The sequence below is a fragment of the Emys orbicularis genome, chromosome 1 (assembly GCF_028017835.1).
Source record: "Emys orbicularis isolate rEmyOrb1 chromosome 1, rEmyOrb1.hap1, whole genome shotgun sequence".
Lineage (NCBI taxonomy): Eukaryota > Metazoa > Chordata > Testudines > Emydidae > Emys > Emys orbicularis.
The window spans coordinates 106,582,510-106,654,267 of NC_088683.1; the positions used below are offsets into that span (position 1 = coordinate 106,582,510).

Consider the following 71,758-nt stretch of genomic DNA (forward strand, 5'->3'; position numbering starts at 1 on the left):
CATGAATTCGGAGAGTAGCTCAGAGCTCTCAGAAACCACGAGACCCTGCGCCCAGGACATCTCGGTGTCACTGGGTCTTATGGATACTGTGGAATGGCGATTCTGGGCCCTGGAAACAAGCACGGACTGGTGGGACCGCATAGTGCTGCAGGTCTGGGATGAATCCCAGTGGCTGCGAAACTTTCGCATGCGGAAGGGGACTTTCCTCGAACTGTGTGAGTTGCTGTCCCCTGCCCTGAAGCGAAAGGACACCCGGATGCGAGCAGCCCTGACTGTCCAGAAGCGAGTGGCCATAGCCCTCTGGAAGCTTGCAACGCCAGACAGCTACCGGTCAGTCGCGAACCACTTTGGCGTGGGCAAGTCTACCGTGGGGGTTGCTGTCATGCAAGTAGCCAAGGCAATCGTCAAGGTACTGCTATCAAAGGTAGTGACCCTGGGAAACGTGGAGCTCATCATAGATGGCTTTCCCGAGATGGGATTCCCAAACTGCGGTGAGGCTATAGATGGGACTCACATCCCTATCCTGGGACCGGACCACCAGGCCAGCCAGTACATTAACAGAAAGGGCTACTTTTCTATGGTGCTGCAAGCACTGGTGGACCACAGGGGACGTTTTACGAACATCAACGTCGGATGGCCGGGCAAGGTTCATGACGCTCGTGTTTTCAGGAACTCTGGTCTGTTTAGACGGCTGCAGGAAGGTCTTTACTTCCCGGAGCACAAAATAAGTCTTGGGGATGTGGAGATGCCTACAGTGATCCTCGGGGACCCTGCATACCCGCTAATGCCCTGGCTCATGAAGCCCTATACTGGCGCCCTGGACTCAGAAAAAGAACTTTTCAACTACCGTTTGAGCAAGTGCAGAATGGTGGTGGAGTGTGCCTTTGGCCGTCTCAAGGGGAGATGGAGAAGCTTACTCACTCGCTGTGATCTCAGCGAAACCAATATCCCCATTGTGATAGCTGCTTGCTGTGTGCTCCACAATCTGTGTGAGAGCAAGGGGGAGACCTTCATGGCGGGGTGGGAGGTTGAGGCAAGTAGCCTGGCTGCTGATTACGCCCAGCCAGACAGCCGGGCGATTAGAAGATCCCAGCGGGACGCGCTGTGCATCAGGGAGGCTTTGAAAGCTAGGTTCCTGACTGAGCAGGGTCTCCAGTGACTGTTTAGTTTGTGGACACAGATGCTGAACCTGCCCCCGTTTCTTTACCCAGTTACTGTTGACTATCCTTCCAAGTTACATACCCCCTTCCCCACCTTCCCAACAAATAAAATCTGTTCCGTTTTGTTAATGAACAACGTTCTCTTTCTTACTGTTTTCGCGGGAATGTTTTAAACCGGGGACGCAGACTGTGGCGGGGGGCGGGTTTAGTGTTCTGATGCAAATGATGCTTCAAAACTCCGGGAATGACAGGCTCCGCAGTGGTGGATTGGTTGTTTCAACGGAGCCTGCCAGCAGTCCTGGCCTGGACTGCGTGTATGTGTCGGCCAAGTGACTTTCTGGCAGGGGGCGGAGGGTTACAGACCCCCTGCTGCGTGGCTCTGTGATCCAGGATAAGGACCGCGGCATAAGTTCTCTAACTGCCCTCCCCCGCCACAAAGTCACAGATCAACCCCCCCGCCCCCCAGAACATGAAAACCACCTCCCAGACTCACCAGGGTAACTGGTGACTGCACTGTGTATGTGTCCTGATGCTGGACCTGCCCCCGCCTCTGTAGCCTCCTTAAGGTGACTGTCCTGTCCAATTACCAAACCCCTTCCCCCCCTTCAGACAGAATCTCCTCTAAAAGAAAATCTTGGAAACAGTACTTAACAGAAAAAAATATTTTATTATGAACCGCACATGAAAAGGGGGGGGAGAAAACTTGGACGGGGGTTTGTGTGAGATGGGTAGGAAAGGACTTTTCAAACTTTGTGGAACGAGAGCCTTCTAGTGTAACAGCAGTCTGCAGGGGTTGACTGAAAGTTTTAACGGCCCTTGCCGCCCCTCCTTCTTTGGACTTTTGGTGAAGGGGGTGTGGGACTTTGTGGCGGGGGAGGGCGGTTAGAGATAGACTGCAGCGGGGCTCTGTCCTCCTGCTTCCGGTCTTGCAGAACATCCACAAGGCGCCGGAGCGTCTCCGTTTGCTCCCTCATTAGTCCAAGCAGGGTTTGAGTAGCCTGCTGGTCTTCCTGGCGCCACCTCTCCTCCCGTTCCATGACTGCTCGGTGCATTTGTGACAAGTTCTCCCTCCACTGTGTCGTCTGGGCTGCCTGCGCTCGTGAGCAGTCCATAAGTTCATAGAACATGTCCTCACGCGTCTTCTTCTTCCTCCTCCTAATCTGCGCTAGCCTCTGGGAGTGTGATGCCAGGCTGGGTTGGGAGACAGTCGCAGATGTGTCTGTGGGAATGGGAAAAAGGGAGTGAATTCCTGAGACAGATAAATGAAGTTGCTAACAAAGAACATAGTCTTTCTCTGTGAACAACACCATGCACTGCACCTTTCACATGCGCACTCAGGACAAGGTCGAATTTTCGGCCCTCGCCTTCAGTGCCTGGGGTCTTGCAGTTGCAATCTGAGAAGCGTGGCAGGACACCTCTACTTTTGTAGCAGGAAAACATGGTAAGCCGTAGACTTGTGGCATCTTAAAACTTTAATAGTAGCACTGGGCTCCTTTCGCACTGAAAGCAATGCCACTCTCTGCTGGCAGCAATCAGGGAAGCATGAGCTCTGCCCCTGTCCCACCACCTCGCGGCTGTCCCAGGGAAAGGTCCCTGTATGCTGCCCCTCTGCCGCCTCCACCGCGTGGCTGTAAAGCAGTCCCAATACTAACATTCCCCTCCCTAATTCAAAGCAGGGCGTCATGTGCGACATCACGCTGATGAGGATCTCGGAGAGCGACAGGGGACGGATGCTTCGGGAGAGCATGCAGAAGCCCGGGCCGTATGCCGCCATGCTCTGCCGTGCTATGATCCCGGACTACTTGATAGAGTCATGGCGTGGGAACGTGTCGTACCACGGTGGACCTAACAAGATCGCCCTGTCAAGGAACCTGATGCGCAGGCTTGAGCAGTACCTCCAGGAGAGCTATGCTGAGCTCTCCCAGGAGGACTTTGTATCAATTCCCGGACATATAGACCGTATTTTGGTGTAACTGCACTGGAAGGGACTACAGAGTGGAGCGTCCTGTGGTTGCCTAATCATGAAAATCCGGACATTATTTGATTTTTTTTACATAGTTGGGACTAAATAGTTGCCTAAGGCAAAGAAATCATGAACACCCAATTGCTGATATTATTAATATTCCTGTTGTCTTATAAATAAAAGTTTCTATGTTTAAATGAGTGAATGAAAACCCCATTGTTAACAATATAAATATTCCAGTTATGTTAAAAATAAATGTTTAGATGTTTAAAGCACTCACTGCTTGATCCTTCCCCTGATTCGGTGTCCGGGGTAATGGATGGGGACGGTTGGTAGGGGATCTCGGTAAGGGTGATGAAGAGCTCCTGGCTGTCGGGGAAATCAGCGGTGCAAGCGCTGTCGACTGCCTCGTCCTCCTCATCTCCTTCCTCATCTTCCCCGTCCGCTAACATTTCCGACGAGGAACCGGCCGTGGACAATATCCCATCCTCAGAGTCCACGGTCAGTGGTGGGGTAGTGGTGGCGGCCGCACCTAGGATGGAATGCAGTGCCTCGTAGAAACGGGATGTGTGGGGCTGGGATCCGGAGCGTCCGTTTGCCTTTTTGGTTTTTTGGTAGCCTTGTCTCAGCTCCTTGATTTTCACGCGGCACTGCGTTGTATCCCGGCTGTATCCTCTCTCTGCCATGGCTTTAGAGATCTTCTCGTAGATCTTTGCATTCCTTCTTTTGGAGCGCAGCTCTGAAAGCACGGACTCATCGCCCCACACAGCGATGAGATCCAAGACTTCCCGATCAGTCCATGCTGGGGCCCTCTTTCTATTCTGGGATTGCACGGCCATCTCTGCTGGAGAGCTCTGCATCGTTGCCAGTGCTGCTGAGCTCGCCACGCTGTCCAAACAGAAAATGAGATTCAAACTGCCCAGACAGGAAAAGGAATTCAAATTTTCCCGGGGCTTTTCCTGTGTGGCTGGTCAGAGCATCCGAGCTCGAACTGCTGTCCAGAGCGTCAACAGAGTGGTGCACTGTGGGATAGCTCCCGGAGCTATTACCGTCGATTTCCATCCACACCTAGCCTAATTCGATATTGCCATTTCGAATTTAGCGCTACTCCTCTCGTTTTCGAGGAGTACAGAAGTCGAATTTAAGAGAGCTCTATGTCAAACTAAATAGCTTCGTGGTGTGGACGGGTGCAGGGTTAATTCGATGTAACGGCGCTAAATTCGACATAAACTCCTAGTGTAGACCAGGCCTAAGCCAGTTCGTTGATCCCTGATTGGCATAGCTAGTGTTTGTGATGTAGAGATGACATAACATACAAATAAAAAGGCACAGTTTTCTGGAACTGATGTGTCCAAACACAATTCGTTATTAATGACGATAGCAGGATCTTTCTTCCCCTTCTCATAAATATACCTGTTCACACTGTCAATGGAGAAGTTGGAAGCAAATACTATTTAGATGGAAATTCGTATTTTGTTTGACACAGGATAAAACATCATGCAATCAGACCAACTTCTTGATTATTGTAGACAGTGGAACAAAATTAAAATGGACTTTTAAAATTCAATTACTGTATTTATATATTTGACAAACCTCATCTTTTGGTCTTAAGTAGTTCTGCAAATTGATAAACTTTGCAAAAATAATACAGAAGTTAAAGCTGCTGTATAAACTCCTTATTACTTGAATTGTGTCAATTGACCATTTAAGAGAGTGTAAGACAAATGGTGTTATATGAAAGATTGTTCTCTGGTAATCTGTGTGTTAAAGAAAACAGAATTGTCATTTACAAGCTATCAGCAGGGAGGCAGATGCCATCAGAAGATGGAGGCTTAGCCGATTCATGAAAAGGTATATTCTGGGTCAACATATATGCCAGCAGTGGGAGCAGATGAGTGATTAAGTGGTAAATGAAAACAGGGTTAAATACAGGGGTTCTCAAACTGGGGGTCGGGACCCCTCAGGGGGTCACGGGGTTATTACATGGGGGGGTCGCGAACTGTCAGCCTCCACCCCAAACCCCGCTTTGCCTCCAGCATTTATAATGGTGTTAAATATATTAAAAAGTGTTTATAATTTATTCGGGGGGGGTCACACTCAGAGGCTTGCTATGTGAAAGGGGTCACCAGTACAAAAGTTTGAGAACCACTGGTCTAATAGAACTATCTTGAGCCAGCAAAGCTGTTCAAAACTTTAGGATCTTGATTTGCAGTTGTTTCAACAAACTTTTTCCAATTTGCTTCCTATTGTTTTGCATCCCCTCCTCCCAAGTGTCACCTTGAATTTTGACTTCAAATGAAGAGATACTGAAGTGGTAGAGAAACTCAGCGGAGACTGCTGTATTTTGTTTGGTTTTTCACCACAATAATGAATTCCTCCTATGGGAAGGAGGACTTGCTCAGTCCAGGTCTGCTCAAAAGGTTTGTGAACCTCAGTAAACTTGGACTGAGCTGTAATGAAATGGTTTACTGGGAAAATTTTGTGTTGTTGTAGCAACATTGGAGTTAGGGTGTGGGAGGGGGCTCAGGGCTGGGGCAGGGTTGTGGAGCACTTACCTGGGGCAGCTCCCATTTGGTGCAAAGGGTGCAGGTGGGGGTGCAGGAGTCAGAGCCGGGAGTTTGTGAGGGGGGTGCAGGAGTCATGGAGGGCAGGGGGCTGGGTGTGTGTGAGGGGGTGCAGGAGTCAGGGCTGGGGGTGCAGGGTCTGGGAGGAAGTTAGGGTGCAGGAGCAGACTGGGGGTTGGGGTGCAGGGTCTGGCCAGGAGTTAGAATTCAGGAAGGGGCTCAGGGTTGGGGCAGGAGGTTGGGGTGTGGAGCATTTACCTGGGGCAGCTCCCATTTGGTGCGAGGGGTGCAGGTGGGAATGTTGGGGTGTGTGCAGGAGCTCCCGTTTAGTGCTCAGGGTAACGGTGGGGATGTGGGGGGGGGGGTGCAGGAGTCAGGGCAGGGGTCGTAGGCTGGAGTCGTGGGGGTGCTCCCAGCCCTCTGCCCCACCCTAGCCCCCTGCCTGAGCGGCTCACGGCAGGGGACTGGGGAGGGGGATATGTGTAGGCGGAGTGTGGGGGCCCCGCCTTTGCTCTGCCCTGCCCCGATTACACCTCCTTCCCCAAGGGCCCGCCCCCACCTCTTCTCCGCCTCCTCTCCCTCCCTCCCAGAGTGCCAGCAAACTGCTGTTCCGCAGCAGGGAAAGCACTGGGAGGGAAGGAGAGGGGCAGGAACGCAGCGCGCTCGGGGGAGGAGGCGGGGGAGATGGGAGCTTGGCTGCTGGTGGGGGCGGAGCCTGCAGCAGGAGCCCCAGGAGCTGGCAGGACCAAGCTTCTGCCCCCACAGCTGCCCGGCCATGAGCCCCCCTTTCATTGGGGGGCCCCATGCCAGGGAACCCTGTGTTTCACTGTAAAATCCGCCTCTGGTCCACGCTTAAAAATTAGATTGACCTATGTAGATGCAGCTAGGTTGATGGAAGAATTCTTCTGTTGACCTAACTACCGCATCTCAGAGAGGTGGTTTAACTACATCAATGGAAAAAACCCTTTTGTCAACATAGGAAGCATCTACACTACTGCCCTACAATTGCACGGTTGCAGAGCCCTAGCTATGTTATTGTAGCAACTGTAGAGTAGACATACCCTGAGGGTCAGTGTATCCATTACCCTGTAGTGTTAATGAGGTCACTAGTTTAGCCTCTGGGACAGAGACATATCCAGAGACATGCCTCAAAATAGAGCTGTATGAATAACTGATTTTTTGGTTTAGTGGCCAAACCAAAAACATTAAAAAAAAAAAATTGTTTCAGGTCAACCTGAAACAACAGTTTTTTGAATTGCTCAGCAAAATAAAAAAGTCAAAAATGTTTTGTGTCTGGGTGAACAAAATGTTTTGACTCAAAATGTTTCATTTTGGTTTTGAGATTTTTTTTTAACCTTTAAAAAAAAATTAAATGGATGTAAAATTCAAAAGGAAATGACAGTTTGAAAATGCCAAAATGAAACATTTTGACTTTTTAGGAATTTTTTTCTTTTTTCTTTCAGCAAAACAATTCAGCAAATTCAACATAAATTCGCAAAATGTTCAATTCAACCTGAATATGCATTTTTCAACGCAAAAAAAGTTTTGTCGGACAGATTTTGCCCAGCTTTACCCTAGAGTCCTTATGTTCAGCAAATGCAGATAAGGGTTTCTGGGGAATGTCTTCTTGTCAGCACAATAATAGAACTGGCGGAGATAGCTCTGTGTTGCTCATTTAGTGTGTAAGGTGTGACTCCTCAGGCATAGGCTTGAGGGAGCAGTCATGCAAGGTGCTCCTAGAAAACATTAAGAGTGGGAGCCTGATCCAAAGTCCATGGAAGTCAATGGAAAGATTCCCATTGACGTTAATGGATTTTGGATCATGCCATGGGAGAGGAGTGAAGGGAGCTGCCCCTATAAAAGACATCCAAAGTAAGTGAAGCAAGTTGGGATGGAATGAGCTTCAGTGGGAGAAAGAGTCTATTCTTGAGGGGATTGTAGGCCCGGAATGGTGCTTTGTTTTTGAGGATGGGAGAGTCCAGGGGACAAGTGTCATGGGTCTGTATGGGAAGGAGACCTCTATGTGGAGGGATGTGAGGATGAGTAGGGGGAAGAGAGAAGGCCTGATTCTCTCCTCCCATGCACCTTGTGTGGTTATTTACATCTGTGCAAAATGACTGTAACGATTCTCTGAACTCAGAATGGAACTGTATTGATGACAGTTTAAATTACATTAGTAACTACATTATGAGCCACTTACTTCTGAAAAATTTTTTAGTAGCAAACCCAGTTGTGATTTATGCCAGTGATCAGTGCAAATTGCAGGTATTGATTTTTTTGCATATATGTTGAGTTCATACAGAATCATTATTGCAAAATAAATATTTTTGAACAAACTTTCTGGCCTATGTTCTGACACAGTTTATGCTCTAAATTTCTGAAAATGAGTTAAATATGGATGCAGCCTTAGCTAATGTAGCAAACATACCATTATCAAGGTTTCTATAAGAGGCTGCAAGACCACTGGAAAAGCCAACAGCCCCACAGTCTGGCTCCTCTCAAGTACTGCATCTAATCTCAGGCTCTTAACTTCTCCTTTCAGATTGTGTGCTTTAAAAACAACAAAGGTGTACCACTGTGAAATTCTTTAAAAATGGTAGGTGGCCTTTTTATATGTGGAGGTGCATCTACTAGAGTACACAGAGCTCTGTGTAGCTCAAAAGCTTGTCTCTTTTACCAATAGAAGTTGCTCCAGTAAAATATATTACTTCACCCATCTTGTTTCTCACATATCCTTTGCAAAACTCCTTAACATCAATACTCATAAGAATCCATTCTATATCTGTTACTAATTATAGATATTCTGTTTAGGGGAATTTCAAACTTCCATCTAGAAGTAGGGCTAAAAATGTGGGGGTGAGGGAAATGTTGGCACCTTTATTATACTACAATGATGGGTGCTTTAAAGATGCATATAAATACATCAGTTAAAAACCATTTAGTTGTCACGCTTTTAAGGTGGATAAACTCAAGTGAAGATTAAATAGATTAAGTAATAAAGTTTCTGCAATTAAAATTAATGTCATTATTCATAAGCTTATTATTAGCAATGCATACATATGAATATAGTGATTCAGATCAGAAAAATATCTTAAAGATCATTTTCATGGTGCCACATTTCAACCCTGGAATAAGATGTTAGCAAAGAGTTGCTGATTGAAACTGCTGTAACTAAGGCCCTGACCCTGTTATAAATTCCATGTGGATTGACCACGGCCATCTGTACAGAAATCCATGGGGGCTACTTGTCTGGACCTCACTGCAGGGTTAGCTCACAAAGTGGTAATTTATCCTGGGTGTAATAAATCAAATGTAATTATGTCACAATTAACTTTAATGAAACATGTATGTATCCTTACTTTTAATTGGGGGATTTCATAGGTGGGGAGAAGGAGTAAATTGTTTTTTTCCTCCTTCAACTGGCATATATGCTGAAGAGATTTGATTTTGTAAGCAAAAAGAAACTTACTTTCCCTTTCATATAAAATAGTCCTAAAGAAGAGAAAAATATAATTTTGCTTATAGATAATTCATAGCTGGGGAAGTTGTATCAAATGTGTCTTCCTGAGGAACATGATGCTGAACAAACAAATAAAACTTCACATGACCAATTTTATTATAACAGGAATATAGTCTGATTTACTTTCCGTACGAGTATAGGGGGAGAAAAAAAAGGCTGCTTCCGTTTAAGTGCAACTCTGAAAGCTAGAAATCTTCTCTATGCAAAGCTGTATCAGTGTTGGTTTATTTTGTGATTTAATTTTAGTGCCTGTGAAGAGTGCCAGATTGACAGCTCTGCTCCTAGAGACACCAGAGAGCAGAGTCAGCCCCCACAGCTGCAGTATAAACTTCCCTCAGCCAACAGGCTCCTGGGACTACCTGTTGTGGTAAGATGACAATTCAGTTTCAGTGTCCATTCAAACCCTGATTTTTATGCTGAGTTTTCTGACAAGGGTGCCAATTTTCATCAAAAATGGCAGTGTTTTGGTGATGTGGATATCTGTCCACCTTTCTCACAGCACGAGACAAGGTGCTTGTCTAGATTAGGAAAATTTGCACTGATTTAACTATATTGATTTAATTACACCTGTGAAATGCCCTAAACTAGACACATTACACTGGTCCAATTAATGCTGGCAATTTACTAAAGTAAGTCGCAATGGTACAAACCTCATCTGATGCCTGTGCAGCGCATCTGCACCTGACCTTTGCACTGGTGTAGCTACATCTGGAAAACCTTGGGATGAAAAAAGCATGTTTGTGCAAAATGTGTGTTTTGTGGGGGGACGATGCATACTGAGTGCTTCCTTTGTAACCTTAACAGTGTTCTTTTAACATCGTTTTTGTGTGTGTAATTTTTATAGCAGAGCAAGAGCTCTGCTACAGTTAAGGTTAAGACCAGCTTTCTGTTTAAAGCTCGAATATTCTATGTGTTCTAAAATCTACATGGTTTCTTGGATTGCCTTGAAATTTGGTGTGTCTCACTGGGGCATGAGTTTCTGTTGGAGAGCCAATTCGGGAGCTATTCGACCAGGGGATTCTCAAGATACAGACCTCAAAATAAATCCAGCTTTTCTAAAAGCTGAGAGATTTTGGCAACCTTTCTTTGCTCACAGATAGAGGTCAACTCAGTGCTCAGACCATTGTACCAGGGTCTCCAATACTTGAAGGTTATCTTAACAGAGTGCATATCACCCATCAGCCCTTTGGGGGAAATCAAATGAAAACATTTTTTAAAAAATTGCTTCTCCAGTTAGGTTCCTTACGTGCCTCATGGGCTTATTTGTGCAGCGAATGGATTATACTGAGCATGTGTAAACAGAAGAGTTAACAGGATTGTTCCCCATCAAAGTTTTACACCAGCTGTAGCCCCAGGGGATTAAATAATAGGCCTTTGAACCTGACCCAGCCAGCCAATCTCAGTTTGAGTCTTATCTTGGGCACAAATCTGGGGAAGGTTGGATGGCATGTTGCTTAAAATCTGTCTTTGTCAGGGCTTTGCTTTTTTTAAAAAATTGGGTGAATGTAATCAAAGTATTTTTGTTAAAAAAATAAAAAAGATGTGAATGCTTGCTGGCAGGGGAGAGGCATTTTTGGGAGTGGAGGAGGGGGGAATAAGAGGGATTTGGGGCTGTATTGAGGGGAAGGGGGATAAATAGGGATGGGTGGTAGAGGAGGTAAGAGGGGTTGTGGGGCTCAGGGTGAGGGACACATGGGGGTGAGTGGCAGCAGAGGTGCTGGGGGAGAGTAGGGGCAGGAGTACCTGTCAGTTCCACATTATCCCCTTCTGAGTGTGCCAGGAACTGGGGAGTCTGAGCCCCGCTCCTTACCTCCCCACTTTTGAGCTAGAATGTAGGGGTCCCTGTCCCTGGGGTGCCTGAGCCCTGCTCCTGGGCTTACTGTGTGTATGTGCCAGGATCTGGGGCCCCTCGCCCCTTGAGGGGAGTCTGATCCCCCTCCACGTGCCTCCTTAGATGAGCCAGGATCCAGAGGTTTGGGGTGGAGGGAAGCCTGGACAAAATAGCATGGTGAGGGCTGGCTGGCTGGCTGGAATGGACAGGACTGGTTGATGGGGTGGAGGAAGGGAGAAAGCTATAGGGGCCAGGATCACTAGTTCACTTGTTTCACAGCTGCACCAATGACCACTAATTCTTACCAAGCCTTCTTTCTGCTAAAAATAACTAGAAAATTAAATGGCACCCCTCCCCCTGCAAAAAAAAAAAAAAAAAGTTAACACAGAATTAAGGTTCCCTAACAACTGCTCTTGTCCCTCCACAATGGTGAGTTCAGCAAACCTCCAACTTCAGAAAACCAGAAAATACAGAATTCAGGGAATCTTAACTCTGCCCTCTTTGAAAGATGCCCCCAAACAGACCCACACTCTGCCTTTTCGCTGCGCCTGCCCTACACTAACCCTGAGGGCTTGTCTTCATGGACAGCACTACAGCAGTGCAGGTGCACCGTTGTACATGAAGACACTACTATGCCAACAGGAGAGCTTCTCACGTCAGCATGGTTAATCCTCCTCCCCGAGGGGTCGTTGTTATGTCGGCAGGAGAAGCTCTCCCATTGACATCGCTCTGTGTAGAAGGAGGGGGGTGTTAGGTTGGTATAACTGTCACACCAGGGTGTGTTTTTTCCACACTGACTCCTGAGCGATGTAGCTATATTGACATAGAGCTGTAGAGCAGACCGGACCTGAGCTTACCCTCCTGACAGAATACCACACTTGTGAAATTTAACAACTACTTCACGCTAAATCACAGGATACCATCTAAACCTATACATTCCCTTACCCATCAGTAAACCCACAGACTGTTTTCATATCCCACCTTACTACTGCCAATTCCCATGGCAACACCTCCTCCTCCACTCAGTGCCTTGCTGCTGAGACAATCTACACAATTTGGCAATAAAATGATGTAGACTAGCTCCTCAGGGTACACGTGCTCCCCTTTCCTTTACTCTCACACATGGAGTGGGCGCAAATCCCGATCTCCTCATATCACAATCACAGCTCCTTAAACTAATCCCCATTTCCTCAGCTCCAGGGCTGGCTCCAGGCGCCAGCCGACCAAGCATGTGCTTGGGGCGGCACCTTGGAAGGGGCGGCCAATCTTGGGGTGGCGGGGGGCGCTTGGGGTTTTTTGTTTTTTTGGTTCGGTGGGGTGGCGCTCAAGGTTTTTTGTTTGTTTTTCTTTCAGTGGTGCTGCACTGGGGGGGGGCGGGGGCTGGTGCGGTGCTCGGGGGGGCGGGGGTTTGGGCGGCCCGGCGCGGCGCTCGAGGGGGACCTGGATTTGGGCGGCACGGCGCTGGGGGGGGGGGTGTTGGACGACCCGGTGCTCGGGGTTTGGGTGGCCCGGCACGACGCTCGAGGGGGGCAGGGGTTTGGGTGGTGCAGCGCTTGGGGGGGCGGGGGTTTGGGCGGCCCGGAGCTTGGGGTTTGGGCGGCCCGGTGCAGTGCTCGGCGGGGGGGGGGGGGAGTTGGGCAGCCCGGCCCAGCCCGGCGCTCGGCGGGGGTTTGGGCGGCCCGGCGCGGCACTCGGGGTTTGGGCGGCGTGGCGCGCGGGGGTTTGGGCGGCGCGGCGCTCGGGGGGTTTTGGTGGGGCGGCGCAGCGCTGGGGGGGGCAGGGGTTTCGGTGGTGCGGCGCTGGGGGGGGGTGTTGTGGTGGGGCGGCGCTCTTTTTTTTGCCTGGGGCGGCAAAAAAGTTAGAGCCGGCCCTGCTCAGCTCACAAACACACCTCTACCACCTACTGCCTCCACCATTCAATACAGCTACAACTCAGACACCGAGTGCAGCAGCAGTGCATATGCATAATTTCCAGAGGGTATTGTCAGCTCCAGGGGCCCAGGTTAAGGTTACATGGGCATGTATCCTAACCAGGGTGGATAAAAATCAATGATTTTTTTTAAAAAATCACATTTTTTAAATTTAAATCAGATTTTTTTGATAAAATGCTTTTTGAGGAAAAAAACCTATCTAAAGATAGTTTTAATTAAGATACATTATAGCTCAAAGATATCTCATCATGGAATAGGGACTATAAATTCTAATTCTATAGTATGAGACAATTTATTCATGTACTTTTTAAGAAAAGTTTTGTAAATGAGTTCCAATAGTTCATGGATTAGGGACCCAATCTCATGAGGCTCCAGGGGCTTCTGTATAGATTATTTAGGTTAATCTTTCTATCTACCCAATGGGTGCTCAGTCTAGAAGATACCATCAGAGATGCTTAGTTTTGCAATTCTCAAACTGTGGATTTGTGTCTCCAGAGATAACATGCTTGTTAACAGCAGAAATGTTTTTAAATAAATAAATAATATATAGAGGTGAGAAATAACAGACCTCAACCCTATTATCCCTCTGCAAATTTGTGTACACAGAGTCAATCCCTTACCTCTCTAAAAGTGCAAAGTTTCAAAAAGTTCAATGAATAGAAGATTGTTGGGGGCGGAATAGATCCAGACAAGGAGAAGAAATCTGGAGATAAATGTGAGAAGGGAGGGACAGGCAGTAGAAACAAAAGTGAAACTGTTTGAGCAGCATATTCCAGAAGTCTTGAGGTCTTTCTGAGTGTAGCCTTCATTGATTTGAGATCTATCATACCATTCTCTCACTAGAAGGGAAAACCTATAATGGCAGCAGGCCATAAAAGAGACCCAGTTTGGGAATATTTTAATGAAGTTCCTCTACCTGTGGGTAAAACAGGCATGCATGCAAAATGCAAACAGTGCAACAAAGAAATGCAAGGCCTGATTGCCCAAATGAAACAACATCATGAGAAGTGTTCCTTCTCAGGAGGAAACATGTCTGAACATGTAGGATCTTCAGGTTTTTAAACTTTTTTATTTCATACTTCTTTCTTAAGGACTGCCTGTCTTCCTTCTGGACTATTCTTGAATTCTCATGTTTGAGCAATAAATATAGTTGTTACTCTATGGTACTATAATTTTAGATGCAGTTGTGATAAAAAAATAAATAGCTGAAATAGGCAGATCTTCCTTTTACAATTTCACCTTTAAAGTAGTAGTGAGTGTCAGTAAATGCAATGAGTAATACTAAATGGTAATAATAATTAAATAACTGCATTGACTTATTTTGTTTAGGAAAATCCATCCTCAACATACAGGATTCTGAAGACTATCCACCTTCAAGATCACCATCATTTTCTATACTTTCAGAGTTATCTGCCAATGATAGTGTTTCAGTCACACCATGTATGTCACATAGCCACAGTATATCACCTGTAGCAAAAAGAAAAAAAAATCTCCATCATCCAGAAACAACCATAGATAAGTTTGTGATAAGAAGCAGCAGATTACAAAAAGAGGTAATTGATGAAAAAATTGCCCGGTTTCTTTATGCAACAAACTCTCCTTTCCGTGTGATTGAGAACCCACACTTCATTAACATGGTTCAGTCATTAAGACCAGGATACAGTCCACCCAACAGAGTAGATGTCACAGGCAAATTGCTGGATAAAGTGTGTGAAAGAGAAACTGAGCAGTGTGCAAAAGGTCTAAACGGTAAAATTGTTAACCTGAGTCTTGATGGGTGGAGCAATGTCCACAATGATCCTGTTGTATGTGGTTGTGTGACAACAGAAGAAGGGAATGTCTTCCTTACAGATGTAGGGATATTAAAGAAGGTACTAACAGTGATTCCCCCAAGTGACAGTGCCCCCCCCCCCCAATTTGTCCCCCACACTTTAAAATCCAACAGTTTCACCAAGTACAAAAATCTCTTGGGTCTTCTGTTAAAATTTGTAAGCTACTGTCTGTAGAAACCATTGATTGTATCTGTCCTGTGAAAGATACTTTATTACTATGTAAAACTTACAAACAAGTTAATTGACTTTGTTCTTGAAGTGAACACTATGTTACCACCTCTGCTGTGAGCCTTAAGCCGTCAATTGACTCTGTGCTTCAGGCAGTTTATTCTGTAATTGATACAATGTAAACAAACGCTATAAGCCGTTAAGTGACTCTCACTTCATTGTAACAGCAACGTAGGGTGACCAGATGTCCTGTTTTTATAGGGACAGTCCCGATTTTTGGGTCTTTTTCTTATATAGGCACCTATTACCCCCCACCCTCTGTCCCGATTTTTCACATTTGCTGTCTGGTCACCCTACAGCAACAGCTCCTAGGAACAGACTCCCACCCTCTGTGATTAAAGGGCCGGGAGTCTCAAATGAATTAGCACACACCCCGAAAGTGGTGGAGACAGTAAATTAAAATATGGTTAAGATATGGAATGTATGTTGATGAATGCTTGATGTACATGAATGGTTAGGGAGGTGCCAGCCTAGAAAGGGAGTATCCATCGGCCAAAGAATGTGTCAAGTAGACCACCAGACAACCCCCGGAGGGTAAACTGGGATCCACCCCATCACCTGGAAGGATGAGAAACATAAACTTTGGACAGTGTGGAGCCACCAGGAATGTGCCACTTTGGACAGTGTGGAGCCACCAGGAATGTGCCATCTGCTGATTGAGTCAGCAACAGCAGGATGAAACAGCTCCCATAGACTAACATAGGAATTAATTCCTATAAGAATGGACTCTAAAGACTGATGACTTTGAGTCTCTGGTTCTGCTGCCAGCCTCCAGGAGCATCAGGTGCATCTGACACAGACTCGGCTCCATCCTCATGACCAAGATACCTGGCCAGTAACTTGGCATGAGCAACTTCTAGGCTGGTAACTATAACACCTATACAGAACTTGAATGAATGACTGTGTGAATGAATATATATATATATATGTGTGTGTGTGTGTGTGTGTGTGTTTGTGTGTGTATAAGGAATAAGTAGTGATAGGAATAGGTAGACAAACAACCTAAATTATTATATTTACAATGAATGTGGCATATTTGCCTTATCCCTCTTAATAAGATCCTGCTGGTTTTTATTCTATTGGTATAATACAGAAACAATTGATACATCAGGAAATGCGCACACACACAAGAATATTTACAAGAAGTAGCAGTAAAAGCTATAACAAACTGTGAAAAAAAATGCAAATGTCTAGTACACAGCTTGGTCACAGACAATGCTGCAAATGTATCCAAGATGAGAAGAAATTATTTAGAAGAGAGTCCCAAGCTAATAACATACTGTTGCAGTGCTCATTTGATGCACCTCCTAGCCAAAGACTTCAGTGTTCCAGAAATAAAGGCTAATATTGTTGAATTGGCAAAATACTTCCATAACAACCACTTTGCAGCAGCTGCTCTGAAAAAAGTGGGAGGAACCAAGCTAACTCTCCCACAAGACGTGCGATGGAACTCAGTAGTGGACTGTTTTGAGCACTATAGCAAGAACTGGCCTAATCTGATGACAATTTGTGAACAAAATTGTGAAAAAATAGATGGCACTGTCACAGCCAAAGTTCTCAACATTGGGCTTAAGAGAAATGTTGAACACATGCTGAGTACCCTGAAGTCTTGAACAAAATGCAGGGAAATAGCTGTTTTATTGTTGATGCTGTTGAAATTTGGAAGGAACTGAGTGAGACCTTAAAAAGAGAAATATGCAATGACAGAGTTAGATTACAAACATTTAAAAAATGAATGGGAAAAGCACTATCTCAGCTCATTTTCTTGCAAATATTCTCAATAGTCGGTACCAGGGTCAAACCTTAACTGCTGAAGAAGAGGAGTTGGCTATGACATGAACATCCAGCAATCATCCCTCCATGTCAACTATAATAAACTTCAGAGCTAAGGATGAACCATTCAAGAAAAATATGTTTGCTGATGATGTTTTAAAGAAAGTCACGCTAGTGAACTGGTGGAAGTCACTTAAGCACTTGGATTCAAAGACTGTTGAAGTGATAATCCCACTTTTAACAGCAGTAGCTTCTTCTGCCAGTGTAGAAAGAATATTCTCTTCCTTTGGACTAATTCATTCCGAACTGAGAAATCGTTTGGGACCTGAAAAAGCAGGAAAGCTTGTTTTTCTTTTCCAGATTATGAACAAACAGGAAAATGAAGGTGAAGACGACCGAGTTAGCTGCAGAAGCCAATATTTTAAGTTTCTCATGTTGACCTGGCTGACATAGTCGATTTAATTTTTTTTTAATATTTCATTTAACTATTTTAGTTAAAAATAATTTTAACAAAAACAAACCTGATTTTAAAAAACTTGAATGTTTAACTAAATTCAAAAATTCATATCCTTGTCTTGTTAAAATATTATGTTTGCTGTTGAAGAAAAAAATCCAGAATATATAACCTTGTTGTTTTAGTTAAATAAAACAATTTAAATGTCTGTCTGCTGATGTTCTCCTTCTAATATAGCATGGCAAGAAAATCCTCCAAATATTAATGAATTGGAGATAGTTCACCTCCCAATGACTTCATAAATATCTGCTTCAATTACCTTTGGTAAATGAAATAACCAAACAATCATTTCATTTTCTGATATAGCTGTAAAACTGATCTGAAAAGTTTTCAAAATAAATCACTTAAAAATGTATAGTGTGTACCTTCTAAAAATGAAACCTACATCTATCTCTGAGTTGTGAAGAATATCTATTAAGGTTATAACAACCAACAAGAATGCACTTTTATGTAGAAATCCATGATTAAATCGAGTCTTCCTGACTAGTGATTTAAATCATATCCACTCTGACCCTCGCTCTGCATCTCCTGGTTTTCTGAAATTTTGCTGAACTCTACATTCTGGAAGGACATGAGCGGTCGCTGGGAAACCCTAACTTTGCATAAACAAAGATTATTTTTTTTTTGCATTTACTGTAATTATATTATTTGTATTGCAGTAGTGCTAGAACAGTGGTTCTCAAACTTTTGTACTGGTGACCCCTTTCACATAGCAAGCCTCTTAGTGTGACCCCCCCCTTATAAATTAAAACCACTTTTTAATATATTTAACACTATTATAAATGCTGGAGGCAAAGCAGGGTTTGGGATGAAGGCTGATAGCTTGCAACTCCCCACGTAACAACCTCGTGACCCCCTGAGGGGTCCTGATCCCAAGTTTGAGAACCCCTGGCCTAGAAGCCCCCATCAAAGGCCAGGGACCCATTGTACTAGGCACTATGCACACACATAATAAAAAGGTGATCCGTGCCCCCAAAAAGTTTACAAACCATGTGTCACAATGTTGTGCCATGCTTACATTGCAGTGCAATGCAATGGCATTGACTAACAAGTAATAAAACTTAGCTCTTATATGGGACTTTTCATCAGTACATCACAGGAAGCTTTACAAAGGAGGGCAGTGTCCCCCTTTACAGATGGGGGAAATTGAGGGACAGAGAGGGGCTGTGATGTCAAAAACTTGATGTCACACACAGAAGCCGATCCTGTGGGTGGGTGGATCGTGTAATTTAGGTGACCTGGGTTTCAACCTCACCACCAGGAAATACTTGACAAACGATTTGTGCCCAAAGATACCTGGGTACATTCTAATTACACAACTTGTTACATCTTCCTGAAGATGAGCTGAAGAATGGTTCCTGTTAGCATCTCTGCTGGGTTTATAGGCACGCCCCGGCCGAGGGGGAAAGGGAGCCAGGACACTAGGGCTGGGTGGCGGCTGGAGAAGCAGCATCAGGAGAGCTGTTGTGATACCAGTAGGGTGACCAGACAGCAAGTGTGAAAATCGGGACGGGGTTGGGGGGGGTAATAGGAGCCAATATAAGAAAAAGACCCAAAAATCAGGACTGTCCCTATAAAATTGGGACATCTGGTCACCCTAGATACCAGCGTAGAGGGCAAAGTCAGTGGCAGCAGCGGACTTAGCCCTGGCCGCTGAGGGAGCCTGAGGCCAGCGCGTTAGGGTGCTGTTTACAGCGCTGCGTGTCCCCCCCACCGGCTGCAGCGCCCCGCAAGGGAGCGGCCCGGGAGGGAAGACAGGTCCCTGCACTGGCCACCTGGCTGGTCTGCAGCGGAACTTCCTGAAGGGGCGACTCCGCCTCCCCGGCGGCAGCTAATACAGCGATGCCGGGTCACGGGTGCTACATGGGGACGCCCTCAGGCAGCTCGGGCTCCCGGGGGCGGGGCAGGGTAGCTGCGCGAAGAGCCGCTTTCAGTTTCGTTTCTCTGCGAAAGACTCACAACAATAAATAGGCAAAGAGGCTGCAGGGAGCACCGGGGCGGAGCCGTGCCAAGGCCTCCCGGCGGCGCTGCACCAGGGGACCGCGGGGTGAGGGGCTCGGAGCTGCCCGGGATGGCCCGCCCCGCGCTGCCCAGCCAGGCGCTGCAGGCGCTGTGCTCCGCCGGCGGCTCCCTGGAGCAGGGCGAGCTGTCGCGGCGGCTGCCGGCCCCGGGTCCCAGCCTGGACAGCCTGTTGCTGACGGAGCCGGAGCGGTTCACGCTGGTGACCCGGCCGGGGCCCTGCTCGCCCGGCGGCCCGCCCCAGGAGCAGCGGGTGGTGGTGGCCACTAGCGCGGTGCGGCTGTGCCAGGAGCACGGCGCGCCGGGAGCCGGCTGCGGGGGCCAGTGCGGCCAGCTCCACATCTGCCGGTACTTCCTGTACGGCAACTGCCGCTACCAGCGCACCAGGTGAGCCGGGGTCACCCCCGGGGCTCTGGGGACCCCCCTCTGGCTATTCACCACCCTCCTCCGCGGCGGGAGCCCGGATCCATCCCCTCTGGCCATCCCCACCCCCGGGCGGGAGGGGCCCCCTGCCCGGGTGGGGGGGATGGGCCCAACACAGCCATTTACATTGTCAGTGGGTGCCACCGAAACTGTTCAAGGGAGCGGCCCCTCTGCTGAGGAAAAGCCCCTCAGGGCTGCTGGGTCAGGACAGCACACCCAGTGTCTGCTCAGGGGTTGGTGTTCATTTCTTCTCTCCCCCCCCCCATCCCACTTTCTCACAAAATGTGGCGCTCCCCTCTGGACGGATTTAGGGGTTGTATACAAAAGGCTAGTTTGGTGCGTGCAAGATGTGGACATGAAGATGGGGGAGGCCTTTAAAGCTCAAAGGGCGGAGAGGAAGGGGGTGTGCAACTGGTTTTGCTTTTCTGATTATGGGGCTGGACTTTCAAAAGTTTAGTAAACCAGGAATTGATCATTGTTACTCACTGGGGGATAGGCCGTTCCATGGCATGAGGAGATCTTTGCTATTTTTCTAGTGGGAGATGTGTTTTTTCTTCCATGTGTCTTTGTATTTTTTTTAAATAAAAAATGAGATTGTTATTAGCTGTGGTAGTTTATGGAATTTATCTTTTACTAACTTGGACAGTGAGTGGAGTTAAAAATAAAAAGGGTGTTTGTTTTGATAAATCTTTTTACCTTGGTTGCACTGTTCCTATCTGGCTTTCCACTGTGCTTTTTGTACCTCCCAGTTTCAGATTTTGCATTATTATGGTTAGGGGATTTGCAAGAGTACAGGTTCCATTTAGGGTCTAGCTATAATAGGTGTGTGTGTGTGTGTGTGTGTGTGTGTGTGTGTGTGTGTGTGTGTGTGTGTGTTAAATATTTGAATTTTGAGTGGGGTTGTTTCATTTTGGAGATGAAGCCTGTTGATTCCCCTAGTAGTTTCCTCTTGGGTAAGCAACTGTTTATCCTAAGTTGGAAAAGGTTGGGATGCTCTTTGTGGTATGTTTAAAGCCATAACACCCAGGGTTTGATGTATTTATTATTTGTGATGTTATAAAACCAGAGAGAAGCATCACAAAAAGTCTCAAAGCTGCAGAGCAAGATGAAATAGCATAGTTGAGGTGCTTGGCATAGGATGGTGCAAATCCTGGAAAATAGAGGGTGTATGTGAGACAGTGCTTTAATGGATTGGGTAAGTGAATAATGGTTCGCTAAATAAATGTATCATGCCATTTCTGCAGGGCTCTTTATAGTAAGCAAAATATACAAAGTAAAAAACATAACCAAATTCTTACCATAGGTATGTAGCACACTGGGTACTAGACAAATACTAGTTTTCCTCCCAAAAGCTTCATTTACTTTAACATAACATGTGGAGATATACCTCTCTCATAGAGCTGGAAGGGACCCTGAAAGGTCATTGAGTCCAGCCCCCTGCCTTCACTAGCAGGACCAAGTACTGATTTTTGCCCCAGATCCCTAAGTGGCCCCTTCAAGGATTGAACTCACAACCCTGGGTTTAGCAGGCAAATGCTCAAGCCACTAAACTATTCCTCCCCCCTATATACTTTGAAATAGCGTGCTAGACTATATGACTTACCATTGTAAACTATAAAGATGTATGCAGTGTTGATGTAGCTGTACTGGTCCCAGGATGTTAGAGAGACAAGGAGTGTGAGGTAATATCTTTTATTGGATCATCTTTGGTTGGTGAGAGAGACAGGCTTTCACACTTATACAGAGCTCTTCTTCAGGTCTGGGAAACTCATTCTCAGAGTGTCACAGCTAAATACAACCTGGAACAGATTGTTTTTCATAAGTAGTTAATGCATATTTCAAGGTGCAGTGGCCCATTAGAATCCATCCATTCATGGGGGGGAAAAGAAGGGAGGGGGAAAACAGGCAGCTTGTGGGGGATTGTTAGTGGGTTCTAGACTGTAATAAGCCATAAATCCAGTGTTTGTATTCTGTCCAAGTGTGATGGAGTGGGAATTTTCTGTAAATATTTTGTATGAATGCTGTGTGCCTTGGTTTCCCCATATGCTGAATTGTTAACTAGGTGGTGGGAAAAGACTGTTTACTCTTGGGGTAAGCTATAACACAGGTGTGACTGATGCCTAGCTGTCTGGGGCCTGCCCTAGGTCAGTGGAGAGCCCATGAAGACAACGGCCAATCCAGTCACTGGGACATTTGATACCGATCAATTTACGACCGTAGGTGGCCCACCCCATCTACAGGAAGCAAGCCGTGTTTGACCAACTGGACAACAAAGGACTGAGGAGGGGCTAGGTGGGACTGGCCCAAGAATTTGAACAAAGAGGACACAGAGAGACAGCAGGAGCCAAAGGGGCACACTGGTCGGGGCTCTGGGTTAACCAGAATGGACCATGCTGTAACTTTCTTCTCTCTAAGGTTATGTCTACGCTGCCCATGTTACAGCGTGGCCATGGCGGTGCTGTGATGTGGGCAGTGTAGTCACACTTTATCGCTGGGGAAGAGCTCTCCCGGAGATAAAAAATAACCACCCTGAATGAGCAGTGGTAGAAGCGCTGTCTATACTGGTGCTTTTCAGCACTAAAACTCTTGTCGCTTGGGGGGGGGCGACACCCCTGAATGACTAAAGTTTTAGCGCTGAAAGTGGCACTAGACGCTAACTAAGGACTTTCTGTGCTGTGTTCCAGTTGACTACTGTCTTTACAATACTGGCTGAGAGTTGCTGTGACTGCTTAAGGAATGAGGAAGTGCATAGCTCCCTAGGGGCATACAAGTGTCTTTCAGGTGTCCGTCCCAGTATGGCTCGCTAAACAGAGATCATGGTGTGAAGCAGGGGTGCTGAAGACTCTGAGGTTCAGTCTGAGGCAGTGAAGCAGAGTGAGTTACCCTGGAGGAACAGTGAGACCCTTGGCGGGGGGTCTGGCAAACTGAAGGGATTTTCCAAGAGAATGTTCCAAAGGTGGGGCTATAGCACGGATCATGTGGATCCGTCTGTGACAGTGTACCCCATAAGGCTTTATGGGGAGGGGGTGCTTATAAATGTATGTATGACATAACTGGAATATGTTTTGTGCTGCCTGTGCCAGGTAACATATCTCCGTAAAGGTTATGGTCTACTATATCTATTCATCCTATTTGTACATATATATATCATTTTCTACTTGAGGTTAAGAATATGGGCTGTATGCTTGCTTGGTTTCTAAGTAAGCTTTGGGAGGCATTTGGTCAGCTTCTTTAGGAAGGAATTCGCCAGGTTAAGTACCTGATCAGGAAACACTTGGGGAACAATGCATCTTGGAATGCTCCAATCCACATAAGAAGTCTTCCTGGAGACATGCAAGATACCATGTGGACAATGGCTTCAGCCTGTAAAGACTGAGTCATGCAGGGACATGTGACTTGCCCAGGTGACTCCAGAACTCTATCTTGAAGCTGGACTTTGCATAGGAGGGAGGAGGGGGGTCTCCTCCCACAAGAGAGAGTCTATTTAAACCTGGGGGAGACCCCTCCATCTGGTCTTCAGCTGGCTAAAGAAGGAACCCCCCCCCCCCCCCCCCCCGAGGATACTTGAAGGAGACTAAAACAAAAGACAGTAACTACAGGGGGTGTGAGTGATTGCTGGACCCAGGCTAAAAGGAGATTAGCCTGTAAAAGGGAGTGCTCTGGAACTGGTGAGGAAATCATCTGTATTTAGTTTGATTAGACATAGATTTGCGCATTTTATTTTATTTTGCTTGGTGACTTACTTTGTTCTGTCTGTTACTACTTGGAACCACTTAAATCCTACTGTCTGTATTTAATAAAATCACTTTTTATTTAGTAATTTACTCAGAGTGTGTATTAATACCTGAGGGAGCAAACAACTGTGCGTATCTCTCTATCAGTGTTATAGAGGGCGAACAATTTATGAGTTTGCCCTGCATAAACTTTATGCAGGGTAAAACGGATTTATCTGGGTTTAGACCCCATTGGGAGTTGGGCATCTGAGTGCTAAAGACAAGCACACTTCTATGAGCTGTTTTCAGGTAAACTTGCAGCTTTGCGACAAGTGATTCAGAACCTCTGTCTGTGCTGAAGTGGACTGGAGTGTCTAATTCAGCAAGACAGGGTGCTGGAGTCCTGAGCTGGCAGGGAAAACAGAAGCAGGGGTAGTCTTTGCACATCGGGTGGCAGCTCCCAAGGGGGTTTCTGTGATCCAACCCGTCACACCGTCACACCATGATTTTTAGTGTCATGAATTTAAGCACCCAGGCTCATCTTTTGAAGGTGTTGTCCAGATTTCCTTTGAGAATGAGGAGTGAGAGGTCATATAGAGTGATAATTTTGTAGAAAGTGATCACCCACAGGTGATAGTGTTTTTATCTTTTATCATTTTCCTGTGTAAGCTTATTTGAGAACGTAGTGATTGTCTGTTTGATTTCACCCACTTAGGGCTTTTCTACACTGGCACTTTACAGCGCTGCAACTTTCTCACTCAGGGGTGTGAAAAAACACCCTCCTGAGTGCTGCAAGTTTCAGCGCTGTAAAGTGCCAGTGTAGACAGTGCACCAACGCTGGGAGCCATGCTGGGAGCCGCAGCAGCGCTTTTAACATTGCCAGTGAAGACGTGTACTTAGTTCAGGGGTGGCCAACCTGAGCCTGAGAAGGAGCCAGAATTTACCAATGTACATTGCCAAAGAGCCACAGTAATACATCAGCAGCCCCGCATCAGCTCCCTGCCCCCCCCGCTCCCAGCGCCTCCCACCCACCAGCAGCCCCACCAATCAGCGCCTCCCCCTTTCTCCCCGCACCTCCCGATCAGCTGTTTCATGGCATGCAGGAGGCTCTACGGGGAGGTGGGGGTGGAGCAAGGGCACGGCAGGCTCAGAGGAGGGTGGGAAGGGGGTGGAGTGGGCCTATGGTAGAGCCAGGGGTTGAGCAGTGAGCACTCCCCAGCACATTGGAAAGTTGGCGCCTGTAGCTCCAGCCCTGGAGTCGGTGCCTATACAAGGAGCCGCATATTAACTTCTGAAGAGCCGCATGTGGCTCCGAAGCCACAGGTTGGCCACCCCTGCCTTAGTTGTTGTTAGAGCATTTAGTGCACTGGATGAGGTACACCATATGTTGCGATAGGCATGTGTAGAACCAATGCATCTTCAAATGTGTGTTGTGGAGGGCACTGATTATCATAGCAGTTTGTCTGTCTGCAGGTTTTGCATCTGTTCTGAATAGAGAAAGTGGATTTATGGCTTATTACAACAATCTGTAACCCACTAACCCCTTCACCCCCAGCTGCCATTTTTTCCCCCTTCTGTCCTTTTCCCTCCTGTGACTGGAGGGGTGTTAATGGGACACTTCACCTTGAATGGTCCCTTGAAATGTGTGTTAACTGCTTATGCTAAAAACAATCTGTTCCATCTTGTATTTAGCTGTGATGCTCTGAGGAGATTCTCAGACTTAGGCCCTGTCCACACTGGCAAGTTTCTGCGCAGTAAAGCAGCTTTCTGCGCTGTAACTCCCGAGGTGTACACACTGCCAAGCCACTTAGTGCGCAGAAACTGCGCAGGTGCAGCTCTCTAAAAAAAAAAAACCCACCCCGATGAGAGGCATACAGCTTTCTGCGCTGGGGCTACAGCGCTGCGGTGCCAGTGTAGACACCGTGGCGATTACAGTGCTGCGATTGGCCTCCGGGAGGTGTCCCACAATGCCTATTCTCACCTTTCTGGTCATCGGTTTGAACTCTACTGCCCTGCCCTCAGGTGACCAACAGTCATCCCCACCTAGGGTGATCCGATGTCCCGATTTTATAGGGACAGTCCTGATTTTTGGGTCTTTTTCTTATATAGGATCCTATTACCCCCCATCCCCTGTCCCGATGTTTCACACTTGCTGTCTGGTCACCTTATCCCCACCCCATACATTCCTTTGCAAATTTGAAAGTCCCCTTTCTGTTTGCTCGGTGATGCGTGCAGTGGTCTCAGCGCATCTTTCCAGGTGGCCATGCCTGCTCCACGCACCAGGTGATCCCCCGCTTGGAGCAATGCCGAGCTGCTGGACTCATCGGCATTTGGGGAGAGGAGACTGTACAGTCCCAGCTGCGCTCCAGCCGTTGGAATTATGATACCTACGGACAGATTTCACGGTGCATGACAGAAAGGGGCCATGACCGGGACACATTGCAATGTAGGGTAAAAGTGAAGGAGCTGCGGAACACCTACCACAAGGTGCGGGAGGTAAACCGTCGCTCCAGTGCTGCGCCCACGAGCTGCTGGTTCTACAAAGAGCTGGACGTGATATTCGGTGGTGACCCCACCTCCACTGCGAAGGCCCCTGTGGATACTTCGTTGGCTCACATGCCAGTCGAGAGTGGACTGATCCAGGAGGAGGAAATCTTGGACGAAGAGGGGGAGGGGGAGGCAGAGGATGGCTCGGAGCCCAGAGATGCATGCAGTCAGGAGCTCTTTTCTACCCCGGAGGAGCCTAGCCAGTCACAGCAGTTGGAACTTGGCGAACAGGAGATGAGGCCCCTGGTAAGTGGATCTGATTTTGGGAATTGCTGAAACGTTTTGTTGGGGGCAGTAGGGTTGCACAATGCAGGCTTGTCTCCCACCACATGCCTATTCTGAGTGGCGGAACAGGCTGTTGATAGACTCCGTCATTTCATGAGAATCTCTCTCAGAGATCTCCAGGAAACTCTTTTGGAGATACTGGGCAATCCGCTGCCGCAGGTTCTTCGGCAGAGCTGCTTTGTTTCTTGCCCCATTAACGTGAACTTTCCAGCGCCACTGTGCCGTCATGGGGGGGACCATTGCTGCACACAGGCGAGCCGCATAGGGGCCAGGGTGGAAGCCGCAAGCTTGAAGAAGACCGACCCTTGATTCCCTGCTCACCCTCAGCAGTGAGGTATCTTCCATAATGATCACGTCCTGTGGAAAGTGTAGGGACAGGAATGATTGTCAGGACCCACCCCACAGTGATGGCTCTCCCCAAGAGCCATGTGCCCAGTGTACAGCAGAGTCCAGGAAGAGTGATTTACCCTGCCTCTGTGGCTACTAACTATTTTGGGGGTCTTGTGGCTCATGTGTGCTTGCGTGGCATCAGCCAGGTAGTGACAGATGTGTGAGTACTGGCTGTGTTTTAAAGCACCGAATCATTGTTTTCTGTGTTGCAAACAATACTGCTGCTGTAAAATGTTGCATTTAAACTTCACAGAGATGACCTTGGGAGGCCAGCCTCCCTTATTGGCAGCTGAATTATCTGCACAGAATTAGAAAGCGGCCAGGAAGAACTAAGGAGGACTTTCTCCGTGAGGTTATGATGCACTCTGCCGCTGAGAAACAGGAATTGAAGGAGTGGCGGGACAGCAAGAAGAGGGACTGGAAGGGGAACGCAGCACACCAGAAAGAAGCCACAGAGCGGCTCTTAAAGGTTATGGAGCGCCAAGTGGACACGCTCCAGGCGATACTAGCTCTTCAAACCGAGCAGCTCTGCGCCCGCCCTCCCCTGCAGCCGCTCTCACAAAACTTTTTCCCATGCGTGCCCCCCTCCCCCCCCAACACACGGTTATCAACCTTTTGGCTCCATTCTCTACCTGCGGCATTCCACTCCTCCCTCCTCACAGTCCAGCAGTGTGGACTCCCACTACCCATTGCACTTAACACCCATCCCTCTGCAGTTTGGCCCTGCTGAAGTACAGCACCCGCTGCATTGTACTCCAAAGGAGAAGTTTGGCTATGATCCCTGGACATAAACAAATCTTTAGCCGTCCCGGGACCTCTCCTCCTCTGGAGACCTTCCCTTCCCCCATCCTCCTCCCTGCTGATGTATTTTTGTCGTTTGACTCTCTCTTCCGGTTGTTGTTCTTTAATAAAAGAATTGTGTTGGTTTGAAAGCAATCTTTATTGTATTAAGTGAAAGCAAAAAAGAACACTGCAAAGCAACATACAATTATGTTAAACCCCCTTATTGCATCAGTCACCTCCTAGCATTACAAGCACTGCAATCCCGAGCATAGCAGCAAATATTAATGGCTTTCAGCTTCAAATTGCTGCCTCAAGGTATCCTTATGGCCCTGCGCTGTGCCCCTCTAATAACCCTGGTCTCTGGCTGTTCAAACTCAGCCTCCAGGTGCTGAGCCTTTGCGGTCCAGCCCTGAGTGAAGCTTTCACCCTTCCCTTCACAAATATTATGGAGCGTACAGCATGCGGCTATAAGCATAGGAATATTGTCATCGGCCATGTCCAGCTTCCCATACAGGCATCGCCAGCGGGCTTTTAAATGGCCAAATGCTCACTCAACAGTCATTCTGCACTTGCTCAGCCTGTTGTTGAACTGCTTCTTGCTGCTGCCAAGTTACCCTGTGTATAGCTTCATAAGCCACGGCATTAAGGGTAGGCGGGGTCTCCCAGGATCACAATGGGCATTTCAACTTCCCCTACTGTGATCTTCTGGTCTGGGAAGAAAGTCTCTGCTTGCAGCTTCTTGGACAGGCCAGTGTTCTGAAAGATGCGTGAGTCATGCACCTTTCTGGACCAGCCTGCGTTAATGGCCATGAAATGCCCACGGTGATTCTCTAGGCGCTGTGGATCATTGAGAAATACCCCTTGTGATTAATGTACTCTGTGGCTAGGTGGTCTGGGGCCAGAATTGGAATGTGCATGCCATCTATCACCCCTCCGCCCATTTGTGCAAAGTCATCCACAATGTCATGCACGTTGCCCAGAGTCACGGCCTTTCGGAGTAGGATGCAATTAATGGCCCTGCACACTTCCATCAACACGACTTCAACAGTCGACTTTCCCACTCCGAACTGATTAGCGACCGATCGGTAGCAGTCTGGAGTAGCCAGCTTCCACAGTGTAATTGCCATGCGCTTCTCCAGTGACAGGGCAGCTCTCATTCTCGTGTCCTTGTGCTGCAGGGCTGGGGCGAGCTCATCACACAGTCCCGTGAATGTGGCTTTCCTCCTGCGAAAGTTCTGCAGCCACTGCTTGTCATCCCAGACATGCATCATGGTGTGATCCCAACACTCAGTGCTTGTTTCCTGAGCCCAAAAGCGGTGTTCTGCTGTGGTCAGCACCTCCGTGAATGCCACAAGCAATCTTGTGTCGTAGCTACTTCGCGTGGCGAGATCAATGTCACACTCCTCTTGCCTTTGTAGTTTAAGGAATAGCTCCACTGCCACTCGTGACGTGTTGGTCAGAGCGAGCAGCATACTGGTCAGCAGTTCAGGATCCATTCCTGCAGCCTGAAAGAGGCAGAGCGCGCAGTACACAAACCGTTGAAAGATGGCGCCAAATGTGGACGGAAGCACTGGGATTGCTGGGGTGTGAAGCAATGCATCACAGGGCATTGGGACTGGACCCAGGATGCCCCGCAACCCCTTCTGCCTTCCCACAAGTCTTAGCAGCAAAAGAGAAAGAGGTACTCTGTGGGATAGCTGCCCAGAGTGCACTGCTCCTAATAGCGCTGCAAGTGCCGCAAGTGTGAACACGCTATTGCGCACGCAGCTGTCAGTGTGAACACACAACAGCGGTTTTCCTTCTGCGCTCTCTGAGCAGCGCTGCAACTGCTGGCGCTGTAACTTTGCCAGTGTAGACATGCCCAAAGATGTAAGCAGTTAAATTATTCACTCAACTCACTCGTTCCTTTTCAACAACAGATATCTCCCTTCCACCATCCACAGCCTACTATGTATCCACCCTGCTCCTGAGCAACCTGGAGATGCCTTTGAATTCTGGCCATGTTTATTGGTCTAATTAGGGTAGGTGTGGCTTTTGTAGATCACCTTGTACCTGTTTTTGTAGGGGCATGTGCAAGTGAGGGTTAGTGTTCAGCTGTGAATGATGGTTGCGCTGTGGGTTTTTTGATAATGTTTGAAAAAGTTATGTTAATGGCTGTATTCTTGTGCTTGTTCTAAATTTGGTATTAATTTCTATGTAGAAACTATACAAGTGTATGTAATTATAGTTGGAGGGAAGGTTACCCCTATTAGTTAATTAGGATGAGAGTGAAAGAACTGAGGAAAGGTGGGAGTTGAGTTGATTAAATAGTGAATAAAGTGTAGATGGAATGAATGACTTAAACATTTATTTCCTTGTTTGCTAGATGGAAAAAACGATAGCAATCTTAACATTAATTGAGGTATGTGTGAATGCTCCAGTTTTAAAATAAGCATGTTTCCTTCTCTACATGTGTGTTCTTGCAGAGACCTGATGTCTTGTACCCCTTTGAAGACGTGTACCTCTCTCACCCCTTTCTGTCTATTCTTCCCAGTTGTGCTCAGCCTAAATTGTTCCCCATTTTTCTCCATGTTGAGGAGAGGGAAGAAGTGACGTAGGACTCTAGGTAGGGCCCTAGAGAGAGTAAGGTTATAAGGGGACAAGATGTGTGGGAAGGGCATTAAAATTGATTAAGTATGGGGGGGAGAAGACCTCCTCTCAGTCATATGCACCCGTCCTTAAATTTGTCTCTGAGTTAGACTGTGGTCAGAATGGCACCCCCACTTGCAAATGGCTTATGGCTGAGGAAGCTGTGGAGCTGGAAACTCTGCTCATTATACTGCCCCTATGGCAATTGCAGTGCTAGTTGTACTTCTGGCCCGTCTGTGAGTGCATCTCCCTCAGGTGTTCGGCCTCATGCCTTTACCTCTCGTGGGGTGGAATTTTGCAGTTCTCTCACTCCTAGTCCGGTCCCTGGCTACAGTATCCTGTGTATCACTGGTGCTGGGTTTAGCTCCTGTGTTTCCTCCCCTTGGAAGTCTGCGACCTCTCGAGTGGTGTGTGTGTATAGTGACCGCACTGCTGTCTTAAAACCAAAGTATTGTTTATATTAGCAGTAGGAACAAATCATGAGAGAAAAAAAGATTTTTAAAACAGTCTACACCTATGTCTGTCTTACCTATAGGCGAATGGATGATGGTGGCTTAAATCGGCAACCTCCCTTTCTCTCCACCCTTCCCCCCTTCTTGAGAGGGAGTCTCTTTCTTTTTTTTTTTTTTTTTTTTTTTTAAAATAGCCATAGTCCTTCTCAGTTCCTGGGCTCTGGCCTTGAATGTCAACGCCGGTTCTGTAAGTTGGCTGGAGCCAGGTGGTAGAAATTTCACAGCTAATAGTTCAGTCACTGTCTCTTGTCATCCCTTGGTAAATATTTAAGGATTTTTTTGTATCATGAGCCATTGTGTCCTTCCTGCTTGCTTTTCCTTAGAGCCTCCCTTTTAAACTAAGCAATATATTCATACAGTAAACATCCCAATAACCAGGTCAACATACAGTATTACAGAGCAGCTCCATTTCTTCCACACACCCCTCTGGTAGGAGTTCACTTTTAAAGGCTTGTGCTCACAAATAATTTACCCTGAAGTGATTCAGGCTCACTTTTTGTTTAGCCCTGAGAATTCAAGATCTGTCTGCAACGTTACCTAAGGACTCTGACGGTTGAAGCATATGTGTGTGTATGCAGAGTGCATTTCAGTCTATTAAGGAGGAACAAATGTTACTAACACAGTAAAATTGTCTACTATAGACAAGACCTCGGTTCAAATTTGAAGACTTTCTTTGCGACCATGAGGACTAGAGGCTTGATTTAAATGGGGGAAAAGTGGGGGACACAGGCACAAACATGCAGGAATTTAAAAGTAATCTTCAATTATGTGATTACATAGTTCACAAGACCCCTTATAGGCTGACTACTTACAGTCATGGAGATCCACAAAGACTAATGCAGGGGTAGGCTGATTTTCAGTAGCACTCTCACTGCCTGGGTCCTGGCCACCGGTCCGGGGGGCTCTGCATTTTAATTTAATTTTAAATGAAACTTCTTAAACATTTTAAAAACCTTATTTCCTTTACATACAACAATAGTTTAGTTATATATTATAGACTTATAGAAAGAGACCTTCTAAAAACATTAAAATATATTACTGGCACGCAAAACCTTAAATTAGAGTGAATAAATGAAGACTCGGCACGCCACTTCCGAAAGGTTGCCAATCCCTGGACTAATGCATCATACAAATAATCGTTTATGTACCGATTCTGAATATTTTATGCTGCTCAAGTTTATTAGTGTATTTGTGGTAGGAGAGCTAGAAATATAAACCATTATTCCTGCTTTTTCATCATGGAGTGTAACTGCTATGTAATCTGGGGGGCATAGGTACCAATGTTGTTGTGCTGCTGTAATTAATGAATAACACGGAAGCAGTAAATTAGAAATGATGATATGATGATTGTGCCTACCAGATTACATAGTAATTACTCTGAGGATAATCATGTAATTACTCTGTAAAGAAACATGGATTTTTTTCCTGAGACTAGCTAACTTTGTGCAGTTGGTAAACTGTTAAATGTAATGTATATCCAGTAATGGAAAAACTGTGCTGGTTAAGTATCAGAGGGGTAGCCGTGTTAGTCTGAATCTGTAGAAAGCAACAGAGGGTCCTGTGGCACCTTTAAGACAAGTATCCTTCTTTATGTCTGGTTTTCTTAACTTGTAGGAAAGAATGCAAGTTTGTTCATAACTTTCAGTCAGAGCATAACCTCCGTGTCCTAAAAAGACATGGTCTTGAAAACTTAAATGATGATGAGTTGCGTCAGCTCCTGCTTCAGAATGATTCTTCGCTCTTACCTGAGGTGAGTACTACTCTAGCAATATAGTATTCCCTTTACAATTAGTATCATGAAAAGAAGAAATAATGGCATTGGGTAGAACCAGGTATGGCATTGGCAAACGCTGTGGTGATGAGGTATGTGGGCCCTGATTCTACAACACTTGTAATTATAGTTAACTTTATTACAGAGAGTAATTTCACTGAAGTAAAATCAAGCTTGCGCAGAAGTATTTGCAGGATCAGTGTCTTGCTTTGTACATATTTCCTTCATAGCTCCGGCGTTGCACCTCATCGCTGACCTGCAACGCCCCTGCTGTTCTAACTTTTTTTTTTTTTAATGGATATTGCAGGTCAGATTGAAGTTTATTGACAGAACTTTATCTGAAATTAAGTCTGGAATATCAGGAGTGTTATGATTTAAGACTGAAGTGCATTAGCAGAGCTAGATGGTAGAAACTAGCTTTTCATGAGACCCAGGTTCATTCAGAATAAAAAATAAAACCCAAACACACAGGACTAGTGGCTTTCAAGAAACTAGACATGCTAATTTAATAGCTTTTGAATCTTTAAAAAATGTTCTAATATATGTATACAATGATTTTTGTATTAACTTTCTATAAGTCTTTCTTTCTGTTCTTTAGTATTTAATCATCCATAATATAAATCTGTTGTACTGGGAGTTACCTGTTTAGAAGGATTAACAAAAGAGAAACTCAAATGATCTTGACTTGCATGACCAGAATCTACAAGGAAATTTAAATTCAAAACCTATCTTCCTAAAACACTAAAGCTGAGAAATAAAGCACAGCAAAATTAGCAACCAAAAGAGTTGAGGTTCTTACGGCAACATCAATTCAACCATGCCGAATGTATGTGAGTTAGAGTAAACTTCCATTTGCCATCATCAAAGTGGGCCTGAATGTGTTTGATGCGGATGTTTGGGTCTGCCCAAAAGCCCATTCTAAACCAGGGGTGCCCAGCCAGAGCATTTCATAAGGCCCGCGGCCTGCTTCAACACGATATACTAACGGCTGATTCATTAGTATTTTGTCGTCCTGTTTACATCATTTTAGTTTACACAAGTGTGTAAGTAGGTTGTATCTATGTACAATATTGTCTATCTAAATACATACGAAACAAGCTGAACGTAGTCACCTGTATTGATTTATATTTTAAATCTTAATAAAATATGTAGAATCTGTTTGGCCCACACAAGGTTATACTTAGGTTTACATGGCCCTCCTGTGCAATAAGTTGGGCCCCACTGTTCTAAACAGTAGCCGTGGTTCAGAAAAGCCCATATAAATTTCTTCATGGCTTTTTGTTTTTGTTTTGAGTGTGTATGAACAAGAAAGTGGCCAAAATATACTACTTGCACTAGAGTTGTTTGTTTTTTTCCTCTTTCCCAGGTATGCATGCATTATAACAAAGGCGATGGACTCTATGGGTCTTGTACCTTCAAGAAGATCTGCACCAAACTCCATATGTGCCAGTACTACTTGCAGGGCGAGTGCAGATTTGGCAGTAGTTGCAAGCGATCACATGACATTTTTAATCTGGAGTGTTATGAAAAACTGGAGAGGCGGGGAATGAGCCCAAACCTGATTGCCAAACTGCCCTCTATCTTCAGGAACATGTATGACATCAAAAATGGCACCTCTTCACTATGCAAAGGTAAAACATTTTATCCTTTTTAAAACATTAGCACAGATCTCGGCTAGATAGGGGAAACTGAAATTGAGTCTTAGCTCTAGTTCTTATTAGGGGTTGCCAATTCTGGTTGGATGTATTCCTGGAGGTTTCATCACATGACATAATCTTTAATTCCTGGAGACTCCAGGACAATCCTGGGGGGGTTGGCAACCCTGCCACCAGGTGAGGTACCTTTTCTCTCTTTATAAACATCCCCCTATTCAAATTTTGAGGCATAGATAGGATTCCGAAGGATAAAACGATTGCCATGATGCAAGAGCCTTGATCCTGGGGCAGAATGATCTTCTCCAGGGAGTAAGGACCATCACAAACCTCACCACTTTCCACTCCAAGTGCAAGGTGAATTTCTTTGACCTTTCCTTCTCTAACATAAACACAGAGTAACAGGTATATGTGTATATTAAAAAAGAAAAAGACACACAGTGCCAATACAAGATACTCCATTGCATGTGCTTCTCTCTCTGGGAAGAGGATGAGAGAACAAACAACATTTGATAGAAGTTTAGGTACATTGCTTAATGCTTTATGGTCGGTGCTCAGATACTGTGGTGATGAGTGTGGTATTAAAAACCTCTATAGAATAGAAGAGTAGGACTGGAAATGGGAAGAAAGGGATTCTTTATTATAGTTCTGGTGGAAGTGGGTTAAGCAGAGAGAGAGCACATCAAAGGAAGGGCAGGCTTTTTTGTGCGTGTGTGTGTGTGTGTGTGTGAGATTTTATATACTTCTCCACCTTTTTCTTATCTATGGTGTATAGCACGAGAAGCCATGGAAAGCAGTGCCCTAATTGCTTCTAATAGCTTTAATGTTTTCTATTCCTTTTCCACTTAAATTTTTAAACTATGCTAACTAATTAAAGGACTGCAGAATAGAAAAACAGAATGTATACCTGCCACCTGATCACTCAGCTCTCTTGTGTACCTTTGGAACCACAGCAGTTCTAAATTGTAGACTCTGTTAAAAGGTGGCAAGGTGAATAGGTGTCTGGGATACCCACATAACTTGTGTGTTTTGAAACAATAAGGCTGTTACTCCACTGGTTGGGGTGATGTAGATATCTTTCTTAGTAAGCCAAGCAAGTCTCACTCATGATATTCTGTAACTGATCTGACTAAGTCTGGCGGCTGGAGAAGGGGACTAGGAGGCAAGCTTCCTGGATTCTGTTTCCAGATGTGCCATTGACTCTCTGTGTAATGTTGGTCAAGTCATTTAACGTCTCTCTGCCTTCATTTCACTGTCTGTTTTGATTCTGTTCTTGTATTTTTACAATACACCTACAAACTGAATTCAAGGAACTAAATAGAGAGCCAGAAGTCAAATTCAGAGGTGATGGGTAAGGCTAAGACTTAGTCACGGGTATTTTTGGTAAAAGTCATGGACAGGTCATGGGCAATAAATAAAAATTCATGGTCCATGATCTGTCCATGACTTTTACCAAAAATATCCCTGACTAAATCTCTACTTCTGGGGCCCTGCTGCTCTGAGCGTTCCCCAGGACTGCTGCTTGGGCGGTCCGCGGGACCAGCCGCACCGGCTGCTGCTCAGGCGGTCCCCGGAGCCAGCTGCCCGGGGCCTCCTGAGCAGCGGCTGGCCCCGGAGACCACTGGAGCAGGTGGCCCTGGGTCGCTCCAGCAGCAGCTGGTGCGGCTGGCCCCGGGGACCACCGGAACAGATGGCTCCAGGGCCAGCTGCTTGGGCGGCCCTGAAGTCAGCTGCACCAGCCGCTGCAGAAGTCACGGGGGTTGTGGAAAGTCACGGAATCCATGACCTCCATGAAAGAATCGCAGCCTTCGTGATAGGTAAGGTATTTAAGTTATATCTGTAAGGGAATCTAAGTTAGGTGTCATTTACATGCTCAGGATCTAAAAATATAAGTTGGGCCAAATTAGGGACTGTCTATACTACAAAACAAAACACAGGCTTATGTAATCAGATTAATGGCTTGGACAAAATGACAAAGGCTTTAATTTTGTTATGGAACATAGTTACATTTTATAGCATAGATGGGGTTTAAGTATGTTATGACTTTTTGTTATGTGTCGTAACTATATGCCTGAATCTATTTTTGTAGTGGGGAGGCTTCAACTTCAGTCTTCTTGGAATTGGATCAGAGTTGTGTATTGCAAAGTCTCTTCATGGTGTGTTCTCTAAACATAAGTGTATTTTTTAGGAGAACTTGTTGAAACTAAGCATACTAAAGCTATTTATAAATGACAACTCTGTTTCTCCCTTTGTAGCGAGAAGAGACAGTCTTAGTCAGGTGTCCCCGAATACAAATAGTAATGAAGAATTAGATGAGATCTGCTTGTTCTACATACGGAAAAGTTGTAGCTTTCAAGGTAAGTCATCATGATACTAGCAAGTTGCATTAATTTTTCCTTTATCTTAGAATGTGTGTGGGTGTGTGTTTTGTTTTTAATTAGTCACCAAATATTCCTATGGTATATCTTGTATAATGATTTTACTCAGTAAAAATGGCTGGAAGCTGGTCTTCACTTCCTAATAAGACCTTTTTCCTTTCTCCTCACTGTCCCTAGTCTGTACACTTTGCCCACAAGGCCATTGTTGCTATTCTCTTCCTCCAACTACAAAGGCTGAAACCCGTGAATTTGTGACCCTTCTTCCTTTACCATGTATGCAGCCCTCATTTGGTTTCTAGTATTGGTCTTTTCCCCCCCCCCCTTTACTTACACTTGGCACAGAAAGAATCTCTGAGAACATCAGTTTGGGCAATCCCCCATTGATTCTCTTTCCAGATCCCTAAAGTTGCCCTTGATTCTGTTGACTCTCCCTTCATTTATGTTACTGATACAACTGGGAGTCTATATGTGACAGTTCCTCTACCCTTTCTGCCATATACCCTTTCTGTCGTATTGCTTGTTCTGGTAACCATAAAACACCATACAGTACTTTCTATCACAGATGGTGTTGGCAACAGTCTTAACTTAGTAGATTTAGTAGTAATCAGACTCGTCTAATATGTACCCAAGAGTTCTGAAGGCCCTTAAGTATGAAGTGTAGTCTCATTTTAAAAAAAGTTACTGTTCCAAAGGATTGAAAGATAGCAAACGTATCTATATTCCAGAAAAGATGCTAGGGGTGATATGTGGAATTACAGGCCAATAAGTCTTACATCTGCACCTGGCAAACTGGTTGAAATGATAATTAAAAAACAGATGACTAAAACATCTGGCGGATCATTATATGCTAGTATGTTTTCTGCAAAGGAAAATGGTATCTCACTAATCTAGTAGAATTCTTTGAATGTGTCAAATACCTCCTATATCCACTGGCGGGCAATTTTTTTAGATGTTCAAAAGGCCTTTGACAAAGTCCCTCACAAAACACTACTAAAGAAGCAAAATCGTCATGGGGTGAGAGGCAAAGTATTGCCATGGATCAAAAACTAGTTAGGAGTTAGAAAACAGAGTATAATTAAATAGTCAGCTTTCATCCTGGCAAAAGGTTAACACTGAGATACCTCAAGGTTATGTACTGGGTACAGAATTTAATATATTTATGAATGGTCTGGAAAAGGGAGCAAAGTAGCAGAATTTGCATATGACACAAGTTGTTTAGGCCTGGTCTATACTACACGGTTAAAAGCAACAAAGAGTCCTGTGGCACCTTACACGGTTAGGTCAACGTAAGCTGCCTTGTGTCAACCTAGGGGTGGAAGTGTCTACACTTAAATTTGGCTCCCGCTGATGTAAGTGCCTCTCTACGCCAGTTTAGTAACACCTCTCCAATGTCATAGAATCACGGTTAGTGTAATTAGCTCGACGCAGTGTCAGTTTAGACACTGTGTTGCTTGTGTTGACTGTTACTGGCTTTCAGGAGCCATCCCACAATGCCCCACACTGACAGTACAATCAATACAAGCGCTGCTGGTGAGGATGCGCACCACCAATACAAGGAGCCAAGTGCGCGCGCACACAAGCAATATAACAACTGTGGTGGCTGTATGCTGGCGTAAGTTAGGTCGACGTAATTTTGTAGTGTAGACATGGCCTTCGATTCATCAATACCAGGAAGGATTGAGGAGCTTCAGAGAGACCTAACTGAGCTAGGTCAATGGATGATGAGGTGGCAATTAAAGTTCAGTGTCGATAAATGAAAGTTAATGCATGTTGGAGGGAAAACTTTTAAACTACTAGCATCCCTTTCAAGGTTCTGAATTAACTGTATTCGCTCCGGGTAGAAAGCTGGGTGTCACTGTAGACAGATCTCTGGTTGATGCACAGCTGTGATCAGAAAACAAACAATGTTAGGATGGAATGGAGAATAACAAGGGAACATTATAATGCCTCATATCAATTGTGTGGCCTCATCTGGAATACTGTGTATAGTACTGGTCATCCCATCTAAAAAAAGATACAGGAGAATCAAAGGGGATTCCGAGAGAGGCAACAAGAATGATCGAGGGCATGGGAAAACTCTCATGAAGAGTGACTGAAAAGATTGAATTTCCTTTTCTTAAAGAGGTGACATGATAAAAGTATATACAGACTAGTGTTAGTATGGTCTAGAGAAGGTAGATAGGGAGTCTTGTGTTCTCCCTGTCACAATACAAGAACAAAGAGATTTTTAATTAAATTAAAAAGTAGCAAAACTGATAAAAGGAAATATTTTCCCACAGCATGTAATTACACTATGAAACTTGTTGAGGCCAGGAGCATAGCAAGATTCAAAAAGGGATTGGACCTTTATATGGATAACAAGAGTATCCAGAGTTGTCATGATTAATGCTAATACATTTTGGAAGGGATATTAAACCTCATGTTTCAGGGCTTATGCAGTCTCTAATTATATCTCATTCTAATATCTAATGTGGTGGTGGTGTGGGGAGGAAGCATATTATCCCATATCTGCCTACTGCAGGTTTCTTTCACCTTCCTTTGAACCACTGGTACTGGTCACTGTCAGAGACTGGATACTAGATTAGATGGAATGTAGGAATTACTGTACTGTGACCCTAAATCACTATAAGATATTCTTGCTCCCTTTCAGTACTTGTCTCTTTAAGGCTGTTTGAGCTGTTGTCTCACCTCAGCCTCCTCTCACTTTGAGCGTCCTCCAGCTTGTCAGGGTGAAGTAGCTGTTGCTGCTATCTGTGTGTGGTTGCATGTCTCCTTCCCTTTTTCTATTCCTCGTTGCCATGTTCACCTTTCATCCTTTTCCCTGCTCATGGTCTCAGTCTGCTGCTTCTCTGCTGATTGTGCCTCTTTTCATAATTTTGTACGGTGTGGTTTCTGTGACTTCAGCTGCTGTTCAAGGTCCTCTGCCTCTTGCTCTAGAATGAAAAACAGCTCGAACTTTGTGCATACAGACTTTTTTTTTTTTTTTTTTGTCTTTACTCTTTCCTGGTGAGGGGGTTTATGTTAACTGAGCAACTGTGCATATCTACACTTCTTAGTATGAGCTCTGTCTCAGTTACAAAATGCCTATATTGTCAAGAGGGACAGTGGTAGCTGTCCTGCAGTGGCTTGAATGTGAGTGCAGTCTGGGGCAGACTGTGCAGAAGCAGGGAACAAACCACAAACTAGTTGTGAGTTCTATACTTAGATTTCACCAACCAGTTATCAAGTGTGAACTCCTCAGGCACTAAACCAGCCTTAACATGGAGTCGCAGACCGTCTCCTTGGGTACTCCAATCTGTCTTGCCACCCAGGTGAGCTTATCTTTGTGATAGATGGTCCCTTACATCAGAAATCACAACAATATTCAGGTTACTCCCAGTCTGAAAGGACTAGTCACTTACTTCAGGGTCAGTTTCACCAGAGAACTCAAACCAATGGCGCTTGTAGCTAATCTGTAATAAATTATCTAAAGACTTATTAACTAAGTTAAGAGAGTAATTTACAAGGTTAAAGCAGGTAAACATAAGTACACAAATGAATTACAATCTTAGGTTTCAAAAGGTGATAGAAACTGCTTGTAATATTCAAGCTCTGTATGTCATTTAGGGATAACCCAGGCTAAGCAGCTGGGGATCCCTTGCTTATGCTTAGAAATCTTGCCCTCCCAAAATCCAAACAGCATAGAGATACTGTTTCTTCTTGTTAGGGATTTTTCTTACTTTCCCAACCAGAGTTCAAGCTGATGGGATGAGTACATGCTTGCATCTCCTCGTCATGAGGTGGGGGGAGGAATGCAATTAACAGAGTCTTTGTTTGATGTTTCACAATGGCTCATTTGGGTTTCAATGGGTCTTCTTTGTGGGCAGGTTCTAACACCTTCTGCAGAAAGCCAGCATTTTACATTCATTAATGTTTCTTTTCTGTTCGATAACTGACTGACTTACACAATTAAGTATCTGCATCGCAATCCTCTGTAATATCACCTTATAACATGGGGTACAGATGTTTGGCAAGAGCTGGCACCTTGTCTGCCAGCATCACAGTGGTAAAGAGGACTGGACTGTTTGAACAGTATCAGCTGGGGAGTAATGGATATTAACTCTGGGAATCTAACTGGGTCCCCCACTCTCATTGTCATTGTTAACAAGGCCACCGGTGTAATCTATGTGGTTGGAAAAAATATTTATTTAATCTATTGTGGGGATTTGAGTTCATAGTAACACATGACTTTATAGCTTTAAAGCAAACACCCACCACCACAATTATATCCTTTAATAGTAGCTTTTAAACCCAAGCAAAGAATGTAATGGGACTAGAGGAGGGGGTCCCTCTTGGTCACAACTGAATCACTTTGGTTGGCCAGTGTATGGAAGCTTGCATTGAGATGTCTATTCTGTACCTATTCAGTAGGTGGACACTTTCTAGTGCTGTGTACCTGGCACCTTCACAAGCATTAGATTCCAATACACATACCCAGAAAAATCATCTTGTGTTAGGCCATAGAACTAATATAGCTTCATTTCATTTTTACCTTTTTTTAGATAAGTGTATCAGAGTTCATTTTAATTTGCCATATAGATGGCAGATCTTGGAAGGTGCCCTGTGGAAGGACTTGAAGGATATGGAGAAAATTGAAAAGGCATATTGTGACCCCAGTAATATCAGGTATACCTTGTTAGTAATTTACTAATGTTTGGGGCTTTCCTTCTGAAAGTGAAATACTGATCTAGATCCTTAGCTGGCATGAATTGACACAGCTCCATTAAAGCCGATATCTAAACTGCTTAATTTTATTTAGTGAATCAATGGGATTTAGCTGATTTACACCAGCTGAGGGATCTGGCCCCCTGGTTGTTCATTGTAGCCTGGGATCCATCTTGGGTGTTTATGGGTTATGCTATAGACCTGAGTGGCTAGCTCACTTGTTTGTTGTTCTGCACTATTGCACAAATGGATTATTTACAATGGAGATGGTGGGAAAACTTTTGAAGAAAATAATTTAGACTAAAATATTCTTGAAAATTTGTCCTGTTTTGACTAGCTCTTGTCCTGATTCATCCCTGCCTTTATGACAGAGTGCGTCTCCTTTACCATTGTAGTATCATATTGAGGTAGTGCATGGCTCTTCACTCATTTCAGCGAGGAGTCCTTGCAATAAGAGATGTGGGAGGATTAGAGCTGAGAGAGAGAGACAGCTGAGGGGCCTAGGTAGCAATTGCGAAGGTGGGAATAACTTCAGAAAGCTTTGGAATTGCTGTGGTAGTGCAAAGAAGATATTGGAGGAGACTCATACTAGGGATGTAAATATCATTTAAAAAGTTGAATGGTTAACCACGGTCCCTCCGGCTGGCGTGGGGCGGCCGGGGCTGAGGTCGCTCTGGCTGGCATGGGGCGGATGGGGCTGGGAGTTAACGGTTAAGGTCAGTTAACAGTAAGCCTAATGCTAATCGTTTAACCTTTTACACCCCCAACTCATACCAATATATGGTATAATGTACTGGAATATGTATATGGGCCACTTACTTAAAAAGATCTCACATTCCACCTAGTGTGTTTGTAATGGTCTTGGCTTCTAATGGCTCATGGCCTGAAAAAAGGACAGCAGTACTGCTGCTGCTAACAGCCAAGAGATTCTCTTGCATCTGTAGCGATGAGGAGCTTTTGGAAGAAACTGTTGAAGTTCTGTTTCCCAAGTTGCATGTCTGTGGCTAGTGGCCACTAAGCACTGGAAATTGTAAAGAGAGGATTGGAGCAGCTGATGAACAGATCTGTTGATTAGCCCATGCTTATGTTGGATCAAAGCCTGACTTAAGCTATAAGTGCAAATGAGTTTTGAGGGTCTCATCTATTAATTCATATCACAAAATCATTGCAGTATCCACAGTCTTCTGTTTCTGCTTTAGAGGGATCAAAAGGCAAGAGGTGTTCCAGCTCAGAATATAAGGAATTAGCAGAAGTGTGTGTGAAGTTTACACATGCCCATTTTATATCTGACTGAAGAACCACTGGGGTCATGACTGTGATTTCTATAAGTTATGATTTCATATAGATTTACAATATTATGTCTTAACTTTGGCACCATATACAATACAAAATAATACACATGTATGGGCAGTGTGAGGGGTGAATGTTGTAGGAATCATAACTTTGCCCTTCACTCCTGGGGGCACTTACATTACTTTGACACTGGGCATAATATTTTGCATTATTTTTATGGATCTCTGACTCAGAAGTTGTAAGTATGCTCAACTGACTGATGCTAACTCTTTTTTTTTTTTTTTTTTTTAAACCCTTTGGCCCTCTCATACAGATTTTCATACAGTGGCTTGCAGTATATATCTTTTCAGAACATGACCTATGGCTCTGCCAAAGTTAGGCGCCTCTCCACAGCATCGTCTGTGACCAAACCCCCTCACTTCATTCTTACAACAGATTGGCTTTGGTACTGGAAGGACGAATATGGTGTGTGGCGTGAATATGGAACAGAAGTAAGTGTGTAGATGAAAGGCAGCTGCCCAACCCTATTGCATTAAATCTGTGGAAACTATTGGAAGCCACATGGGCTGTCTTTTTTTATTTTAATAGTCTATTGATCAAATTTGGGCTCAGAGGATTAGTAATGGGATATGGAGACTTTAACTTTTAGGTTCAGTGGCTCAGATACAGGAGCAGTCAGTATTACTGAAAATCATTACTGACTGACATCTGTTCAGTGCATTGTCTGAAATAGGTGACAGGTATTTCCACCTGTTTTCATTGCTTGAAATGTAACCTTCTATTTCCTTCAGTGTTTCTTGACACTCTGGATTCAGCAGCTCGCTCTGCCCCTCCCCATTCCCATCTCCATCTTGAGAGTTGGGGAAGTTTCTCTGTTTAGCTGGTGATGGATGGCCCTTATTTTAAAGGGAAGTAGCACACAGGCCTGTAAGGCCACAGCTGCCACAGAACAAATACTTTATACTTTCTCATTTTAAGAAGATTAAGAAAAATCTTTTTTCTTTTGGTTCTGACCTGACAGGATGATGATCATGATGCTTCCACTGTATGCAGCAGTGATCTGGAGCACGCTTATCTAGCAAAAGTGTCTCCAACGTTGCAGTTCAAAGCTGGGAGACATGAATATGAACTCAACTTTAAAGGTACGCTGGGTTTTTTCCCCCTTCCTTTCAGATATGTTGTGTAAACTATGTTAGTAGAGGAGAAGTTAAGATATTAATCTTACTTTGTGGTGGTCAAAGGAAAAGGGAATCCATTAAAGCTCTCAATACAAGAGCTAGTCACCCTGAATAAACTCATGTGCCTATTCAGACTGAATTTTTTTTTTTTTTTAATTTAAAAGCCTCCTCTGCAAGATTCAGCTGATTTGGTGAAAAGTTGCATTGTTTTTTGACGCTAACAGTGTGAGAGAATCATGGAAGAATCTGTAAACCAGCTTCCAACTTCCTTTTAATAACAGGTTAACAGCTAGAAAAGGAATACTTTAGCAAAGCTTGCTTTTCTTTAGCCACTTCTAAAGAAGCCTGAAAACTAGCTTAGTCTTTTCTCATGGATTTCTCATTCTAGTTATGGCAAGTAATGAGCCCTAAGGAGTAGACTGCAAACCAGTTTCCAGGTTCTCTCAATACTGGTTTAAGAAGAAGAAAGCCTTTGCTTTTTTTAGTTTGTAAATCTTAAACACTATTTACATATTGCTCCCACCACTGTTAAATCATTATTAGGCAGGCTGGGCACTGCTTAATCTCTTCCATGTGGCTCTTTCTCTGTTAATGTCACAAATGTCCTTTTACATCCAGACAGCCACCCCCCAGAATTGGACTTAAACTAAGGTGGTGTGTGTTTTTTTTTTTAAAAACCATGTATCCATTTCCTAGTTAAAGATAGGTTTGGCATAGTGTCCAGACAGTCGTTACTTAGTGTTTTAGCAGGAGGTTATTGTGGAACCATTGCCACAAATAATAAACTTCCCCCTCTGCTGCTTTCTCCAGGAATCTAGTTTGAGGTGTAAGAAGAGTCTTACACAATCTCGCCTTGAGAATCTATCTGTTGCAGGGCAATGGACAGAAGCCACTGCTTCATGCCAATTCTGGCCTGTTCCAGAGGCTAGCATGACATCCAGTATAAATTAGAGCAACCTCAAGGCCTGCCCTAACTTAAAGTAGCTTTCCCACAGCCGCCTATGGGCTGCTCTATAACCCAGAAGAGCTGGAGTGTAGGTTGCTAGCAAGCAGAGTGGCTAGACCATGGCTCTGTCTGCCTGGAAAGGATGAAGTAGTGGGTTAACCATGTCAGGACTTAAAGCAGCGCTTCCAAGGTGACCAGATACTCAAACTTGAAGCTAAGACCACTAATTATCCCCTTTTATGAGAATTTACTCCCCTTCCCACCTCTTCTCCAGACCTGCTATCCATACACTTGGAGAAGCACAAACCACCTGGACTGGTCATCTGGCTCCACTCAGACTCGCTAGTACTAGCCTATGTCTTGAATCTCTGCTACTGTTGCCTTCTACCCAGAAAAAGATGCAGAAGGGAAACATGAACTTCCTACTGGAAGTTATGCTGGACCTCAGTCTATATGCCTGTAAGCAGCATGGAGTTCCCATCCTGCTCTGAAGAGAGTATAAAAGTCCTACCTAAACCCCTTTCTGGTAACTTATACAGTGTAAATTTCACCCTGAGATTACTCCCCACGCTTAGCAATTCTAGGGGTCTTCCCTGCAAAGCCTCTTTCTCTCTCTCTTTCCCTGAAAGAGAGACCCCATCCCTTTTTAAAACCTGGTTGCGGATGATTGTATCCATTTGCTTGTATGACTTGGCAACAGTTGCAGTATACGGTCAGGTAGGGTACAAGCCCCCGATAAAAGGATGACTCTGGAAAACCATGCATCCTTATGCAGACACCAGAGGGAAACTTTATCACTGTGCTGGCCCTGGCACCAGCATGTGGACAAAGGGTAGGTGGCTTACAGCTCCCTGTATTAGGGACAGCCAGGGCTTGTTTTGGCCCCAGGCATGGTCTAGGGTAGACCTCAGGCCTGTTCTAACTTGTGTCCCTGTGCTAATGTGGTGGGCAGAATTGCTGGATTATAAATTCCACAGCCTCATTACCTCTTCCCTGACATGCCTCCTTTCTCTTCCTGGATTGCCTCCTGCACTGGGAAAGGTGGGGGGAGGGAATTTGCTGTCTAGTCATAAAGCTTTGCTAGTTCTGGGTCTTGTATCATCAGACCATTCTTCATTCAGGAAGTGGAGGCTGAGAACTGTAAGCCAAAAAATAAAATTTTGATCAGGATGGGAAACGCAACTGAAACTTTCTACTTAAAATAAATAAATAGAATAAAAAATTGGGAACTATGACCACCCTTTTAAAAAGTCACTTTATTGTTGGTAAGCATGATGCAGAATGGGTGCAGTTTTACTTTAAAACCATTTATTAGAAAGCATCCTCATTCTTGCAGGTATCATGAGCAAATTACTTGGCTTGTAGAGGCCATATGTGTGTATTCTTAGTATGCTAACAGCATCTGATGAAAGCCAGTTACCTCTGCAAGAAATTAAGCTATTGTAGGTCATTTCCTTAGAAATACTAGAGTAACCAATGAGGGTTGTTCCTTCAATCCAGCTCTTTATTTTTGTAAACAAATACAGGCATCTTTGCCTGGACAGCCTGAATGGTATAACATTCTGGCTTATTTTCCAAAAATAAGGTTTCCGTTTTTATTTTTATTTAAAAATCTACGAGACTGGATTTTTTTTTTGGTTTTGTTTAGGGACAGTAAATGTGATACAAAGGCCTTGTATATACATACACAATTTAGGTCAACACAGCTGCATTGCTCAGGGTCTGAAAAATCCACACACCTGAGAGCCGTAACTGTGCTGACTTAACCCCAAGCGTAGATGCAGCTAGACTGACAGAAGAATGTTACCATCACTCAAGGAGGATGCAGCAATGGGGGAAAAGCCCCTTCCGTCATTGCTGTAGGCAGCGTCTGCACTATGGGGTTATGCCGGCATAACTGTGCTGTTAGAGTCCCTGTAGTGAAGTCTTTCATTCCTGGATCATTCGTTCAAATCCAGACTACCATGTGTTGTCAGTCAATAAAAATTGGTGCCCTGTGATGGCTGTTTGGTAGCCTATTTGAAGAGTTAATGGTCCAAGTATAGCTGTAAGGGGAGAAAGGTCGCCTTTGTTGACAGCGTTAAGGGAGAGGCTGAAACCTGAGTATGAAGAATGCAACTACCCATTCTGTAGAGGTGGTCCTTCCAGGTGAAGGTTGAAGCACACGAGCAGAACAGTGTGGGGATGCTTCCACAACTGCTACCTATGATGCATCCGTTCTCTCCATAGCCCTGGAAAGTGAAGTGAATTATCTGTCATTTCCTCTAGATTTCAGAGCAAAACTTAAAAAAAAAAAAAAAAAAAAAAAATGGAGTCAGAATTCTCCTATCTGATCTACATGGTAGAGCTTGGCTCCTGTAGTCTGTGATGCAAATGGGAGTTGGCTGCATGTAGTAAGAGCGGGACATTGGCATCATTTAGTGGCAGTCTTGGCAGAATCTTAATGGAGAATTTTGCCCCAAATGTGAAGATTGTTGAAAGAGATATTGGCTGTCTGTGCTGTGTTTTCAGCCATGAATCAGAGAAACCTTCGCTATAAGACACAGAGAGAGGTTTGCAGGAGACCCAAATTCCTCTCCCCGCAAGACGTGGAAAAACGGAGAATCAGGTAAACTACAGTTACTCTACTCAGAGATGGTGGATACCTATGTATTCATGCAGTACTATGCAGTGTCTTGCAGAGAGAGCGTGAGTACTAAGCAAAAGTAAAAAGACTGCTTTTAAGATAATTGTAATAAGAATTGACACTCTTGGAGGGAAAGAGAGGAGTGTATGTGAAGTGGAAAGAGTTTTAGATATGGCTGTACCCATGGGTCCTGAACACCCTACCTGACTGAGAAGAGGCTGGATCAAGATGAAAAACATTGCATAAGCAGATGGGGGAGAGGTCAGTTCTTTGGGGGCAGGGTCTTTTGTTTAATATGTCTGTAAAGGACCTGGCACAATGGGGCCCTGAAATGTCTGAGACGTCTAGGCACTACTGAACTATAAATGCTAATTATAATAATAGTGAGGTAGGATGGAATGTGTCTGAAAACCGAGAGCAATTTCAGATAGAATTCAGAAAATGTGAAGGTAAGCGAGGTTTAATTTCTGTATGTAATAGCCCACATCTTGCTTTCTATAGTACTTGGTGCCTATAAAACACACAAAATTAACCCTTGAGGTATTGGTAACAGAAACAGCCTTTCTCACAGTTACTTAAATATCTGTGTCCAGTCCCAACTAAAACTAGTATGGCAGTGTTTTAAAACTGAACAGCTATGGGGGGAAAATAATTATCCAGTTGAGTGGGTGTTTTTTTTGTTCACACCTTCTAGTTAGACTCTAAAAATAGCTCACTCATTGCTGGAGTCAATTGACAATCGGGTAAGCATAGACCACAAGGAGTTGGTAGGAAGGGGCAGAGCCCACCAGCAGGATTCAGGTCAGTGACTTGATGGGAAGCCCAGTATCCCTTTTCACCAAGGCTACATTTTTTTTATTTTAAACCTGGTTGGTTAACTCTGTTTCAGCCTTTGTTTTGCTAGGCTAAACAAGCCAAGCTCTTTTAGTGTCCTCTTTGTAAGATAGTCTCTCTATTACCCTACCCCTCATTCTAGTAGCCCTGTTCTATACCTGATCCTGTTTGAATTAATCTTTCGTGGACGTGGGTGACCAGAACTGTATACAGGATTCCAGTTTACCAGTGCCTTATACAATGGTATTAATACTTCTCTATCTCTACTGGAAATGCCTCGTCTGATACATTCTAGGATCACATTCACTTTTTTTACAGCTGCATTACACTGCTGGTTTATAGTCGTCCTGGGATCAACTAATACACCCAGATCTGTCTTATCTGTTGTTTCCAACTGATGAGCCCCCAGTTTATAGCAGAAATTCTTATTAGTCCCTAAGGTCATGACCTTCCATGCTGTACTATTAAATTTCATCCATTTTCTATTACTTCAGTCCTCTAGGTAATCCAATTCTTCTTGTATAATATTTTGATTCTTCTCTGTATTGAAAATGCCTCCAGTTTTATGTTGTCAGCAGATTTCATTGGCACACACCTGCTTTTTGTGCGTAGGTCATTAATGAAAATATAAGTAACAGCTGTGAGTTCTGCCTAACCATTTTGCAGTTCCTGGCTTGTCTTATGCCATAAATTTGTAACTGACAATTTTATGTAGCAAATTGGAAATGGTCATTGCTTAAGTAATGAAGTATAGTATTTGGGAGGATTAGGAACACCTGGTGTAAAAATGATGATGGGCATTTGTACCTCCTAAGGTAAAATAGTGTAGTAACTTACCCAAAATAACATGTTTAGCTAAGTGAGTTTATGATGGAGATACATGTTTTAGTTTTTTGTAACTGAGAACTAAAGCACAATGCATTTGTGATGCTGAAATGTTTCCTAACCACTGTGGTGCATACATAATGGGTGCCCCAATCATGCTTCTGTTGGTATCAAATTCAAGCAGGATTTGAAGACAATAAATTTGATATTGTGGTCGTTAGGTACTGGAAAATAATGTTCCGGTATTTTGAAGTAGTACAGGAGTTTGGGGGGGGGAGAGCTTATTGGCTGAGCATTTCAGTCTTTTCACATAATGCTCTGATATTATGAAACCCCTATCTATAACCTGTTATCTTTGGAAATATCATATATGGTTGAGTCCTGTGTAGGCAGGTGGAATTGGACATGTGTAATAGTAGATTGTTTATAATCAGTAGGAAGGAAACCATAAACTCTCACCTTGTGGAGACTGGGACTCAAAACTGCAGAAGGCCCAAGCAAAGTGAGCTTAATGGTAACAAAAGAGACTTAACCCCTTTAAATGTTGGGTTTGTGTGAGAACCGATGACCTACACCAGAACTATTGGTAGTTTGAGCTCAGTTTGGTGACACAACTCATACCAACAATTGATACTGAGCCCTTTTCTGTCATTTTATGTGCTCAGGCCCCAATTCAGCAAAGCACTTAGGCACATACCCAACTATAAGCATGGAAATTGTTCCCATTGAAATCAATAGGGCTTCTCTCATGCTTAAAGTTAGATGTGTACCAAAGTGCTTTGATGACTTGGGGCCTCAGTTCCTAATTAACAGACATGAGGTTTGGAACACTTTTGACAGGATATGTTACGCATGCTAAACTGAAGATACAGTTTTGAAATGCCTGGATATATTGGGTTACCTTTTATTTATTCTAAATTAGGCAAAACTCTCTAAGGTAATACTCTTAAATATTATGATTTAAAACAAACAAACAAACAAACAATAACTCTCTTGTAATATACAGTGGTGTTGAGCATTCACAGGAAGAATCCATTCCAGCTCACTGGGACAAATCAGCTTTACCAGAATTGGGATACAAGGTATGGAGCTCTTAAGTTTTTCTGTCTGATCACATACAGCTTTCTTAAAATGTAGGCTCTTCTTCAAGAGACACTGCATATTCCCACTTATGGGATAACGCATCACCTTGTGGTGATTTCCGATACAAGAACTTCTAGCAGTATCAGCTAGAGTGCTCTCATGCTCCTCACCTCTCCCCTCAGCTTTCAGAGTAGCAGCCGTGTTAGTCTGTATCCGCAAAAAGAACAAGGAGTACTTGTGGCACCTTAGAGACTAACAAATTTATTAGAGCATAAGCTTTCGTGGGCTACAACCCACTTCTTCGGATGCATATAGAGTGAAACATATATTGAGGAGATATATATACACACACACATACAGAGAGCATGAACAGGTGGGAGTTGTCTTACCAACTCTGAGAGGCCAATTAAGTAAGAGGAAAAAAAACTTTTGAAGTGATAATCAAGATGGCTCAGTACAGACAGTTTGATAAGAAGCAAGTGTGAAAATACTTACAAGGGGAGATAGATTCAATGTTTGTAATGGCTCGCAAGGCTTTTTAGGGGGCAGAGTGCCTCACAACCTCATTTCCTTCCAACTGCGTGGCTGGACAGATGTGAACCTCTTTGGAACCAAAGATTCTGTTGTGTTAGGTAGTTAGTGTTAGTGGTCAGTTTAGTGAGTGATCTTTTTTGGTTCTGTGTTATGGTGGAATTGAGGAAACAGAAGAAGCTGGGATTTAAGAGGTGCGCTTCCTGCCTGGCTGTCTTCATGGTGTCCGATGACCATGTGTGGTGCCTGGGAGAAGAACATTCATTTCTGGGTGGATCTTAACTCCCAGAGCATGCGAGGATAGGGAGATTCGCCTGCACCTCCTTTTCCTGAAAGAAGCCCTCAAGGCCAGACCCTCTGGATCCAAGCCCTCCAATCTGAGATCCATAAGGCCAGTCTTAGCCCCTGTGGTTCCCAGCAGCAAAAGACTGAAGGGTTACAAGAAGCCGCATCCTCTGTCGGGGCCGTATCTGGTCCCTGCAGCTCCTGGAAGGCTGTATAGGGCTGACCCGAGGGCCACATCGTCGGATACCACTGCCCCAGTTCTCATGGAAAGGATGAGCAACAGTTCGGTTACTCTTCCCAGTTCCGTACCTCCTGCCATACTGCTTTCCAGCTGTTGCAAAACTCTGCAACTGCAGGAATGGAGTCGGCTTCACTGTCCACTACCGGTTCCAGGAAGATGAATTTCATCAGTCTGTCCATAACCGGAGTCGTCAGTGCCTTCGATTACAGCCGTTGTGACACCAAAGGAAATGAGGCACAAGGGCAAAGGAGCCACTGTTAGCAGTGCTGATTTCTATGCATCAGAGCTGTCTGAATCTGATGGATCAGACAAAGGTGCTATGTCAGTGATACTGAGGGGGGCAGATGGGGTGGGGGCACGAAAGCGCTCTAGCTGACACTGCTAGAAGAAGGTTCTCCTGCAAGGCACCACATGGTGCCTTATTTCATGTGTGTGACTATGCAGAGCCATCTGGAGCACCTGTTACAGGTAAGCAACCTTCATTTCAGTGTTGCATGTTCCCTTGTAGATGACCATCCCTTACACGATGTACTTACTATATTAGTAATTGCAGTCTTGTGCCTGCTTTCACACTGAGATGGGGGAAGGTGGATCTTTGTACCTGCAAGAGCCTAGCTGAAGTCAGTGGGGCTTGGTAGGGGTGCAAGGACTCACTTGTGAATCCTTTATTGCAGGATCAGGGCTTTGGCCTAATCAAGAAGCAGTGACTACGTTAACCCAAGGCCTGGTTAACATCCAGCAATCAAAGAGGGCAGACAGACCCACAAGGCTTTTCAATGATTTTATTTATTTTATTTTGGTTCTGCTGTCTTCTTTTTGTGTTTGGTTGTGGTCCAAGGGCTCACGGATCCTTGGGCACTGACACTAAATTCAGCAACACAAGATAGCTGTGGGTGGTGAGGCAAACTTATTTTACTTCTGTTCTTGGGTGGAGCCGGTGGGAGTGCAGTATTTTGTTTTCATCGTAGGGTGTACTGGCAGGCGATGATAGGCACGTTGTTCCTAAGGCAGGACATTAAAGATGATCTGAAAGGGGGGGGGGGGGAGGGGGAAGGTTGGGCTTTTTGTTCCTGATTATAAAGCCAAGCAATGGAGAAGAAGAGGTAGTTTCTTAAATTGTGTGGGGATTTTTGTCTTGCTTTTTAACATCTATTTAGTAGAGCAGGTGGAAATTTTTCACATTTCAAAAATTTGAAATAAAAAAGGAAAAATGTTGACAAACGTTTTGTGACTTCCTCCTCCCCCAGCTCTATTTGGCTACTGTGATTGACATATTGAAGAAAGAAAGTTTTTTGTTGAATCTTCAACATCCCTGCCCCCCATCTCTTTATTTAAAGTATAAGAACTCACAATATTCCCCCACTAAAACCCTCAACAAATCTTCTGGTAAAAGTAGGAAGGCTCAAGTTGACTTCGTGGTGTTTCTAAGGTAAAATACAAGCAGGAACCCCCCCTGCGTTCAGGACTTGAGCAGTAATAATGTGGTGGTTTGTGATGGCTCTGTAAAAGATAGGAGACTGGTTTACATATATTTTTTTATAGCTGATCAAACTTCTCAGCTCTTCTGACGAATACAAGAAGGTCCAGACTGACTTTCAGCGCACAATGCCCAAAACAGTCATTCAAGAGATTCAGAGAATCCAGAACCCGACTCTTTGGAAAGTGTATCAGTGGTATGTGTAAAACATTGCTCTAGTATGTTAGTACTTGCTGCTGTTAGTTATGTTCAGAGTCCTATGTGAGAAGCCAGTATGCAGCCATGTAAACTGCTGCACAACTGCTTTTTAGCACTTGCTTGACCACTGCTTAGCTGAGATCTGCAGCTGGCTGAGGCAGAACTCAGGCAAGATGGAGGTTATTCTGATATTCAAAGCCCTCTGTGGGAGTAGCCCATCTCCCTGAGATACGGCTTGCAGAGGGGGAGAGGCATTATCTCCCAAGAGTTGCATTTCACAAGAACTGAAGTTTGGCAGCCAGTGAAGGAGATCTGCAAGTGCAAATGACAGAATGTGACAGGAGGCACTGTTTGTCGAGCTGGGCCACCCCGTCACCCAGTTGTCAGGCTTCCCTGTTAGATCAGGTAATTGCAGTGTGGTGGGCTCTGGACTCTGGGCAGGGCCGAGCAAGCAAACAGTCAGTAGCCCCTGAGACTCCTGGCTAGGGCAGGCAGTTGCAGTTGGGGTTCTGGCCCTCTGGGCGGGGCAGAACAGCAGTCAGCCTGTAGCCCTTGGGCGGGGCAGGACAAAGAGTCTATGGTCCCTGAGCCTCTGGACTGGGACCGAGAGCAAACAGCAGCCATGCCTACTGGTCTGTGGGGTGTGGTAGGGGAACCCGGCTCGTCCCGCTCCACCGGGTTCTGACCCAGGGCCCTATGAAGCTGGGGACTTCCACGCTAAGGGTTTAGGCATCAGCTTCTACTACATCCCCTTGGTCACTTCCTACCACAAATTGCATCCCAGGCATCTCCTCGGCTGGTGGCGGCTTGGTGTCCCCCTCATTCCCTGCAGCTGGCGAGTTGCCCACAGTGTAGTCCAGGTCCACGGGCTCTGCTGCTTGGAGTATCAACAGCCCCTCTGGAGGAGCCTGCACTACACATCCCTCTTCCTCCGCAGCCAGCCCCAACTGAGCTGGGCTGCCTCCTTTTATCCAGCTCTTCCACCTGGAGCATGCACAGCAGGGGAAAGGGGGCGTGGCCTCCTGGGCCCACAGTGATTGGTCCATCCCTGTTGGCCCAGTGCGGGATTGGTACACCCCGTCACACAGAACTTTCACAGTTCTAGTTTAGGGAATTTCTGCAAGAGTTCAGAATGACTTCAAACTCCCCTCTGACTAGGCTTTCCGTCAGTAAGGTGTACATGTGATCACACGCATGCGCGCGCACACACACACATATATATCCAGGTATTTATCCAACAGCCTGGGAAGGAAGACTAATATTTCTATTCTTAAATATTTTGGAGGCACTTGGCTACAGTCAGAGCCTTATAAGTTCTTACACAGGTATATTTGAGTACATGGTGCATCTCGTTTCTGTTTAAACCAGACCTTTTTAAAAGCATACTTTTGTGCAATTATTCAATTTTTTAAAAGTATTAAAATATTTTGCAAAATCTGAACACTCTGCAACACTCATCACAAATAATCTGAGTGCCTGCCTCATCGGAACCTGCTTGGCTAAAATAATCTGGCTCTGCACTGTGGAACTTTGACAATGCTTTTTATTACAGGCAGAAAGAGCAAATGCAGAAGACTAGTGGAGGAAAGGATGTGTGTGAAAGACTCTTATTTCATGGGACCAGTAAAAAGCATATCGATGCCATCTGCCAGCAGAACTTTGACTGGAGAATCTGTGGTCTTCATGGGACAGCTTATGGCAAAGGTAATTCTCTACCTCGTGCTCTGCTAACCTTGATTTAGAGAGAACTTTCTCTAGCCAAACAGTAGCTGCAGCAGTAGTTTGAACTTGAGAATGGCAGAGGGAGGAGGCATTCAGCTGAGCTAGGTGTTACCTGTATGCCTAAATGGGTAGTGTTAATGTTAATCACTTAATGTGGCAATGTAACAAACCCACTCAGCTGGAGCTCAGGCACTTCTACAGACCTTGGCCTATGTGCTCCACACTGTGCAGTGTAAACCGACTTATTTGTGTGGAAAGATGTGCTTAAGAGGGGAAGGGAGGGAGTGCCGCCCAGCACTATTCCTAGCTCCGGCTGCCACTCCAACTCCACTCTTGGCCCTGCTCCTGCCCCCAGCTGTGGCCCCAGCCTTGGCCCCCTTACTCCTGTCCGTGTCTCTCCCCCCCCCCCCCCCCCGAGCCACGGCTTGTCTTCTCTGAACCCCAGGAGGAAGTGGTATTTAGTTGGTCTCTGATGCCATGCAAGTAAACTACACTCCGCTTCAGTATTCCTTCCATCCCTGGCAAATGATACAGTCCCTGCCACTGCCCTATTTACAGCAAAGGATCAACATATCAAGTGAAACAAAATGGGCTTTAATTTTTTAAACATTTAATCTATTGTTCCAGAGTTTATTCACCCAGTGGGTTGCTTATGACAATTAGAACATTTTGGAAGGCAAGATACTTCAATTTCAAGCTTCCAAAACGTTACTATAAGCTTTGTGTGTGTGTGGTGGGATGGGTGTGGGGGCAGACAGCATACTCTAAGAAAGAGAAAGAAGAATTAGAAAAAAACCACTGATAATATCTAACATGTTTTGTGAAAAATCAAATTGTGGTAATATCTAATGATAAATTATGCTGGAAAGGATGCCCAACACACAAGAAATTATTTACAAATCTCTCACCAGCTTCTGATTGATTCTCTCAGTAAACATTAAGATTTTTTTCTCCTTGCAATTCCAATAGTTGTGTTACAGGAAGCCAGCAATCTTACCAACTTTATCTTTGTCTACTGCAGGAAGCTACTTTGCAAGGGATGCATCGTATTCTGATAACTATAGCAAGACCGACTCAAACATCAAGACCATGTTTCTGGCTCGGGTCTTGGCGGGGGACTTTACCCTTGGTAGCTCTTCCTATCTTCGTCCTCCCGCCAAGGACAGCGGAAACAATTTCTATGACAGCTGCGTGAACAGCCTTTCGAATCCATCTATCTTTGTCATCTTTGAGAAACATCAGATTTATCCTGAATATCTGATTGAATACATGGACCAGGCGGTGGCAACTGCTCTGTCAATGGCTTCGCGTGCTTATTTTCGGAATTGACTTAACTGAGGAGAGTTTTTTGTTTAATAAAAATGTGCCCAGTATGTTTTAGACACATTTAGACTCTCCACCCTCTCCTTGTAACAGTAAGCAGGGGTGACTATCTTAAGAAATTTTAGAAAAGCCATAGTATTTTTATGAGTTTTTAAAATCCAGTCTTTATTCCTAAATTTCTCTAGTGGGGCTAACTTGTTTTTCCCACTGTTAGTCTGTTCTGGGGGATTTAATAAATCCAGTAGATGTTCATATGATTCTTGCAATGTGAGATGAAGTAATAGAAAAGCAGGTGGTTGTGATGTCATATGAAATTCTTCTTTAAAAAAAAAAAAAAAAGTAATTATGTTTTCATTAGTTCTCCCCTAGTGAAGTTAGCTGTGAAACTAGTTAGCCAGGGCAGTATCTGCACAAGGCTTCTTGTGGGCAAGCAATTTGTTTAATAGTTTCCTTGGACTGTTGCACACATGGACCTCCTGTGGATCACTGCTACCACATCAGGGTGATCTCCTACAACCCTCTACTTGCTAAGGGTTTCTCCTCCTAATACCTCAGGCCTGCTAAGCCCCAAATGTGGGTTACAAATAAAATAATGCAGGAAGCTTTAAATCTGCAGTTACATTAGTTTGATTCAGGATTTGTGATGTTAACATAAATGAGAGAGTTGTGTGTTGTGGTTGGAACAGCGGCAAGCTTAGGTGTGTAAGAAGGGACACCAGAGCAGTTGGTTTGTGTTCTTTCTCCTCTCCAGCGGAACTACTTCAGGCAAAACATCTAAGAATTTCTCTCTTACTCTTTTTTCTCTTTTAGACTTTCCTGTAGAATTGACGTTTTTCTGACCTGGTGTGAGAGAGGTGGCTGCTACAGCTTTCTGCTATTATCTGTTCCTAGTTGTCAGAGGTGGTATATAGATACATGTTTGCATTATTTAAAAGCATGATTCTACTTTAAGAATCAGTATGGGGATCAAGTATCAGAGGGGTAGCCGTGTTAGTCTGAATCTGTAAAAAGCAACAGAGGGTCCTGTGGCACCTTTAAGACTAACAGAAGTATTGGGAGCATAAGCTTTCGTGGGTAAGAACCTCACTTCTTCAGATGCAAGACTAACAGTATGGGGACAGTATGGGGATCGTGTTTATTGTCTCGGTGGACCCAGATTAAAAAAGTTTTTACAAGGCTGTTTTTCCTAGCTGTCAGCCCTGCAAACTCAACTTGGGGATCTAAGCGTTGAGCGAGGTTCTTTCCTCCTCCTTTATCAATGCCAGTAATAAAGGTTCCGTAGGTCATGTCGTATGTCTTCAGTGACATCTGTGCAAACCCACTATATATATATATATATATATATATATATATGTGGGGGCTATACAGGTTTAAGTGATTGGTCCTGTAATTGGAATATAGAAAACAATTCTGTTGATGTTTCAGAAAGGATAGAATCTAGTTCACTATTTATCTTGGCTCTATTCATTCCTGTATGTTAACAGGAGTAAAAAGCAATCAAAACTCTGACACTAAAATCAGCTGTCTAGTTCTTATAGATGCAAGGAACAGATAGACAGAGTAAATGTACCATTTCACATACAGTAGTTGCATTTCAGAATAGAACTGCACTTCTGAGCTTTCCTCTCTTCTTGGAGGCTTTCCCCTTCCACCTCTTAACTTTTCATTCACACGTTAGTTAAGCCTGGATTTTTAATACATTCCCTTCTGGGGTGTATTTATGTGCTGGGTAAAGCTCTGTCCAAAAGCCTGCTGCAATATGGGAGAGCAGAAGAAACTTCAGAATCCTAATAATGCCTCTGATTATCACTAGTTACTTACACTGCATGGATCTCTTCTGACTTCTCCATCTATCTTCTGGTAAAGATTGGAAGCAAGTGCTAAAGCTGGAAACATAGCAAGGACTGATTAGAGGTTGCCCATCCTTGTATGTCAATAAGACTGTCCGTATGTACACAAAATAAACTATAGTGCCTAATGCCCTACTGTGAACAGCTGAGCTGCTTAGTTTTGTGATGACACTGCTACAACTAACAAACGAATGCGTTACTATAGAGCTGTGGGAATTCTGGATGAACCACTAAAGCTTTCCATAACTTTCACTGTCCGTACAGGTTTGTTCTGGTGGGGAAGGGTTTAATAAGGCTTTTATTGGTACCTGGAAATGTAAGCTGCTGTATACTTCTCGTTTGGTGACTGAAGTTTAACATTTGCATTGCTTGGAGAGAGGACACCAGTACTCAGGATCCTTCCTCTCCTTTTGTAATTGTTGGGAATGGTGGGGTTACAGCAGCTATCTTTCAGTTATAGTAAATGCATTGGCTAGTCATGTATTATAAGTGCCTCAGGATTTCCATGAGGAAAAAATGCCTAACTGGAAGCAGTCTGTAGCCCTTGTTCTCAATGTTTTTAATGTTTGAAACTGAAATTGAATCTTCTTATTCTCAGCCGTATGTGTCTCTTCTGTGGCAATATGTATGGCTCCTCTTTTTTTAATGCAAATTAAAATATTTTGAACTGAAAACTGATTAAGGTTTTAGTCAAATATTGGCCTCTTTGTATCCTCTAATCCTCTTTAATGTTTCTACCTAGGTGGATCCTTGTTTCTTACTGTGGTAAGTAGCAACAAAGTAGATTCACACTGAATGTCTTTCATGCAAAGCAGAGTAGTTTTTATTGTAAGTTTTCAAAGATTGAGGAAGCTTCTCCCTCCATCCCAGGGAAAAACAGGCTTTATTGCTTTTTTCATGTTTTCTCATCTTGGGTGCTGAAAATAGCAGCATTAATTGCGCTTTTTGGTTCTAGTGAACTTTCATGTTCAAGTTCTTACAAACTAAGGGAGTCTGTAGAGTCCTCTATGTTTACAGTGCAGTTGGAAATGATTGGCTTTTAAAAAAGGTACTTCATATGAAACCTAAATTATATGCAAACTTATGTTGACTGTCTCAAGTGATAGCCATAGCTCTTGATTGTTTGGAACATGAGTGAGTGGTGTTACAGAGTGGGATGATAGAGGGGTTAGTTTATGTGGATTTCTGCTGGAGCCCTATCCTGGCAAGGCATATGGAGGGTGGGCTAAACTAAAAACTGGCTTGACAGTAATGCAATCTGCAGCACAGTAGGGTACTTCAGCATTTTATGACCAACCTGCTGCGTATATTCTGGAAACTGAGTCTACCTATTAACTTAGTATTTCAGGCTTGCAAGATATTCAGCTTCTGCCTTGATTCATAGGGCTTTGATAACAGAGCCTGTTAGCTAAGAACTATGTGGGGAATGACAGGAGAGGTGTGAGCATTTCATCTTATGTTATTGCCAAGTCTGATACCTGCAGCCAGGGCCTGATCTGAGGGCTGAGTGAAGGCCAGCTCTGTTTATACATGAGAGGGAGAGGTAGGTGTGTGTGTGTGTGTGTGTGTGTGTGTGTGAGAGAGAGAGAGAGAGTTTTGTTCATGTTTGGATTAGAAGTGGGGACTTTTAAGAAAAGGTTTCCAGAGGAGGCGGTCAGACTTTCATGCAAGGCAGGACCTAGAAGCATGGACACAGGGCAACCTTAAGGAGAGGACATCAGCAATCATGGAAGTGAAGGTAATGGGAGACCTCTGTGGCTCAAGTTAAAGTACTTTATTTTAGGAGGAAGGTCAGGGAAATGGGGAGGTTAGACAGCTGTTAGGGGGTAGTTAATTAACCATTGGATCAGTGCATGTCATAGAAACTGAACAGTAAATAGGTCAGGCCTCTTGTTCAAAAGTGCCTTGAATGATTTCCAGATGCCTTCTCCATTTTTAAGTGAGTATTGCTGTGGGAGTCAGCTTAGTTTTAAAGATACTAACAATTGAGGAAATCTTGCCAACTGCTTGAAGAGGGGTGGCAAACTGCAGCCAGGCAGAGAGCAAGCATCTCAGATCCGACTCGATGTCTGTCTAAAAGAAATTAGCTTGTTGCCTGGTGCATAGCTTTCCTCAATAACAAGGGGTGAGAGATTCAGCTTTATGAGTTGACCTCTAACCCTTCCAATACAGGTGCTATTATTAAGGCCTGGGGGGACAATAAATATATGCTAAACAAATCAGCATCTATGGTAAAGTTCAGGTGGAAAGTCCATTTTACTCATAGAATAGAAAGCAGAAAATGTATCTAAAATATTATTTTGTGAAGTGACTTTCTACTATGCTGCAGAATTAAAGTAGATAAAATTTCATGTGTAATCCAGAGTAATAGAAATTCCCCCTCCTGAAAAGTGCTCTGTGAACTACTACATTGCCAAAGTTCTCTATCCCAATACAGTTATATAAAAACACACTTTTAAAGTTACAGCATTTAGCATTGATTGCAAAATGTGAATTCCCTGAAGATGTTTCATTGTTAGGTCCTAGTCACTTCCAGACGGACGACAGAAAGCAAAGACTCTTCTAAAGTAGTCACATGTAATTTTAAAACAAACCTGCAGCCAGACTGTGCAAGGCATAAAGCATCTACACTTTCTCTAGAGAAGTTATACATTCACCTCTTTCCTTGCTGAAGGGGTGTCTCTCTTTAAACAAGTGTGCTAAACATGAAATATTAGGCAATCACTCTGAGCCACAGATGAAAGATAAATTGAAGTAAACTGACTTTTTAGCCTTGCATCTATAAACAAAGAGGTAATGTGTAGCTTTCCCTGTTACTTTAAGGAGTGCCAGCGGTCCCTGATCAGGATCATCTCATTGTGAAATGTGAGCACAGCACCTGAAACATTAGTCCCTGCTCCAAGGAGTAACGATCAGTCTGATCCTTTTATAGACCCTCCAACTATAGTTCCATGGGAGCAATAAGCTGCCCTCGTGCTCAGGGCCACAGTTCCATTACAATGGGAAGTTCAGCCTGTAGCATTGAGGCAGAACTAGACCTATCAGCCTCTAGCGCAGGGGTGGGCAAACTATGGCCCACTGGGCCGTGTCCAGCCTGTCAGACGTCTTAATCTGGCCCTTGAGCTCCAACTGGGTACCGGGGTCAGGGGCTTGCCCCGCTCCATGCATGATGTGGCTCTGCACGGCTCTTGGAAGCAGTGGCATGTCCCCACTCTGGCTCCTATGTGTAGGGGCAGCCAGGGGGCTCCACACACTGCCCCGTCCCAAGTGCCGCCCCCGCAGCTCCCATTGGCCAGGAACCACAGCCAAGGGAAGCTGTAGGAGCTGGAAAGGGGGACATGCTGCTGCTTCCTGAAGCTGCTTGAGGTAAGCGCTGCTCAGAGCCTGCACCCTTGACCTCCTCCTGCGCTCCAACCCCCTGCCCCAGCCCTGATCCCCCTCCAAACCCCTCAATCCCAGCCCGGAGCACCTCCTGCACCCCAAACCCCTCATCCCCAGCCTGAGCCCTCACCCACTCCCACACCCCTACCCCAATTTCACAAGTATTCATGGCCTACTAGCCAAAAAGTTTGCCCACTCCTGCTCTAGCAGCATGGGAACCCACCGCCTCCTGAAGTTCTATCTGCCTCCACAGCAGCAGCCAGTGCAGCTGGGCTTCTCTGCTGTGGCACCGTGAGGAAAAGTTCCAAACTATTTCAAATTTCTAACAAATCAGCTCAACAACGAGTCCCAGTTATGTCCCAGCAACGAGTGCGCTTGCAGGCTTCGGCAGCCAAGCAGCTGTTTCTCTGCTTCACCTCCTCTTATCGTGTGTCTTGATAGGAAACTCAGCTTTAGGGGCAGGCTGCTGTTTTCCCCTCATCCCCTTTTCCAGAAAAGTGGCAGACGGGATTGGAAAAGCTGCCTTGAGGGAATGACAGCTTCCTGTATCTCAAGTCTGTGAGGGGAGGGAGCAACATCAGAAGGGCAGCTTGCAGTGTCATTTATTATCCCTTTTCAGACCCTCAGGGCATAGTTCGATGGCAAAGATGAGCTCATCTCCCCACCATGCTTCATCAGTGGTGGAGCGAGGATCATCAAGTGCTGCTGTATAACAAAGTTGGTGGTTGCCAGGCCAGCAACTACCATTTAAAAGGAAGCAGTAGGGTACAAGACTCTTCATTTGTCCCGAAGCATTCTCTTTCCCTCTTAACCTTCTAGTTGCCACACTAGTCCAAAGACACTGACTGCCTCCAAGTAGAATTAACAAAATGGTGGCTAACTTTCAGATTCAGAATTCTGGCTTAACCTGCACCTGTGGGAAAAAACTGGCTACCTCAAAATGGACAAGTCACTACAGCTGGCACTTACTTCCTTTGCAACCAGCCCTGTATTCAGGAATGGGCAAGCTGGTATTAACATAGTAGCTGAAAAGTCCTGCAAGACAGTCACTGTATTCTTAGTTAAGCCACTAACCTGCATTTGAGTGGCTCTGAATGAAAATATACGTATCAGTTTTAAGTATCTGACAACCCAAGTCCCTTCAGTGATGCCTGTTTCCATGCCTTAGAACCCAATGCACTGTATCAATTATGCTGATCTGTTTTCTTACAATATTTTTTAAATTCCAGTGGACGTGTTGCGGTAGCTCCAGTCCCTTGGATAAATTTGGCAATAAATAGGTGATTTGGTAAAGTGTATAACTAAGAGGGTTTAGGCTCTAAAGTGTGTGTTTAAAAATGAAGAAAGGGAGGACCTACTACTCTACGGGCGGAGGGGGGCGGAGCAGGAGAACACTGTTGGAAGAAAACTTGGAGGCTGACTTTCTGATGTAGATAGCAAGAAAAGGACAAACACTTTTTCTTTAAGTCAAATGGAGGGAAAAATCTTTAATGAGACACTACACTATTCCAGTTTACAGGTATAATTTAGAATCACAACCACAAATAATATGCTATTGAAAAAAATGAGGCAAAATAGTGCATACGGGTACATGCTGGATCTTTTTAGATAAGACCATTAACTCAATATCTCATTTCATAGGCACATTGAGTCATTTAAACTCCGGCATGGCAAGGGTGGAGCATTAACTATCAGGCCTATAATCCATAGTTACTACTCTAGAACTCAAGCTAGAAGAAAATTCCATCACAGAAATAAACACAAGCCTTGGTAAGGAAGATGAGAGCATGAATTTTAAAAGTGTGGTCACAATGACCAGCAAGAGATGAAAGCAGCATGTGCCAATCGTACCAGTCTCAATGTGCCATATGCAAGCAAGAAACTAGATGGAAATCATGGAACAGCAGCAGTCTTATAATAGAGCTCCTTACTCGATATCATTTGTACCTTCTCTGCAGAGAACTTTCACGCAGCAGCAGAAAAATATATTGCAGCTGCTTTTGTGTCTACCATGCAAGAGAGATGGTGTTTCCTCTAGCATAGCTTTAGAAAAGAAGGGTTCCTGGCTCAGCTGAAGCTGCTGCAGCAGAAGCCCAATTCCCAAAGAGAGCCAGTGTGGCTTTTCCTCCCTCCCCTACATGTCAACTAGCAACAGGGGTTATTTTTTTAAAGGGCAATCTGAGGTTAAGTTTAAAAAAGCCCAGTGAGCTTTTGATAAAAGTACTCAGGAGCACTCAGCTGGCTGGAACTTGAGGAAATTTAATTTCACAGTGGAGGAAATAATATTTTTGGCAAAATGAATAAACTTTACCAACCTCCTCCTTTCCTCTTGTTCATGATCTCAGTGCGCAGTGGAAACAAAAGTAGGGCCCTATGTTTAAAGAAAATAATATACATCTCCCCCCAAAACTTGGAAGGCTGCCTCTTTATCACCCCACTCTCCAACTGAGACCTACCTTCTTCAGTGGGTAGAACTTCCTCTAGTGATCTGTAATGTCATCGGCGCTGCTAGTCTGCCTAGGAAGGGACAAGTGCCCACATCCTCAAAGGTGTTTAGGCTCTTTGATTTCCATTGAAATCAGTGGAATACCTTTGAGGATCTGGGCCACAGTTCCTTGAGGCTTAAGACAGCAGTAGAAGCTGGTGGGAATTCTAATCCTGCTGCAGCTGTCATGGTCAGTGTCCCAGTTTGAAGGATGCTCCATGACACTCCACTAGCCCCCCAAGGACCCAGGGGCCTGCAACAGGGACACACACAAAAACTTGGGCCTATGACAACTTTCTTCCTTTTTCTCAATTCCCCCCCCCCCAGGGTTGGGCATGGAGTAAACTTTCTGCCTCTATCTAGGTATCATGCACCCCCCAAAACTGCAGCGGAAGAGACAGTTTTCTCCATATGTGCAAATATGGACAAATTGGTTTTAGCTACTGCAGATGCAGTGGGCAAACAGTCCTGAAGAATCAAGTAAGTGCTGCCTTTGCTTGGGCTGTGAAGACATGCAGGCAGCCTCTGGGCCTAGCATTCACCCATGTTCTTTCCCTATGTGGTTTGAGTGAGGCACAAGTTTGTGAAGTGACTTGCTGCAGGGTCACCTAAGGAGTTAGTGTAGCTATTGGAACTGATTTTCCTGGCTTCCAATCCTTGGCTTTAAGCACTAGCTCATGCATGTTACTGAATAGTATTTAGAGAACCTTGGAATATACAAGTTTGAAGTGTTTAGGAGGACTCAGAGAATTTTAGGGTTGACCTGAAGATAGTGGCACAGCAGGAGTTTTCCCAGCATGGCATGACACTTTTCCTTTCTATGCATTTCAGTTGGCACTACTCTTGGTCAGCTCATTGGGTCAAAGGAAATGAAAGAGGCTGCAAAATTTAATAGCAGTCTACAACATTCTTTGGTCTGGTCCTGCTTATAGGAACTTAAGTGCTGTACAGACATTTACCATTATTTTTAAATCCATTGTAACAAAAGTTAGATAATAATACTAGCATATTTCATCCAAATGTCTCAAAGAGCTTTACAAAAGGTGAGTAAGCATTATCTTCATTTGACAGATACAGTGAGGTTAGGCTGTCTGCTCAAGATCAGTCAATGGCAGAGTTCAGAGTAGGACCCAGGTGTCCTGATTCCTAGTCCTTGCTGTTACCACTACATATGTTGCCCTTCAGAGTTTATTGAGACTGGGATTTAAAGGTCTGTTGTTAAAAGGTGTTAGCTAACAAGCTATCATTCAACATATTATAGAAATCTACTGAAGGCGAGGAAGTGCAGACTGCTAAGATTGTCACATTGGAGCCTGGACAAACTCCCATGTAGATATAAAATGAAGTGGGCCCTGCTATGACCACTAAGGCTGATGAAAAGTGGGAGGCTTTTTCAGAGACTATTCACAGTAATGTGCTTGGGTAAAACTTTCCAAAGTACTTAAGTCCCATTTTCAAAAGTGACTTAGGAGCCTGAGTCTCACTGAAAGTCAGCAGGATTTTGGCCCACACATTTAAAGTCCCATTGACTTTCAATGAGATTTAGGCTCTCAAATCACTTAAGTACTTTTGAAAATGTTACCCCCAATCTATCAGTGAGCCACTGAGCAATGGATCACCTCCTTGGAGGCTTTCAGAATGGGGTTTTTGCTCTATCGAGGTACTATCTTAACATAGACTCCGTTTTTTGGTGCTAATGACGATAAAGATGTCAACGGCAAAGGAATCTGAAAAAGAGAAAATAAATGACATATTTTATACATTTACTCTTTCACACACTATGTGCACGTGCGTGTAAAAGATTCACAAGTACAAATTGATGATGTTTTCAGTTTCCTTTATGAGATTAACTCATACAGACGTTGTGGAAGTTGTAAAATGTCCTTTTTACAGCCAGTTGTTGGCAGTATAATGGTAAAAATAATTTATACCTAGAGGGTTAGACAATGGATGTCCAGGTATCTTACAAATCTAAATAAAATAAACTGCTGTAAGCTCTAGAGCTATTAAATGTACAGTAGGTGCACACACAGAAGTACCAGCATACTCTGATAAACACACTGGTGTAAATTGACATAGACTATTTACACCAGCGGAGGATCTGGGCTGTAGGCTCTGGTTTATAAAGTTTGTTTTATTTGCTAAATGATAAATCAAATTATATTTTGATTAAAGTACAGGTCTGTCGCATCTTACGCGCATTTAACATGCGCGATTTCAGCTTTACGCGGTCGGCAAAAACAAAAAAAAAGAGAAAAATACCAATTTTAATACTGTACCTGTAGTGCGGGCGATTTCGCCCACCATTCAACTCAATGTAATTTTGACTATACGCAGTTTTCGCTTTATGCACTGACTGCGGAACGTAACCCCAGCGTAAGATGAGACAGACCTGTAATGTGATTCAGGACTGCTGCCACTTCTATTATACACATGTGCCTGTTAGTTTTTTCCCATGACTGCACTATGACACACCACTGGCCCTCTATAGAACAGTCTGTCAGTTTACAAGAGAGTTTACAGGTGTAGTCCATAAGTTGCCATATATACAAACCTGGGTCTCGGGACTGGTTTCAAATCTGAACTTCTGCAAGATCCGGAGCAGGGTCATCTTGATCTCCAGCAAAGCCATCCTCATGCCAATGCAGCTGCGAGGTCCTGCCCCAAACGGGAGGTATGCAAAGGGATGCTGCTGCAGTTTGGCCTCCGCTGTGAACCTGCAAGGTGGGTAAATTGGAAACCAGCTCAAGAAACGGTTTTCATACTGATGTGATTTTCTACTCCCATCTTGAGAGAGCTGGATTTAAATTGGTCTTGGTAAACAATTCTCAAGGGGACCGTTAGCAAATTCTTCTCTAAACTAAAACGTCCTTTGTCAATGAGTGGTTCTCCCAGCAGGACAAACAGACTTTCTTTTTCATTTTTAAAAGTCCGTCTTTAATGAACTACCCTCACTAAACACTCATTATCTGAGGAAACTACAGAACACTAATTCAGGGGTTATAGCAACCCAGACCCTGTGCATAAACTAATGGCGAAATTACTGCCTGCATATGCCAAGAGCAAACTAATGAACCCTGATCTAGAATGAGCAAGAATGCTGCCTCTGCATTGCAAAAGCAATGTAAATTGACAGAGCCTGCCTGGGATTCTCTTCAGGACGGACAATGAGAAAAACAGGAATATGAAAGCAGGGATCTGATTGGCTGAGGAAGAAGGCTCTTATTGCACAGATGTATCCCACTGTTTTATGTGTGCTCCATCCATAGAGGAAGTAGGGGATTTAGGTTTTTAGCTCAAACTGAAGGCAGGCATGCTTTTAATTCTGGAGGTGCCCAGTTCAATCGCTAGTGAGGACTAAGGTGGCAGTCATCCAGAAGAGGACAGGGTAGCTAATTCTTTTAAAATACCTAATAAAAACATTGGAAATACATATTAGAAAAAAGGCACAATTTTTTAACTGCGAGGAGGAGTGACCTTTGGAACAAACTACCAAGGGATGTGGTGGAAACTCTATCCCTTGTAGGCTAGCCTTCCTGAAAAGCAGCCAGTCTGGCTTTGGAGTTTTAGCCAGACAAGGGATTAGGCTCAGTGCACTCAGCAATCCAGCTGAAATCTAGGGCCTTCTGCCCTTAAAATCTATGAACATTCTAGAAAAGCAACAACATTTCAAGAGGTGCTATTGTACTAGATATCTGCTCTTACTGGGCCAGGCCAGCAAGAACTGCCCTAATGCCAGCTACATACCTGTAAGGGCACTTGCACTGGTGCAAGGTGGGGGGGAAGTGCGGGGGGCAACAAGCCTCCCCTCCACTTGCATACCCCGTGCAAGGAACCAGCCACAGTTGCAGCCCATGCACTTGGGTCTGGAAAGGTCCAGAGAAAGGCAATGAACACAGTAGGACTTAAATATGCTGAGAGCTTTTGAAGGCTATTTCAAGACTGAGATTTCCTGGAAAGGAAAATCATCATGTGCTGTTTGTATTAATGGTAGCACCTAAAGGCCTCAAAGAGAGAGTGGGACCCTACTGTCTTAAGCACTGTACAAACACATACTAAGAGACACCTCCTGCCTCCGGACAGAAAGGACTTGATCGAGATATTCAGAATTATGCCACGTGTAGTGAAAACTGGCCAGTCTCTCCATTTTTAGTATGTCCCATAATACAAGACTAAGGGCAATAAATTTAGAGCTAATAAATTCTTCTTCATGCAACATAATCAGTCTGAGGATGGTTCACGAGCAGAAGGTCAGAGAGAAAAATACCGGAGTTGGATTATTATTTTTTTGGAGAGTGAGCGAGAGGCCTAATTTTATGACCACTAACAATACTGGCAACCTCTGCAAACTAAGGTGAGTCTATGGGTAATTGTATCTCCTGCTTCAGGAAGAGGTGAAGAAAGAAATTTGCCTCAGCTTCACCATGCACAGCACTGCACATCTGGTCGAGTGCATTATAGTTCTCATCCCCTAAACACTTTCCTTTAAAGCACTGCTTACTGAACACTTCCAGAAGCTGGGGTAGATTATATGGTCCAATGGGCAATGGAAGACCCAGACATGACATCTGCCACTAGAAAGCTCATTGCCACACTTCTCATCTGTCCCTGAGAATACAACACAAATGCTCCTTTTTCCTGAAAAAAGGTTTAATAGGCAGCAGCTTTAAAACAAACCAACACAGTCAACCTGTGGAACTCTTCGCCAGAGGATGTTGTGAAGGCCAAGACTATAACAGGGTTCAAAAGAGAACTAGATAAATTCACCTATCCTCCATGAATTTATCTAGTTGGATAATAATCCAACTCCGGTATTTTTCTCTCTGACCTATTAGCCAACATGGGCAGGGATCTGCCCTTAGTCTTTGTTTGCCAGAAGCTGGGAATGGGCGACAGGGGATGGATCACTTGATGATTACCTGTTCTGTTCATTCCCTCTGGGGCACCTGGCATTGGCCACTGTCGGAAGACAGGATACTGGGCTAGATGGACTTTTGGTCTAACCGAGTGTGGCCATTCTAATGTTCTGACCCCAGTGCTGCCCCTCTTTATGGGCTAAGACATGGAAAACAGACAACTAGTATACAGGATGGACTGTTCCAAGAGGATTCCTCTATTCAAACTCACTTATATGTACAGTTACATTAGTCCTTCAGAGCTAGTCTTAGAATGTCTGCATCACACCCAGTGTGTTTGAGAGGCTAGCACTTTGTATTCGACCTTTCACAAGATGGCAACTTGAGATGTGGGTCTTATCAGCTGTGTCCACTAAGCAAAACTGTGCTTCTACATAGTATTGGATCTGCAATAATTCCAAGTGCACTTTTTGTCTGCTAACCTCTGCAGCTGCAGGATAGTCTCTTCTCCGTGCAGTTGTTATACAAGCAGAACACAGTTAAGACCCAGTTTGAAAGTGAGAAAAGCTTTACATGAAAGTCTGTCCTGCAAGCAGGATGAAGAACTTGGAATCCTATCCTGCTCCCCTTAAGACAAAACTCCCATTGGCTTCAGGTACAGGATTAAGTACCTAGCAGCACACCCAGACTGGTCCAAGATCTCAGACAGAAAGGCTGCTCTGAAACAGCCATGGGCTGGAGGAGAATTCTGGGTAATTACATGCAAATGAATACAATGGGTAGCCTATTTTTCTTCAGAATTTCTATATCCAGGAGTGGCCAAAGTATATCCAGGAGTGGCCAAAGTAGCAGCATTTGAACAGAAACAGGTTATACCCATGCCAGGTAGGCAACCACAGACATGGCATTGCTTCTTATTTAAGACTCATCTACCAGTAGTCAACTACTTTGGTGGAGGTGATGCTGGATATGGTGTCTATCCACTCCACGTTAACCGCTGATTGCTGGGGCTGTGTTGGGTTCAGGAATTATGCAGCAAAGGGGGTTGCTTGGTGTGTTCATTTGAATATCCATACACTAAATATACTTCCAGTGCATGGGTTCTTTTTTATTAGCCACACAGGAAACAGCATGTAAGGCAGGACTTTGTTCTAAATGGTCTAAATAAGGACAATGGTACAAGAGATGATGAGCATTATCCCACATACCTCTCAGGGATGAATTTCTCAGGTTCTGGCCAGAACTCAGGGTTATAATGTAGAGGTCCAACTGCAATTTCTATTACAGCGCCAGCTGGAATATGCTGTCCCATCACTACGCAGTCCTTCAATGTCTCCCGAGTAAACCTGCAACATTTAAATGTTACCGACCCCAAATGAGTAAGAATAAAAGTACAAAGGCAGGGTGTTGAAAGCAGCCATAGAATAAGTCGTCTCTGTTGGTCTTACAATGATAAGGGAAATAAGATGGTGGTTGTGACGTTGCACTCTAGAATATTTTCATAAAATCATATAATGAGTGTGAATATAATGTAACTGGAATATGCTTCATGCAAAAGGTTTCTTGTAAGGTATCATTACAAAGCTTATAATCTACTGAGTATGTTCACCCTATTTGTATAATTGTATCACTCTTGTATCTGAAACTAGGAATACGAAATATAACTCTGAGGGCCTATTATAATTATTCAAAGTGTGGGCCATTAATGATAGTTTGGAATCTTGATGGCTCCCATTAACCAGGACCATTGTCTGTAGATGGCTCTGTTTTACTGGTAAGTTTTCCTGTATACGTGTGTGCTGGCAAGTTGGTAATGAAGTCTTATAGTGACATGTTATCATGTCACCTGAACTGGAATCCATTTTTAACCTGGTGCTTTTTCATTTAGTAGGAGGGGTGGGAACCCAGAGAGGGACAAAGGATTCCCGCCTTATGCAAAAGATATATAAGTGGGTGGAACAGAACAAAGGGGCTGCAATCATGAGAAATCCCCTAGCTACCACCTGAGCTGGAACAAGGGCTGTACCGGGGAAAGGATTGTGCCCAGACTAGGAAGGCATCCAGTCTGTGATGGAAGCTTATTGAAACATCTGAGGGTGAGGTTTTATCTGTATTCAGTTTTCTTACTGTATTAGGCATAGACTTGCATGTTTTATTTTATTGTGCTTGGTAATTCATTTTGTTCTGTTTGTTACTACTTGGAACCACTTAAATCCTACTTTTTGTATTTAATAAAATCACTTTTTACTTATTAATTAACCCAGAGTATGTATTAATATCTGGGGGGGAGGGCAGGAAACAGCTGTGCATATCTCTCTATCAGTGTTATAGAGGGTGAACAATTTACGAGTTTACCCTGTATAAGCTTTATACAGGGTAAAATGGATTTATTTGGGGTTTGGACCCCATTTGGAGTTGGGCATCTGAGTGTTAAAGACAGGAACACTTCTTAAGCTGCTTTCAGTTAAGCTTGCAGACTGTGGGATGTGGTTCAGACCTGGGTCTGTGTTTGTGGCTGGCAAGCGTGTCTGGCAGGGTTCTGGAGTCCCAAGCTGGCAGTAGTAGTCTTGGCACATCAGTTGGCAGCCGCAAAGGGGTTTCTGTGATCCAATCCGTCACAGTGGTCACTGGTAGATAAGCAGAGCAGCAGTTGCTTGCCGCACAAAGGGTGTTTACAATCATCTTCACCATAAAAATAGAGAGCATGGTCTTTTCGGGGAACTGCAAATGAAATATGGATCCTTGCAGCGCTAGACTTCATCCATCCCAAATTGGTAACTGTTGCTGCTATAGGTGGGTCTGGTAGCACTATTATTAAGGTTACCTGACATTTCCCATTATTAGACCCTGTTTTCACTTGCTTATAACTTTGTCAAACTTTCCATTTGGACTCTAATTTCCCATGCCAGGCATCTGCCTCAAGCTGAAATTTTTGAAAATGTCAGCCAAAATAGTTCCGTTGTTTCTGAGAACGAGGCTAAGGGGAAAATATATTGTTTTGCCCACGTTAAAAAATCCTGGTGACGTTTTCTTTGGGAAGTGCTAGCATCCCCATATTCTGGAGCAGGGACTGAAATTTGGGAGAGGTTGCCCTTTGTATCAGGGCTGTATTGCTGCTGTCTTTGTGAAAATTGGCCAAGTTATAAGCCTTTGAAAAACTGCAGTTTGCATATGCTCAGTAGAGACTTGCTAGAGTTCAATAGCTAAAAATCTCCAAAGATTCTGTCTGCACTGGGCATGCTACCGCCCAGGCCTGAGCAGGACTTTTTCTGCAATTGTAGCTGAGCTGCTGCAGGCTGGCTCCAGACCCTAACTGAGAACAGGGAGCATGTCTCTCCGGTGCTCTCAATGCCCCCCTGTTGCGCTCAGGCAATGAGTGGGAGGAAACATCCTGATTTGAAAGCAGAGGGGATAAAAACTAGACCAGGGGAGGGGATGCAGAGGTGAGGGGAGCAGAGTGAGACAAGGAACCTGGAGGGGTGGGGGTGCCTGGTACTGGAGGT

The 71,758-nt window shown here is 44.5% G+C and overlaps 2 protein-coding genes across 2 annotated transcripts in view; one reads left to right on the top strand and one right to left on the bottom strand.

Moving 5' to 3' along the window:
• The first annotated feature begins 19,387 nt into the window (after nt 1–19,387).
• On the top strand, nt 19,388–56,004 carry LOC135878512 (protein mono-ADP-ribosyltransferase PARP12-like). Its single transcript, XM_065404206.1, has 12 exons — nt 19,388–19,722; nt 32,231–32,366; nt 33,754–34,018; nt 36,295–36,396; nt 40,959–41,082; nt 42,728–42,905; nt 43,436–43,556; nt 47,050–47,146; nt 49,830–49,905; nt 52,506–52,636; nt 54,191–54,342; nt 55,382–56,004. The coding sequence occupies exons 1-12, from the start codon at nt 19,388–19,390 to the stop codon at nt 55,687–55,689; spliced, it is 2,025 nt and encodes a 674-aa protein (XP_065260278.1). The 3' UTR covers nt 55,690–56,004.
• An 8,873-nt stretch (nt 56,005–64,877) lies between these two features.
• TBXAS1 (thromboxane A synthase 1) overlaps nt 64,878–71,758 on the bottom strand; it is a 328,018-nt gene continuing 321,137 nt past the window's right edge. The window contains exons 11-13 of the mRNA XM_065407299.1: nt 69,464–69,601; nt 65,954–66,116; nt 64,878–65,126 (exon numbers count right to left, since the gene is read on the bottom strand). Coding sequence (XP_065263371.1) covers nt 65,052–65,126; nt 65,954–66,116; nt 69,464–69,601 — 376 coding nt within the window. The 3' untranslated portion in view covers nt 64,878–65,051. The remainder of the gene's footprint in view (nt 65,127–65,953; nt 66,117–69,463; nt 69,602–71,758) is intronic.

Bases quoted from the DNA above. Each gene is read 5' to 3' on its own strand.
- LOC135878512 (XM_065404206.1), top strand. From the start codon at position 19,388: ATGGCCCGCCCCGCGCTGCCCAGCCAGGCGCTGCAGGCGCTGTGCTCC. The intron at 41,083-42,727 runs GTATACCTTGTT...CCTCTCATACAG, and splicing joins TGTGACCCCAGTAATATCAG to ATTTTCATACAGTGGCTTGC. The intron at 54,343-55,381 runs GTAATTCTCTAC...TGTCTACTGCAG, and splicing joins TGGGACAGCTTATGGCAAAG to GAAGCTACTTTGCAAGGGAT.